Genomic DNA, 72,089 nt, shown 5'->3' with positions numbered 1-72,089 from the left:
CATCATAATTTGGCAAAGGTTATTTATCACTTCACCTACCAGCAAAATGTATTATCCTTTGATGTGCAATGACATAGCTGACTAAAAGGTCTCAGTAGAATATTCTGTGTCTTTTTCTACTAGGGGGATCAGCACTCTCTACTATCCAGTTATAGATTGTTCCAGACCTTCCAAAATCAGACATTAAACATCTTCAGAGAACAAATAATTTTATGTAGACGGGGTCAAGAAACACATGTGAAAGAAGCAAGAAACTACAGAAGCCACAAGAAACTACAGAAAGCACAAATTTTAAAAATAAAAAATAAAAAAATCTGGAATTAATACAGACTAACTACATTCATCCAGATGTCCTTTTCATGTTAGCAAAAGGACTTAGCTGTAGCTAAGTTACTTTTACATTCGAGGACCCTACAGTGCAATTATCACAGTAGTAATTTAACTGTTAAACCATCAACTAGGTTAAATTGCTAGCACATGGAAATATCTGCAGGTTTACAAAAGACATGGTAAGTCACATGCTTCTAGAAAGCACTTTAAAAAAAAAAAAAAAAAAAAAGCACTATACACACTATACATACAGATGGCACAGATAATTAATTAACTACACAAAGTACAGGAGTGCAGCAGATGACTTTCTTGAACCATCCTGATTTGCACTGGGTAAAACCCTAGCACTTCTTCAGTAATACGGCTAAGAAGCCATCCTGTTTCCTTAAAAGAATATTAAAGATCTAGGGAAAGAACTGTATGTAAAATTATTCCCAACACACCAAAAATCTTCTCTCTTTTTTTATAAGGACAGGTTATAACTCCTCGTGATAGTCAGGCACACTACAGCACCAATGTAGCCACAGAGCAGTTACTAGACTCGTTAAATGGTAGGTTCTTTTGCAGGTCTCTGGTCTAGTTTACAACTACCTTCAGTTATGTCCCGTGCCTAGATTTGGCGCAAAACTCCTGAAACATTTATTCTGTTCTTACGAAGAGAAAATAATAATAATAATGATAATAATGATAATAATGATAATAATAAAATTCACAATCCTTTGTGCTAATCTATATTTTCTGAAGGGCATAGTACATGGGACACAACACACGTGGCAAAATTTCATGACACATTTTTTCAGACTGCATTTTAAATGGTTCTAATATAAAAGCCTCTTAATGGTGTTGATGGACTGCACAACATTACAAAGTCACACAGACCTTCCTTTCACTCCGTCTTCAGTCTCTTCCTTTCCTTAATCTTCTGATTTGGAGTTGTACAGAGAAATTGCACAGATTATTTTATATATATTAATGTTTCTACGTTTCATTTCTACTATGTTTCATTTAGATACTGTAGTTACTGCATTTTTTTTTTTTCAGATTTGGAGAACTGTATGCTGTCTAGACCTGTTTAGCAATGCCAGACCATGGCTCCCTAGCAAGACAGTGGAGAGGTCACTAAAGCTTAATCAGTTCCATAATCACAGCGCAGTTTATTCTCTGAAAGAATTCTCCCCTCACCCTTTCAGCTCCAACAGCCACGTAAAACGAAGTTCAGAAGAACGACCTCTCTAGTTCATAGGTCTGATTCCGCTTTTGGGGCAGTATTCTAAAGCACCATTTGCATGTGAGACACTTATTGTCACTAAGATCCTGAAAAAACATGTATAGGGTGATCATGAATCATCATGGCAGAACTAAGTGAAAGACAAACAGTGTGAAGCAGGTGTGAGAAGAAAAGCGGGGGGGGCGGGGGGGGAGTTGGGGGGGGAGTTAGGGGGGGAAGGAGTACAAGCATACAGGTGAAAGGCATATTAATGCATTTGCTGTTCTCTCTCATTTTTCCTAAATGGTTTGTCTGACAGATGTTTTTTTTCTGCTACTTTGTGTCTCCCAAAACATTTTAATGCAAATTGTGACATTACAAAAATACAGAAAATCTGCAAAAGGACAACCTCTGACTCTTTTCAGAAGGGACCAAGAAATATTTTTTCCTTCAACCATCCAAGCAGGGAGTGAAGCAGAGAAGAAAAGAAATTTCTTGAATCTTCTTCAATCATTTTCCTAACATGCTGAAAATGTGCCTCCTGCTTTCATCTTCCCTGTCTCTACTCTTTCCCAATGTTTGCTTTGTTCTCATGAAAAAATGATGCATATCATTAACAGTCTTTAATGGACTCACTATTGTTTTGATTTTTTTTTTCCTTTAGCCCTGTAGTTTGTACCTGCAGCTGCTTACAAAGTATTTCAAACAACCCAAAACAAGTGGCCTGAATGATTCAAGATTATTGGTAAGGACACACAGAGCCTTTCAACTCCATAAGACAAATAAACATGCATCATAAGATGATAGTGATGAAAGACATAACCAATTATGTTCTAAAGTTTTATGTGAAACAAATGTGGTGCACTCAGTGATCTGTTCCACATCAAGAAACCCACTACGTGTGGCACTGGTTAATAGGAGCTGGCAGTCTCCAAAGAATGGCTGTAGAATCAATGCCTGATGAAATAAATTGTTCTTTCAGCCCTAGAAGAGGTGCTTTAGCTCAGAATTTACATACTGCGTACAGACATGTTAGGTACAGTAAGCTTTTATGTAGAGTAGAAGGGACACAGACCAATTCCATCATTGTTCAACTCTTTGGCATTTTAGAGATAAAGTTTAACAGCATTCATAATACCAGATGGCCTGGAATTTAGCTAGATGGAGAATGGAGTGGGAGAAAATTCACTGAAATTATCAAACTGTATAATATCAATAATATATATTATTCTTAATAATATAATGTACAGTTTAGAGTTATTTGGTTTTTTGTTTAATTGTACTTCCTTTTCTTTACAAAAGGCATTGTCAGAAGGCAGTCCGGGTAGTTGGCATCAGCAAAACAAAGATGCGAAGACACAGGGAGAAAGGGAACCTGGACAGAGCCAACAGATGGGAAGATACCAATACAACTTGTGCTCAACCCCTCCAGCCATGAGTCCCTAGCAATTATCCTTCCTGACATTGTCATGGAAGAGAATGCACAAAGATTATTTCATTCTCAGGCTGGTTATTGCTACCAACAGTCACATGACTATGAAAACCTTTACAGCTGATGTCCCCAGACCTAGCATATTGGCCTCCAAAGAACAGCATAAAAAAAAATGAATGCCATACATTTCACATATCCTGAAACAGGTTCTGGGCATGTATCTTGCTTCCATCAGAGACCTTTTAATTAGCTGAAAGACACAGAAAATAAAATACTGAACAGTGATCAGAATGCCTCACATTAACTGGTATTAAGACCCATAATGTCTGTTAATATTTTGAAAATATTCATTCTTAATTTCTTATTACATGTGTAATAAGAACCCCAAACTTAATTCAGCAGATAGAGGGCAACACCACATAACTTATACCTGTGCACCAGAGCAGGAATGAGGATCAAACACAACAGATCAGAATAACCACATCAAGACAAATCAAATTACTGGGTAATTTTAAAAATATAAAGTATTTTATGGTCCATAATCCCATGCATCACCTACTATTACATTTCCATTTTTTATTCTATTAAATGTACCCTGGTACACATGGTACAAATGCTGGTACACAACACCTACAGCCCAGAATGCAGGTAAAGTGAGTTCCTTATGGAAGCTTTATAGGTACGATCTGAACATTCAGTGGTTAGTCATATTTCATGAAAACAGCCTACAAAGTTCAGAGCACAAAAGGGAATAATACCTAAACTATCACAGTAAATTAAATCCTTCTTTACTTCCAGTACTCTTAAATAGTTTTAAACCTATTTTAGATTTGCAAGAATAAACAGAATGACAACTTGTTTTTCAGAGGATTTGAGTAAAGAAAATTATCATTTAAATCCAACCTGAGTACAGTCAGCTGTAGAGTCAGATGCTTAGAGAAATGCTCTGGAAACCTCTGAATGCTCCTTGAAATGTTAAACATAAGATTCCGCAGACAGGTTTCTCTCTGCTCTTGTGAAGCATGGAAGTAGCAAAAAATTTTCCACTTTTGCCATTCCTGTGCTTTGTGTACCCTCTAGTGGCAATGTTTTTAAACATTCAAATCCTTTCTCATCTCTACAGTAAATGCAGGGCCCACAATAAACAAAAGCTTTTATTAAATATATTATTATCTATTTTCTTAAGTATTTCAGCTCTGGTTTACTTCATATCATACAACAGCTGACCACATTTATAAGAGTTTTTAATTAAGGTATTAACACCTTACGTAGATAATTACAGTGCTGTTGCGCAGGCAGTGTGTGCTTCCATAATAACTCTGCAAAAATCAAGGTTACTCATGCCACATCTACATTAACATGATACTTACTTATCCATAATCAATAAAGTTCTTAATCACTTGAAATCTCAAAGCCCAATCCATTGGTGAGGACACACTGCAATATCCCTTACCTTAGCACACTTTTTTAACATATTTTGCACAATATGATGAATGAATATGAAATGAATATGATTTTCTCTGGATTTTCTGGTGTAACTAAAACACAAAGTAATGAAAAGCAGGATGTCCAAAAGTTAGCAAAAAAGAAGGAAAAAGGAATCTATACTCACCAGCCAATAAAAATCTAAACATACAGAGGGGAGGGGAAAAGATATAATAATAATAATAATTTTTTTTTAAAGTATGCCTTAAATACTAATTGTAATCAAATTCGAGATTCTAAATGAGAAAAGGACAACAAATTCAAATTACTGCTCCCAAGTACATGAAGGTGTTCAGAACAAATAGGTTGTTCTCACAAATGAGAGAACAAGGTGAAAGTCTTAAAGAGGATTAAAGCATGCCTACATATGCATGTAAAAGCTTTCAGCTGCTCTAGTCTCAGATAGACTCACATGGATGGTAGAATTCAAGTAAAACAGAGATAAGATTATATCTAATTAACTTTTACTAAAGATTTTAAGTAGTTGTGCTGTGCGTTATACTAACATGACATAAAGGTCTAGCTTTAGAGTAGGTGAATACTCAAAATCAAAAGCTGACAGACAAATGCATACTTGGCACGTCCTGAGTGAAAAAAGATTTTACTGACGGAGGGTGATTTTTTTTAATACTATTATCAGATTCTCAGGCAATCCAACCATGAATTACATGCAATTGTTTTTGTAAATTGTTTTCATTTAGTGACATGCTGCATTTGAACTGTTTCCAAAATAGAATTAATCCCATTCTCTGTTTTGAATAAATCTGTGTTCCCATAATAATTGATTGCAACATCATCTTTGTAATAGTTAAAATAGATTACCATTGAACCAATACATATCAACTCAAGCATTTATATAGAACTTACAGAAAGGGGCCTTATCCCAGGCTGCTGTCAGTAACATATTTTCCCAGAAGCCCATTTTAATTTATAAGTAGAATACACTACACTGAACAGTGTTAAACAAGAATGAAGCAAAACTTTAGTAATGAGGACAGGATTAATTGGATTTGCAGTATATGGATTTCAACATTCTAGCAAATACCATGTGTATTAATACTATTAAAGGTACTGTTCTGGCATTACAACATAATGACTTTATATATCTGAAAATTATGAGTCTTACCATATATTTAGGACCATATATTATGGTCCTAAAAAAGAGCTACAATCTCTCCTTTCTTATATGTGTCATATTTAAACACAATTGGATGGGGAGAAGAATTAGCATATATACTCTTATGCTAATGAGCAAAATTCTTATACTTCCAGAGTACAAGACTTTCTAGGATAAGCTTTCTTGTTCCAGTGCCTATAAAGTATTTGATTTTTTTCTTTTCTGTATAATAAACTTTTTTTTTTTTTAGTGAACATTCAGTAATTCTTGTTTATGCTATTTTTTTTAAACCAAACACTTATCCTCACTAAAAACATATCCTGAAGTCTCCTTGTAATAAATGCAAATACCTACATTAATTTTCTTCATGCTTTTTAAACATAATTAGATATTACCCAAATATTCTACTTAGGTACTACTAAATGGTACTTTAACTTGCTTTTATCCTTTTCCATTCTTGCAAATGGCTCCTCCATAGTAATGAGATTAAAGGCTTTCCCTGACAAGTACTGTTTTGTGTCAGTTTTCAGTTAAACAAACCATCTGAACTGCCATTTCAAAAACAAAACATTATTTAGCTTTTACAAAGATCAACTAATTCACACACAAGCTCAGGAACTGTACAGATTCTGTACACATTTAAGACTTTAAACTTTAAATTACAGATGAAAAATTCAGAACTAGTATGTGCACCTAAAGGAAACGCATATTGTATCTATGTGTATATGCATATACAGAAATGCACACTATTTTTATATTTTTGATTTGCTGTCTTTTAGCCTATTCTACTTGATTTATTGGAAGAAAAAAAATCAATTTCTCTATATGTGCATATACATGCATATATATGTACACATGCTCTTGGTTATCACTACCGTATACAAAATCAGGTAAATAATCTCTAGCTTTTGTATCTGAAACCATGTATTTTATTATAAAATTGAAACTGCACATATATGTTAGAAACTGAATTGTTTACATATCAAATCCTTTTATCAGAGTTTTTTGTTTTGTTTGCTTAAGATCCTCAGAAATTGGACTGATCCATTGGTTTTTATCATCTCTAGTCTCACGAGCACCCTCTATTGACTGAGGCTCTCAGGCTTTGATGCTAATTTGCCATATGTAACAATTCTTCATGTTTGTAATACCTCCCCTAACTTCCCCCCCCCCCTTCAAATCTGCATGCAGACAAAACTGCCCGATTAATTATTAATTTTTGCACTAATTTGTGTACACTGTTTGTTGCTGTGATTTCCTTGACATGAATAGGCACTAACATCCAAACCTTTCATGTTTCCCAAGCACCACACAATGCACCACGCATCGTTACACTACTACCTTCACATCAGCTAGTTCAGGTAGCAACAGTCTATCTGGAGCCATACTGATAACCAGCCAGTTTAACTTTGCTCTTAGGTAAGTTTTGCTGCTGCAGTTAAGAATTTTAAGGAAGTACAGAGATACTTTAACAGCTGAAGGCAGTCTAGGCACGCTCTTTGCCTGGTTGAAAACAGCACTAAAGAAATGGGTAAAAACCAAGAAGTGCTGACTGAAAGTAACTAAATATTTCTGTATAAACTTTGGCATTCATTAAATGCAACATTAATTTTTCCAGCTATTTAGTTAAAACAACTGAAATTGCTTTAATGAAAACAGCATAGCCTGCTTTCTCATTTGTTATATTTCATGAAAGAGTATCTCTGTATCCTAAAAAATAATTAAAAAAAAAAAGTAATACATTTGCATTTTTTTGTTTAGCTTACATTACTGCCTTTAAAACTCAGTTTCAACTCAGTGAAGAAGCCAACAAATATAGATTTAATTATACAGAAAAGATGCCTTAACTGCAGTGCAAATTCAATACCAAAAATCCAAAGAAAGCAGTCCTGCTTGAAATGTGGACAAATCAATTCATTATATTGATTTGAAAAGAGTTGTGCTTTAATTTAAAACATAGATTACCAAAGGCCAGAGTTGATAAAGCCCTATATTTCAAGGTACAGTGGCCAAGTTTTACTGAAAAATGGATCATTTGTAAGACACTGACTTACTTAACGGTTTTTCTTCTCTAAACGATGCAACAAGCCTCTTAAACTCTGCTCACTGCTAACTATTTTAATGTCATCTACTAAAAACTACTAAGACAATTTGAATTCAGGCAGAGTATTAAAGATCTGCCGACACTATATGAAAACCTTGAAATATTGCAACTTAGACACAATATTTTTCTATATTACATACATGTATTTTCCTCTTAGTTTCTCCTACCTTCTTTCTATACTAGAAAAGGCAGACTCTAGGGAGACTTTGTGGTCCATCATACACTTGACCACAACAGGAAGCATTACGATTACACAGATCAGAAATAAACTGTCCAACAAGACCTGATTCACTTCTTACCATGTAACTACACTAAAATAAAGACTTTGCACAGGAGGGCCCATAACTTCTGAATATAATGTTCTGAGCTCTGTTTGTCTTACCCCTAAGTTTTTACTAATGATGCACATTATTACTTTTCTGATTTAAGGAGCACACTTTGCCTATGTACAGCAGGCTTCTTATCAAAACCTCATAACAATGCTTGAGAATTGTGCCTGAGTCTTGTGGTTTAACCACAGCAGGCAGCTCAGCCTCACACAGCCACTCGCTCACTCTCCCCAGGTGGGATGGGGCAGAGAACAGGAAAGGGAAAAGAACAAGAGCTCATAGGTTGAGATAAAGGCAGTTCACTGGGTGAAGCAAAAGCCTCATGCACAAGCAAAGCCAAAGAAGGAATACATTTGCTGCTTTCCCATCAGCAGGCAGGTGTCAGCCACTCCCAGCAAAGCAGCACTTATTACATGGAGTGATTTCTTGGGTAGACAAATGCCACCACTCCAAACATCCAGCCCTTCATCGTTTACCCCAGCTTTTATTACTGACCATGACACCACATGGCATGAGACATCCCTCTGGTCAGTCTGGGCCAGCTGGTTCTGTCCCCTCCCAACTCCTTGTGCTCCCCCAGCCTCCTGGCTGGCAGGGCAGCACCAGAAGATAAAAAATCCTGGGCTCTGTGCAAGCACTGCTCTGCAACAACTAAAACATTGTTTTTTGATGAAAAACTATTTTCATCAAAAAATCCAAAACACAGCACCATACCAGGCACTATGAAGAAAATTAACTCTATCCCAGCTGAAACCAGAACGCTGGGAAGACAGTTATCAGCTGCAACCAGTCTTATGCCCTCTGCATGTAGGATACTGCCATTCTTTACTGCTGGAATGACTTTTAGGTGAACCAGCAGGAGAAACTTAAGCACACAGAACCTCAGCAGTATCATCTCAAGCTGTGGAGCTTGTTGTGAGATGCTAACTGTTGGTGGAAGTTAAAGCTGCCATAAATAGCTGTAAATTGCACCAAGGGCCAATTAAAGTCAAAAATGAATAAACAAGCTTAGCAATTTATCCTGTAATTAAATGTATAAATGTAATTTAGCACAACAAAATGAGGGAAAGCCAAAATATGTTTTTTAAGACAAACTGTTTTAGTAAATGCTCTTTAAAATGTCAACAGCTTCTTGAGCTTTGACAAAAAGCATTGCATTAGCAGGGATACGACAAATCTGTAATAATGGCATCAAAATTACCATGAACTGTTGTGTTTGCATCTCTGAAATTTTATAGCCATATTTATTGTATTTTTTTTCCTTTCACTATCTACTTGTATATAAATCACATATAATCATTCACTATTCTACCTCAAAGCAAGCACAAAATAAGCTCGCTATCTTAGGCAATAAAATACATTTTTTCCTTAGGAAAATAAGTTCATAAAATCTCACATTTTCAGTAGGAAAAAACACTTGAAACAATGCTGTGGTCAAATTCTCATTATTATTTTGAAAAGGAAAAAAAAACAAAAAGTCACAAGAATTTGCTTATTCTGTGGTATTTAACTTTCATTTTGCTGAATAGCAGACACTATATAAACCCTGGCTGATAACAAACATCAAAAATAGAGATCTTGCTAGCACTGCCACCTGCTGCTGATCCTCATTTTGTTTCCTGCTCAATAGTTTTAAAATACCAATTTTGTACAGCTAATTTCACCTAGTCTGTAAGAAAGACACATAATCAACATTGATTTTTTTAAAATGTTTTAAACACCACTCATTGTTACAGTTTCTGTTGGCAGCAGATGTATAATTATCTTCTCATGCTTTTATAAGCAGTCTGAATAATTGCAATGAAGATTCTGTCTACTTTGGAGGATTTCCTTAGAATCTTATATGTGTTTCCAAATAGATTTTAATGTAGTAAAATTAAAGAGTAAATTAAATAATTAAAAATGTATTAGAAATTTAAGTAACTATTTTTTAAACCTATAAACACCACAGACTCAGTGAGGTTGATGAAATAGGTGTTACTATTCTGTAGAAAATAGAACTGGTAAACGTGCTGTGGGATTTTATTATTTCTTAACTTAGGCCTTCATCCATTGAACCAAACTGTTACAAGTTTCACTTTCAACAGCCTTTGGAACTATCACAGTCTTCTGTATTGACAAAAATTCAAGCAAGTCAATGGATAATTTTATTTCTGCAATTCAAACTTGTTGCACATACTTTCTGTAGTTTAGTATACATATTTTCCATACCTCATAACTTGACATCACAGCTATAAGTTCTTCACAAAACAAAGCAAATGTTAAAGACAATTCTAGCATTTTCCCCTAAAATTCTAAAGAATGCATTAAGTGTTTAAGAATTTTAAGAAAAAATTTTAGTCTATGGCATATGTAAAAACAAACATGTAAGATGGTGCTAAAGTTATTACTAAATTTCAAGGGATAGTAGCTGAGCTATGCCATATATCACCACTTAGGATATAAGTTAGTTGAGAGGAGAAACCTTCATTTTCCAGTGCCTGTTTCTTAAGACTACATTCCAGGAATACATAGAATCACCAAATGGTTTGAACTGGAAGATCATCCAACCCCTTAAAGACCATCCAGTTCCAAGTCATTGCCATGTGCAAAGACATCTCCCACAAGACCAGGCTGTTAAAAGCCCCATACAGCCTGGTCTTGATCACTTCCAGGGATGGGAATCCATAATCTCATAAGTTTATGAAGATTGTGAAGTCAAACTCTAAGATTAAATAACGCCATTTTAAATAATTATATAAATGATAATAGGACTCCCACTACATGGTCATGGACCATTTTGTGGTAGTATCTTTGTTATGGGGCATGCATATTGTCTGTGTTCTGGGAATTAAACAAGTGGCTCTTTCAAAAAAGAAAAAAAAATATGTTTCCTGTCTCCTATGTTGTGGAAATAGCAGGTGTATATGATCAAGGCAGAAAATTAAAGCAGTAAAAGCAGTTTCATGAAGGCTGCATTAGGGAGCTCAGTATTTATCTTTGTATTGTCTCCACCAATTCCTGGAAAATGTATTTTTTTCAACCAGTTTTCTAGTTTCAAACTCCCCATTACCTTAAGGGCAGTCATCCTGTGAATTTGAAACAAGCTGCATGACAATAAATATAAAACAAGTAAATAAATAAAATAAAATCAGTTTTCAGGTATCACCTCATTCAGCTTAAATGAAGATGCTTTTATGCTAACCCTGTGCCTCAGCTACCAGTCTACAGAATGCGGAGAGTTCTTTCAGCTCAAAATCACTGCTATTGGGGAAGCATCTTTAAGCTAGACTCTTGCTAATTATTAAAGCCATACATTAAACAACCCTCATTAAAAATGAAAAGAAAAAAAAAAAAAGAAACACCGGCTTAGCCTCCACCCGAGGAACATCAGAAACTAAATTACCCTTTCCGGTGCTCAGGGAGCCCTACTTTCCCATTCATACACAAATAGTTAAATACCAATGTCTTATAAACAGAGCCAAATTAGAGTAGTGAGAAAATTGAAAACACGGGAATAATTTGGAAAAAAATAAATAATCTCCAGCCGCCAACCACAAAGTACACAATAATTTTACCCATACCGTACCCCCCTTTCCAGCCCTCAAGATATTACTTTTCCCTCTAGTCTTACCACAGTCTGTCGGGTTCTGAGTAGTCCAGCAGATTAATACACTGTAAATGTTCTTGTTGCCTCTTTGGGTTACATTTTGGGTTAAATTTGAATGGTTATGTTTTTATCACTATCAGCTTTCTCAAGTTAAGCAAGCAAAGGAAGGTAAAGGAGAGAAAAATGGGGCAGCTAGGACATTTCCAAATGGTAATCCACTCTCATAAGCCACTTTCTGGAAGGCTACCCCCTTCAAGTGACAGTCTTGATGATCCTTCTCCTGCCATTCAGTCCTCAACATCACACACACTGTCCCTGCAAATTTAACTTGCTCACTTCCAGTAAATTTCTGCACTCAACTCCCACCACATTGCATTAACTGTTTGGAGGAAAATTGCTTCACTAACCATTGTATCATGAACCATCCGCTTTTGAGGATCATGTTCTGAGCAGATAGGTACTGCTGTATGCCTTTTTACCTGTCAGGCACAGCATATAATTCAGTTACACCAGCACTACAAGAAAACTCCTGATAATACAGTTTAACAGACTGAAAGAATTTCATGCACTGTACAGAGCTTTGCTACAGGTTTTTCCTAGAAAAATGTGAAAACTACCACCAAACTGACTCCAACTCTCCAGTGCCAAGAGACTCATATCGGTACCAATGGACTCTGGAGCATGCCCTGCAGGTTGTGTCCCAGTGGTCCTCAGGCAGAACTGTTTGGAAACACATCAGGGAGACACTTGGAAGTGAACCCAGTGAGACTGAAAAAGCCATGCTTAGAAACACTGAACGGGACTGTTCTGTAATGTTATGGTGCCTGTTCATGAAACCTTGTCAGAAATACTGATTCCTGCTTGCCTCATAAAAGCCTTGAATCCCTCAGGTGTGCTATGAATGCATCAAAATTTTATTTGAAGCCAAAAAAGCACTAAAGGATTAATCTATTATAATACTTTGAACATAAATGGAAGTGTTTGGCAACACATTCTTCTCACACATCCAGTGTCTCGCTTTCACTGCCAATGAACAACTTAAAACCAGGACTGCCTTTTAGCCTTCACCTAGCACAGTAACCCTTGAGGGGGGAGGTGGAGGGAAAAAAGGGGGAAAAAAAAAAAAAAAAAAAAAAAAAAAAAAAAAAGCACAGCCCCGAAGGATGAATTCACAGACCTTCTACCTTCTATGGTATTTCTACTGTTGCTACTGTTCATGTATGTACTGTATGAGGACTCTGAAAAACATTAAAATGATTGTTTTCCTGTGCAACTTAGTCCGAGCTCTGAGCCTCTATGCTAAAATATGATGAATCCAGATTCTCTTTCTAAATAGTCTAGGTCATGAAAATGAACTGATTTTACTGTATTTTTGATGCTTCTATTAGCCTAAGTAACTAAGCTAGCCATTGCCCCAGCCCAGAAAGAACTGATAGCTACTGGATTATTTTACAGACTTCTCAGCCCAGTCTAGTAATTAAAATAGAAAGAATTAAAAGACAGTTCATACCAGAGCTAACAAGACAACATGGACTTGAAAAACAGATACCTCATTTCTACACCAATTTCTTTATTCTAAAGTCAGTTCAGGGATGGGAGTGGAGGGAGTAAGGGGGACAGAACTGTTTTTTCTCTCTAGATTATTGCTATTGGCTCATTTCTTTACAGATATTAGCTGCTGAGGCAGAGCTGGTATGTGAATAAAGGTTGCTACATGATTAGCCAGACCAAAACCCATGAGAATTAAAAAGGCAGATAAATCTATCAATGTTGCATCGTGCAAGTAAATATCAGTTCTCTTAATTCTTGTGTGATATTGGTTTCCACATAGACTGTAGCTTCTACAGATACCATATCTTCAGATGTTATCTGTTACAGGGAGGTAATAAGTCTGTCAGGTGTCCAAGATCTCACTAAACACACGGTGTTTAGGAACACATTCCCAGTCATCAGAATTGTCTCTCCTCTGATGCATAATCCTAAATACATGTTAGTGTTAGGCACCTAAATTCTCTGGGTTAGCATCCTGGCATCAAAACATCTGTATCTCATGGGAAGATCCAATTATCCTGACCCATTGCAGGTAAACACTTATTCCTTGTACTTGAGTTATGACAGTATTAATGAATCACAAGAAACCTATTCCAATTTTAGCAGTCCATATTGTCATTTATTTCTGCAGTCTTCTAGCTAATAATGTGGGGAAGACACACAGACTTTAAGAGTCTGAAACATTAACTTCCCAGAGGTATTGCTTCAAAGAATGTTCAGTTAGGGAGGGTTGCAAATCATATTCTCTCACTGACATTATTTTCCTTACATATCCCCCATCCACTTCAGGCAGAGGAATTTCAAAGTATTCTCTCTAAGCTTCTTCATTTTAAGATTTATTTTTATTTTTTTAACCTTCAGGAATGGGGAATCCCTGAACAGTTGCATGCTGTGGTAGAACCTAAACTTACAGTAGTTTCTGACAGTAGTTTCTGCATTTTTTCTGTAGTAACGTTAATAGCTTGTTTTCATAACAACCGTATACTGCTAAGCTTTTGCAGATAAGGTTATGAAACAACTGAGGATCAACACTTCTGTTCAGACTGCTTCTTTCCCATTTCCCATCATTTTGCCATTTTTTAGGCTAACAGGAGCAGTGTTGTCTCACTTCTTGCAGACACTTCAACTCTGTTTTGCCCACACATTGTAGTGCTCCCAGTGGCACTGTTACATTCTTTGCAGAGCATGCAATTTTTTTCTGGAGGCTGCAGCACAGAATGAATAGGACATCAGAGCATTTAGACATGACTCCCTATTTGTTGTCTGCAGTAATCAGCATACATTTTGAAGACACTATCATTAGTCACTATCACTACAGAGCCACTTGAGTCTCTTTCGGGATTGAAGTAAATTAGTGGTGCAGCACCCTTTTCCATTCTCACACTGACAACCTCACTCAAAGTCTAGAAGCGTTATAAATACACTTTATAACAATGTTCCCCACTACTAAAGAGCTAACATACTCAGTCAAGTCAAAGGCTATACTAGACTGTATTTATATTATATATGTATATGTTCACACACACACATATATACATTTTTCCAAAGTTCAAGGATTCAAGAATCACACCAAAGTCCAGCACTACTTTGACCCTCTTAATACTTAGATGCTAAAGACATCAAAGGTATCAAGTTTTTAAAGTGACAGTTAACATTGCATATTTTTTCAAAGTATCATTAAATTCCTCTTAGAAAATTCAGCTCAGTGATTAAATAAAGTTCCATATAACCACAAGAAATCATAACATTTTATCCAGCATTATAATTGAACTTGTTAGCAGAACTAAGCCTTTAAAAATTCATGCATTAATATGCATGTAACAATTTAAATTCCTATTCATGTTTTTTCTTATAATCTCTGATACCAAAAACAAAGGGGCATTACATTACTTTTATAATCGTACCTTTGAAGATGCCTCAAGTTCCACTTGAGGTACTTATGATCGTGCAAGCTGAGGACTACTAACATGATGTCAAACACACTGAGAACCAACAAGGAAAAAATATTTCCCACCAGCAAGGAAAAAGTATTTGTTTATTACCATACATTCCCGAGCTCCTGCAAATCCTCATGATTCAAAAACACCACCACCCTTGAGCTGCTATGTACAAGCAGCACTGGAACAAACAGCATAGCACAACCTCTTATAAAAGTATTTACAAAGTATATAAGTTTGGAAAAGACGCCTGGTGAAGGTTAGAGGGAGAAGGGAGACAGAATAAAAAAAAAAATGAAATCTGAACGACCAGGCCAAAAGTGTCCTGCAGGTTCTACACTTTTGAAGGGTCTCCAGTTAGAAGCTGGCCATATAGAACATGTTTACTGCTGCTTTGGGGAGGAGCCGCACTGTGGATGTTGAGGTGAGTAAAGTACATGGAAATTACAACCAAATCAAATTTAAAAGGACTGTGTAATGTGTATTTTACAATGAAATACTATTTGCTAGGAAATGCAGTAACATAGTAAGAAGAATCAGTAGGCAGAGAGCTGGGTAGGGCACAGTTTGGCTCAGAAGTTATTTCACACTAGGATTTATAGCTTAAGGGCATCAAAGTCTCAAACCATTTCCGTTTAATTTCAGTCATGCATTCAGAAAAGAGGACCTTTCTACCTACAGCTCTAACAAGGATTAAAAGCAATACGTGTTTCCTCCTAAAGTTCTGTTTGCAAAACAAAAACCTGATGAATGGGCACATTAAGCCCTCTGTCTGAGATCCATGTTTTAAAAATGAACTAATGAGTAATCATTTTATTTAGTATTTGAAAACACAGTGAACAATTCAAATAAAACAGTGAAACACAGATCTTTATGAGCTCATTATTTCTGTTTAATACATGAGTTGAGGAATCTACAAATGTAATACACATGGAAAAGCTGGATTTAATTTAATCTATGTGTGTCAATTGGAGTAACTGCAGCCAGTTTTGCAAGGTTTTACTGCAGCAGTATCAGTGTTGTATTTGACACCTCAACTATTTTGTTGTTGTTGTTGTTTTATACAAACATGAAGAAGGAGAAAGAAAGCTATGCAATTTTCAGTATAAAAAATCACTCTGAATTCATTACATAAATGTTTTCTAAAGAATATGAACTTTGTGCTATTTTAAATTTTCTCTTTCAAAATGGCATACTGAAGAAGCTTATAAATAAATGAATAAATAAAATACACATTGTTGATCATGCACTACACTTCTGGAACAGGAATAAGATTCTGGGAAAAATAGAAAAAAGTACTCATGTCCAATAGTTTTTAGTCTTAAATTTTTAATACGAACATGCTTCCCATTTTACAAATTGAGAAATCTTTCAGTGATGTTAAAATGGATATAAGCCCTTTATGTCTGTGAAACAAAGAGGGAAGAAACTTTGAAGGAAGTTCCCAGAACAGTTCCTTCAAAGTGATTTTTCCTTTAGGGAGGCAGAGCTAGTTTTGTAGGATCTAACATGTACATGAGTGTTATGGTCAAAACTTCTTGAAGGAAAAATAGAGAAGGAAGAATTGGGGGCAGAAGCAATCTGATAGCACTAACATCCTAACAGCACTAAAAAAAATATATAAAAAAAAATGCCATACAGATACAGCACAAAGTCTGCATATATTTTGTTCAGGATTTAGAGGAAATAGTCATTCACACATCTAGCTATTACTGAAGTTAATTTCATGCTTAGAAAGATAACTTGACACCCATGACACACTTACAAAATCTAAGGCAGAAAAATAGAAGTTTTGGCAACGCAGTACCACTGTTTTGTAACCTTCAGAATGTATAAACATATTACAAGTAAAAAATCCCAATAAAATAATTGAATACTTATTGAGTCTAGTTAGATGCTCATCTGTATCTCACGCTTCATATTGTACATGAAATGGGTATTGCCAGAAGCACCACTAAAGATAATGGAAGCCTCCTCAAACACTATCTGATCCTTTTGCCTATGTCATGTTTCACCAAGTAGCAGGACACAGTAACTTGATCACTGCTACTGTAAGATTTGTGTGTGTGCATGTCTATAGATTATATATAACCAGCTTAGATGTATCTCATTATCTTGAATATAAATGTTAAGGAGACTGGCTATACTTTGTCTCATAGAAGCTTCAAGTGATATGCTTCCTTCTGAATTCCCAAATATCCATCTCTCAGCTTATTCTCCCTCCTCGTCTTCTGTCTGTGCATTAGGATGCTTTCTTGTTCTTGACTTTTTTCCTTGTACAAACAAGGAAAGCAAGTTTCAAAGTTTTTACCAGGGTAACATGAGTTATTCCAGTACACAAAGTTCTGTAGTATGCTACCAGACAAGATCCAGTTGCCTGAACACAAAGAATGCTTCAGCCCACCTATGAGATCAGTGACTTTGTTACACAGATCAGGATGTAAGGCTGCATGGTGATAATTTCATATATGGCAGATTTAAGACACTACTAAGAAGATAAGAAGTAATTTGTGCCTTTGAATGCCTATTACAATGAGAAAGCTATTTCCTACTTCAGTCATTAATCATCAGAGAAAGGACGAATGCCACTGGGAATCACCTACTGAAGGGCTGGTGGCAGCTCTTCACCAGGTGGAAACAATTATTTATGGATAGATGACCCTCATTGTATCAGGTATGGCTAGACAGCTTCCAGATGATTAAATAAAATTAAAATCACATCCCTTAACTTTTTATTTATTCCTATCTGGAAGAATACTCCTATCAGTTCCTCATGCACACGCTCACTGCTTCGTGTCTACGGGGGGCAGAGAGGGCATGCATCTCACAGGGCTAGTCCTCTGCTGCGGACAGCTAACCATAGGCCGTGCTCTTGGTGCTTACTCAGTGTGTTTGATGCCACTCGTGGTAGCTCCTAGGAGGTGACGATAGCTTAACTACACGCATTTCTCTGGGACTGGAGCAGCCACACTTCCCCAAGCTTTCCACAGCGTCAATGGAAGTGTGCACGTTAGCCTGCCTTCTGCTGTTTTTTTGGCTTTTTAACTACCGCCCCCAGCTGCGTATCATTTGCTCCACTTGTCTTGCACGAACACTCGCGTGTTCCGTTGACAACCTGGTTTCGCTTTCTGTTAGCATGGTGGGAAATAAATAAATAAATAAATAAGCGAATAAATACATAAAGCCTGGCTGGCCTCCCTAACTAAAACCAGGCATCGCCCGCGAGCCGAGCCGAGCCGTTCCTCACGCTGCCGCCAGCGTTCGCCCTGCCCCGAAGCCTCCCCCGCTCTCCCACAGCTGCCCTGAGGGCTGAAGCCCCAGCCCCAGCCGCAGCCTCGCCTGCTCCGGGTAGGCTCCGGGTAGGCTCCGGGTAGGCTCCGGGTAGGCTCCGGGTAGGCTCCGGGTAGGCTCCGGGTAGGCTCCGGGTAGGCTCCGGGTAGGCGGGGCGGCGGCGGCGGGACGCGCCCCCACGGCGGCGGAAGGGCGGCCGGAGCCCGGCTCCCCGCGTTGGCCGGGCCGCTCACGGTAACGCGGCACCCCCGAGCACCTCCCCGTCCCCCGCCGCCTCCCTCTCCCGGTCAGCGCAGCCCCGCGGTGCCCCCCTCCGAGGGCTGCCCGGGCTGGGAGCCGGCGGGTCCCGGCCAGCGCCAGGCACCGCCGGCGGCTCGGGGCGCGGAGTGGGTTTGTTAAGGCGCAGGACATCGGCGTTGTTCGTGCCGAAAACCCGCGTTTGGCCCTTTTGGGTAGGCGGTGGTGCGGGGGCTGTGAAATGTCGGGCCTGTGGAGGAGGGTGGATAACGGAGCTTGGTGGCGCTGAACGCCCCTGAAAGGCCAGAGGTGCTTGTTTGCGGCAGAGACTGCCCTCTGAAGGGATCGAAACCTCAGGGGTCACGGCACAAGTTACTAAATTAATTTGTCACTGCTCCCGAGCAGAGATATACTCAGCAAAAAAAAAAATAAAAAACGCCTGGGAGTGAGGTGAACAGGCCTTTTCCCTGGAAGGGGACAGCTGTCTCACATTTATTTTTCATTCTTTCTAGAATATCCAACCGAGATTCATTTCTTGGGGTGGAATTTTGTACCGTTCAAAGGTCTTATTTTGTGTCCTTGTTTGATCAGAAGCCAGAACATGTTTTCCATATTTGAATAGGTTTCAGTTTCATAGCACAATGTTCCTCTCCTTAAGCCTTTTTCAAACGAGTCTTGATTTTTAGGGTAAAAATTTGCCATGTCTGGTGATGTGTGGGGCTAAGATTTGTTCAGGATTAACAATTTCATGCTAATTTTAAGAATTTTACTGTTAGATCACCAATTTGGTGACAGTGTTGGGTTACCTATGTAGCATTAAGCTTATGTCATTTACTTGAATTGTGTTACTAACAGCTGATATTTTTTCATGTATTTTTGTTTTCTAACTTAGCTGAGACAATGACAGCCTTTGAAAAGAACCTCCATCAGGAAATGATTTCTCAGCTGCATAATTTTGCTGCTGTTGGAGATGTTGCCAAACTGAAAGCATTGCTCAGCCATTCTCCATCACTTATCAATGCAGCTGCAGATAACGGCTGGACAGCCTTGATGTATGGCGCAAGAAATGGACACTTTGATGTTGTACGGATTCTTCTGGAAGAAGGGTAAGCTGTTTAGTAGATCCCATTGAAGAGTTCTGACCTAAATTCCTCTCTGTCCAGTTAAATATGACATCAGACAAGTAGACTTACTCAACAGATAGTGGAAGAATATTCAGGCTTAAAATTCAGAATTATATACTTTGTGTCATTTTATAACTGGATTGTGCTATTTGCTAAAAATTGTTGAAAAGATACAAGGATCCCTAAAATTATTGATCTTCAAAAATACATTGTCACTCCTCACAGAAACGTGCAGAACAGAACAAAATTTGTACCCCATTCCAAACACTGTTCTGAATATAAATTTGATGTATTTGATTGTTCTGCTTAGGCTTTTTCTGTAAGGTTTAATTGTAATCCATTTGCATCTGTGTTACAGTGCAGAACATTTGCAGGCATATTGACCATTATGTAGGATATGACAGACATACCTACACCAAAGTTAGTGATTGCTGAATTTCATGCTGCTTTTCTTTTACATGAGTCTTCCTTCGTCTTTCAGCTGTCATATTTTTTTATTCAGTCACTATGACACCATGCATGTTCTTTGCTTGTCAAAGGCTTGTTTTCATACATTTGTTGTCCGTCTTCAACTCCTGTAGTTCTAGTCTAGCAAGACACTGAGAAAAGCACAGAATGCTGCAAAGTTTTTGAAACCTCAAAGAAGATTTTTCCAAAGCCTGAATAAAGTTAGGATTGACATGTTTCAAATGGAAAACATTTCATAATAAGAGTGAGAGTTCAGCTGAGCTCTGTCTTAATCAAGGCTGATCTGTTCCTCTGCAACCCTAATTACGGAGCCATGCAAGACTAGTTCATTCTGTGGTTATGAGTAATCTCAAGGTTGTCATTCCACAGCCTCCAGGATATACTTTTATTTAAGCCCTACGCAGATGCTGTACTTTCTGCTGGAGCTCAGCATGGAGTGTCAGACGAACTGCTGTTTTGCACCGTAATTAGTGTATCCTAGCAAGCCATAGAGCTTCACTGTGCCAGATCTTCTGGGTTGAAATCGTCGTGCATTGAGTAATACTTTGAGATTTTGGAGAATTTACCAGTTTGGTAAACAGGTTAACAAGATCTGAAGTTGTGCTTACTATAAGGAAGAGTGAATTTCTGCTTGTAAATGCCTTTTTCATGGCCATTTTCTTAGACAATATAGTTACTGATATGTTACCTCAACCTCTTGATTTCATTTTAGTCAGGTTTAGTCATAATAATCATTTAGATGAATACAGCTGCTGGATGCATAAACATGAACATCAAATACAACTATGAAGGTAATATAATATAACATTCCAGAGACTGAGCCTGGATAACTAGTCATTTTTTTATTCATCCATGCTTGAGAAAAGCTACAGGAAATGTTTATGGACTGAAAGAAAGATCTTAGTGATCTGAAGAGTTTGTGCCACTGCAGAGCACGTGAAATAGAAGCTTCATCATAGTCTGCATGTAGCTGAGCAGACAGTAAGTAGAAGACAAGATCAGAACAAGACTGTGTCTGAGCAATAGGTAATTAAGTAGGAAATAAGGTAAGATTTTAAACTAAAGATAATTAATTTGTGAAGATAAGTGGGCAACTTTAGTTCCCTTAGCACCAAAAGCTTTTAAGCTAAGCTCTGAATGCATTTCTAAAATGTACTCAAACTCTCTCAGAAACCATTCAGTTAAATATAAAACCGTAAGTAAAAACAGTCTTGCTAGTGATACAGTTAGTTACCTGTGTATTAGCACTAGTAATATTTTGGCATCCTATCGTTTTAAAAACTGATTAGTATGACCTAGCATCTACTGTGTACTTTATAGTTTACAGTGCTATTTTCGTTTTACTTAGCCACTTGAGTTAAAATTGACAAACAAAAAAATAGTGTGCTCATTTTGACTTCCCTATCCACCCTTACCTATCTGAGATTTTTTTCAATATAGTTGAATATTTGCCACAAGTGACTGTTTTCCTACCTCTACCATTTTGCTTTGTTACAAGAACAAAGAGATGCTTATAGACCAGCTCATTCCCCACAGTTCAGAGTGCTTCTTCTACCGCTAAACACAAGCCATATTCTTGGTTCTTATTCAATGGTAAATCTAGTCTTATAACTGCTTTGATAGCTTGGTAGCTGCTAGAAAGTAATGCTAATTAAGCTACTGAATTTTGTCTTACTGGTTAGTCAGAAGAAAGCTGTGTCTTGGTCTACAAAGTTTCACATGTCTTGAAGGTTTTTTGTGGTATACAAAACATTGGTATACCAGTTTGTTTTTGACATGTTGCAGTATTTGGGATTTAAATTAATTGGTCACTGTTGTAGTAAGGCATGAACCTTGTTAAGTAATACCAGGAGTGCAACATAGATGTGGGATTTAACCTTAGCAAAATAAAATGAAGTAAGATCATTTTTCAATACCACAAGTATTTAGCCTAAAGAATGACTTAGTTGCTGAGTTTTGGAAAGTTCCTGCACCTATATATTATTAGATGTATATGCTGTGAATAATAATACAGTATTTACACTCTTCTTGCATAGCCTTATGCTGATAGCCACTGTTCTTTTCTGTTTCTGTAGGTGTGACAGGTCCATCGTTAATATGTCAAGGCAGACAGCTCTGGACATTGCTAAATTTTGGGGGTACAAGCACATTGCTAATTTGTTGGCTAATGTGAAGGGCGGGCAGAAGCCTAATTTTCTGTCAACTGAAGTGAAAGAGTGTGAAAATTATTTTAGCATGACACTTCTGGACAGAAGAAGCGATAAAAGAACAGATTCCAACTGGCTAAGCAAAAAACAAAGCCATCCAGCTACAGTATACATACTCTTCTCAAACCTAAGTCCTTTGGTTACTTTAGGTATGGGAACAGAGAGGTCCCAGCCACCAGAAGTCAAGCTTTGTAGGCTGTATCACAAGGATGTGGAACAGTATATGAGTCAAACAGAAGAAGTCACCTTGATTTTTCTTGGAGTTGAACTTCAGTTCAACAAGAATTTTATGGCTGCTGGCAATGAAAAGGTTCTGGAAGAAGAAGAAGATGATGGGTTAGTTGCTTGGTTTGCTCTTAGCATAGATCCCACTTCTGCTGAGAAATTCAAAGAGAAGCATGAGGACTGTTACTTCCTTCACCCACCAATGCCAGCACTACTGCAGCTAACTGAAAAGGAAGCAGGTAAGATGCATAAAATGCAACACTAATCAAATGTGTGATCAGAAGAATATGCTTTAGGATACACTGAGGTATGCTGCAAAGACTAACCACAGCAAAGGTATTCAGGTATTCACTGAAAGTCAGGTATTTTCATTGGCTTTAGGAAAAAAAAAAATAACAGTCTGGCAGTGGCTTTGTGAATAATTCTATATGTAAAAATGTGCAGTTGCAAAGTGCTAACATCTTCAACTGTGAATTGTAAACTGTAAAATTTATTATCATGGTTTTACAAATAATAGATAGTATTTTAATATTGATGCATGTGCATTATTTTAAAATGAAAAAAAAAATCTGTCATTAATGACTTTTCATTACAAAAATTTAAGCTATCTCCTTAGTAGAAGCTTGTGGGATACTTTTCCTGAGAAGAAAAAGTTAGAGCAAGTGTTGCAAAGTCAGGATCCCAGTGTCCAATGTAATGGACATGTTACAACAACTGCAGTTGTAATATTTTTGTAAAATTTATCCTTTACAGAAGGATAAAGGACAAGCTCCACTTGTACCTCAAGTTTATCTGGGACAATGCATTATTATGTCAAGATACCTGTAGGAAGTACCTTTTCCATCTGGAAAAAAAAATGTGTGATACAAAATTCTGGCACTTCACACAGGAAAAATAATTTTAGTAAGAAAGAGGTTGTATTGGTCTGGATTAATATTCCAAGCAAATAAATTGGTTTGTATCTACATAATACTGCATTGTATTACATATGTTGTGCTGCAAAGAAAGATTTAAATGACTTGCATCATTCGACTTATGTTGTTAAGCCATAGTCTACTTTGATTTTTACATTGAACTTTAATACTTGCTTTTTTGTGTAATGTTAAAGGCTTAAATGAATTAGTGTGGAGTATTAATTATTTTCAATGTATTCTTTAAAAGGTGTAGTAGCCCAGGCTAGATCAGTTCTAGCATGGCACAGCCGCTACCGATTCTGCCCAACATGTGGGAGTGCAACCAAGATTGAAGAAGGGGGTTACAAGAAAACTTGTCTAAAAGAAGGTTGTCCCAGTCTCCAAGGTGTTCACAACACATCATACCCAAGAGTAGGTGAGGATATTGTAAGATAAACTTGGTCAAAAGGGATTATATGCACGTTTCTTTTAAATTATTTATTTAATTATTCATTATTTAATTATTTATTTAACTCTGTTTCTTTTTAATTATTTCAGCTTCTGTCCCAGTACTTACATGTTTACCCCTGTCAAGATTATGTGTGTCTCAGCTATATTTAGGATTAAGAAATTCAGGTTTCTCTTTCTTGTACTATACTCTGTGGCAGAAATTGCAGTGACAATATCAATCTTTATCACAATGCAGCTATATCAGATGTTCCAACAATATAAACAGTCCAGAGGGTCACATTTTACTCTTTCTATTTTTTCTGCATGTTTTCTCACCTACCAAAAGTCCTATTAGCTTGAAATAATCTGGCTCTGTAACAAATTTTTGGTATGGTGGTCGTTTTTCTGTAGTGCCTCTTCAGCTGCATTAGCCGTCTTCGCTGGCTTTGACTCTTCATTGTCAACTGCAAACTGCCAGGCCCATTTCTACCCAAAATACAAACTTTGATATATTTTATAACCCCTGTTAATTATGTGTTGCAAAGGAGGTTGTTAAAATTGCCGTGGTAGCGATGGAAAGACAACATGGAAAGAAAAATTACCTTTTTTTTTTTTTCTTGGATTGTTTAGTGACCACGTTTGGTAATCACCTTTCCTTCCCCTACTTTGTCTTCTCTTTTGCAGTTGTAGTTCTTTCCAGAACTTCCATTGCATGTGTATTGTATTTCTGAATTAGTTTCTCTTACATGCTCTAGACATACCTTTGTAATAATCAAAAAATTGTGCCATGTCCTTCTCTCTCATGGGCTGCTATGAAGCTTGCTAAAATACTAGTGGCCATTCCTTTGCAGTTTCTCACACAACAAGTTTAGAGACATAAAGGGATTATATAGGAAGGACAGCTGAACCAGCATTTTCTACTTATGCCTTTCTTGCATATTTTGCATTGTGCCAAGTGGCAAATACCTTCACACAGGACAACAGTCTTTGAAATCACTGCTTATAGCAATTGCTGAAGTAAGTCTTTTAATATTAAAAAGAGAAAAATATATAAAGGCAGAGGTAACAAAAAATAAAAACAAAACATTGGTATACGTAATAAAGTAGAGAATTAAAAGGGAAGAAGAGGGTAGGTGAACTGTATACAGAAAGTCATGACAAAATGAATGATACCAATAGGAGAAAATATTTAGCAAGAAACAGTAAGTTACATAAAACAACCAAGACTGAAAAGTAGATAAAAATGCTCCACCAGATAAGGGGTTGAAAGCAAACAGAAGAAAAAGTGTAAAGGTTAGCCAGTATTTGCTAGAATACCTAGCTCTTCAATGTGTAGTGAAAAGTACAACCTAGGAACCTGTGTATGTAGATGAGGTGATAGCAACAATTTCAGCAAGAAACACAATTTTCTATCTGCTGGATGTATTGTTTATACTCTTAACAGATTATATGTTTGGGTTGCAGGTAATTTATGCCCTAACCTTGGCTACACTCACAAAGCATGTTGCAAAACAAAATAAATAGTATCTTATGGGGAGGAAAAAAAAAAAAAAAAGGTGAAATAACAACTTGCTCTGGGCATCTAGCCTATTTTGATTTCATGCACTTAAAGTTATCTTATTTGTATATGCATTGGTGTTGAATAGGCTGAATTTTATTGCTGCTTTTAGGTCCCCCAAAAGTTGTAATATATTCCTTTCATGTCCATTACAGATCCTGTTGTGATAATGCAAGTCATCCATCCAGATGGGAACCACTGCCTCTTAGGTAGACAAAAGAGGTTTCCTCCAGGAATGTTTACTTGTCTTGCTGGATTTGTAGAACCTGGTAAGTAATTTCATTTTCCCTTATCCGATGGGTTTTCTCACATATTGTGCACTGAAAATAATATAGAGATTTCTTCTGTTTTATGTCAAATAAAATATTAGTTCTTCATATTAGATGTTGTTATAATAAACATGCTAGCTACCATACTCTGCAGAGGTTGATTTTTTTTTTTTTAATAGCAAAAAGCAATGAGCAAATACAATTTTAAAATAGCTTTCTCATCAATTCTCATCACAGCATTCTCATAAATCATATACTTAAGTGAAAAAAAATATATAAAGGAACTTTCTGTGGTGATATGAATTCAGTATAGGAAATCTGGGAAATAGGATTTCAGTATAGGAAAAATAAGAGTTAAAGCATAAATTAAAGTTAAGTGCGTGCTTATTTGATTGATTCTATGGAAGATAAGTAGAAATTTTGTAATATGAGAAAGAAAAGTAAAGAGATTTTGCTAACTGTATTTAGCAATAATATTTGAAATTAGCTAAAACTGTTGGTAGCTACAAAAAGTTGTAAAGCATTCTTACATTGTGAATACATCTTGATCACCAGCAATAGTGTAATTTATAACTATATTGTATTGTACAACTGAACTGTATCCAGTAACGGTATGCAAATTAAATGTGGTTACAGCATGAATGAACTGATTGAAGAGTCATTTAAAAGAAGTCAGGAGGTTTATTTTTTCACTGCTTTCTTTCTTATCATCCACTTTCTGATACTGATTTCAAGCATATGTACTAAAATTTAAGAGTAGCTGATCTTACCAGTTCTGTTCAGTTGAACTTAATTGCACTAGAACTTCTATCTCTTAGGAGTTCACTTGCGAATTAAAATAATATTTGGGCTATCATTTAGTAAAGAAGGCAAAGGAAACATCCGCGAGTTTTGAAATTTATTCAGAAGTTAATTCCATAATTGGATGAAAAGACAAAAGACTGAAAAGATTGTTATATTAGTGATTAGTTTTCTTATGGGACAAGGTGAGATGTATAGAAACATCATTGTATATTGAGATGTCTATAAAAAATTTGGTTCAAACTACTTGAACGGATCTTTCAATTGTCTTCAAATAAACACATACTGATGCATGGACTATCTAATGAATTTGTAATTAGTGGGACATGTGTACATATATAGGCCTATGACCATCAATAGTCCACATGTACACTCAGAAATTATAGAATCATGGAATCATAGAGTATCCCAAGTTGGAAGAGACTCACAAAGATCATTGAGCCCAGCTCCTGGCTCCACACAGGACCACCCAAAAATCAGACCATGTCTGAAAGCACTGTCCAAACCCTTCTTGAACTCCCTTGGGGAGCCTGCTCTACTGCCTGACCACCCTCTCTAGCAAAGAACCTTTTCCTAATAAAGTCTTACATGAATGTAGAAATAAGCTTTTCCACTGCAAGTTAAGTTTGGAGAAGTATTTAGATTAAGACAATGAATGAATCTGGTGAAGTAAATAATACAGCACAGAAATCTGCAAGTCTACTTAAGTCTCTATTTTCTTATTATTGCCATTTTAAATGTAGATTTTCTACATTTTTAGTTTAGATTTTTAGTTAGCTGCTTACTGTTACAATCATACAGAAAACCTAAAAATTAACACAATGCTATTTTTAAATGAACAAATCTGTATTTCATATTCATTTAAGGAACAATGTATTTCCTACTCAATGTTTAAAGTGTTAAGCAGCGTGATGATAGGTTGTATATACATACTTATATATACCATACATGCTATAATTGATAAATTATCAATTCGGGAAATAAACAGTATGATGGAGAAATTATGACACTTTATTTACAAAGTTAAATTTTGCTTTGGTGGCTATTTTTACCTTGTTAGACTTCACCATCCCATGCTTAAGGTGTGTGCCCTGATCTGTGAACTGGATGTCTATAGGTAATTGTCTGGTGCAGTTTCAAATCTTTTGAGTCGGTTCAAAGCACAAGATGTAATCCTTGGTTGGAGTATTTTCATCAGCTGTTGGTTCTTTGCCCTTTTTGATTAGGCGAAACAATAGAAGATGCTGTTCGAAGAGAAGTAGAAGAGGAGGCTGGAGTCAAAGTTGGCCATGTTCAGTATGTCTCTTGTCAGCCATGGCCAATGCCCTCCTCCCTAATGATTGGCTGCTTAGCTGTTGCAGTGTCTACAGAAATTAGAGTTGACAAGAATGAAATAGAGGATGCCCGCTGGTTCACTAGAGAACAGGTAAAGTTCAATTTAATTTCCTTCTGGTATTGATTAGTCTGTGACTGTATCACTTCTGGCATAGAATAGATACTTTTTTTTTTTTTCAGCAAGTTGAATAAACAAGTATACTCTCCATTTTATCATACTACAGTTGCATTATATTGTATTTATAGATTACACATAAACAGTGGAAGGCAGATACTGATAAGGAGCACAGTAATTACTGGGTCACTTGCAAGTCCATTTTATGACATATTTACCAGTTAGCTGTTCACCTTTTCCTTTTGGGAGATATCCAAGTTATAGTTATGTTAGACCATTTTTTTTACAAGCCTGTGCTCTGCATTTTGGCAGAAATAGTGTTCATCACCTGACTTTCTCCAAACAAGCATGCTACCAGATTTGTTAGGGGTGGAGGTGAGGTTTAGGTACAAATTCTGGGAATTCTAATTTGAATATTTTTCCGTGAACTAGTTTTTTAATACTCTGGTATTGAATGCAAGTTACTATGCATTAATAGGAAATTCAAATGAAAAAGAGAAAAAAATAAATTTTCACAGAAAGAGCTCATGAGTAGAAAATAAAACGATTGTTTATACAATACAGTCTTCACAGGTTTTGTCACAGGCTACTTACAAGTTAAATTTCCTGTAACACTATACAAATGCCTAGCAGTTACAAGTGTTGTGACTCTGTAAGTCAACTTGAAGGAAAAATTAGTCACCTACAATCTCAGTGTATTTCTGACAGCAATCAGAATGTTATTTTAAATGAGTATTAGTTCTGCATACAGCTAGACATATGCAGATTGGTCTAGAACTGGGAATAAATGTACTACAAAAGTGTGCTAAACTGAAAGTATACACGCATGTTGCTTGCTACTGCCTCAGAAAATGAACAAAACATTTTCTCCAACGCTACATGATAAAAGAAAACAAAAAGAATTTATGGAATGGTGTAGAGCACCATCTGGTGGTTCTTCCTTGCAGAGACTTAACAAAAAAACTTGAATATCACTTTTTTTTACTATCTCCACGGTTGTATGAAAGTATCCTTTGGGGCACGTTTTAAGCTTAAAAATGCAACAACTCAACTCTTCCAAATATTTTTCTTGTATTTCTCTGGTAGTAATTTATTAATGGGGACAGTAACATTAGACTGATCATCGTTGTTAATTCCTGTGTTAGATTCCATATGGCTTATAATTCTATTTTCTAACAGAAATAATTTCTTTTTATTGCAGGTCGTGGAAGTTCTCATTAAAGGAAATCAGCGTTCATTCTTTGTACCACCAAGTCAAGCTATTGCACACCAGCTGATAAAACATTGGATTGGAATGAATGCTAATCTTTAATTCATATAATTTAATTCAAATTCTTTAAGTTGAATTATTTCTTTTAGTGGATGCTAAAATTAGGAATAAACTAGAAAGAACTGTTTATCTAATGTTTGTGCAACCATGTAAGTTTTTGAGTCTTTGCTTTGGTTCCTGAAGTGAATATGCAAACCTTTACAATTTCTTTCAGACCTGAGTGAGAACTGAGTAATAGCACAGTGATCATCCCAAGGAATCAAGAAACAACTAGGAAAAATTAATACTTTATTTTGCAGAGGCTGCTTTGTTTTTGTTTGATCAAATTATTATGCCTGCCATTATCACATTCTTAATGTTTGATTTGGATTTTCCTGTCCACCACTAGAAGGAGTCACATTACAAAAAGGCCTAACCTTGCCTGTTGCCTACACTCTATATTTACATCCTCCTGTTCTGTCATACTAGTTTCCTTCTCATTCTTCCCTGTCTCCATTTTAAAAAATTCTATGCAGCACAAAAAACACCAGTCACTGTTCATTGCTGAGAGTCCTATCAGCAACAGCTAGTTTTAAGCTAATAGTAAATATGGTAAATATGTAGTACTTTTTTATCTACATGAGCAACGCTGTAAACAGAGTATTTACTCTTCCAGTTTGATTTCACCCAGTTACACAGTTATGTCATCCTGAATTTAAAGGTATAACACAGTATTTATGAATAATGTATTGGAAAACCAAAACAAGATAATAATACATTTATTGACCCTAGCCAATGAGTTATTTCATTCTCTGATAATTTGTAATGGAGGAGAAAAGATTATTTAAAAGGCATAATATCTGAAAATATACACAAAATTGTTTTATACGAATTGAGACTTTTAGATTTTTACTGCTATTAAGAATTTACAGTTCTAAGAAATATATCAACCCCAGCTGTAAGACTGAGAAGGCAATATGTTAATTAAAATAATTACTTATGGATATTTAATGCTATAATTCAGATTTGTGCCTTAATTTATTGTGTTATTTAAAGAATATATCTTTTTAAAATGGAAGTTTATAAAAGTATACTGTTGTTATTAATTTAATTATGTTACGATTCGGTAGTCTGTGATTATGCAGACACTGCAGTGTTATAAAAAATGCAAATGAACAGGAGGAAATACAATGATAGTCATAAAAATTAACTTATTATGAAATGGTAATTTGTTTATTCAGAACAACTTGAATTTTTTTTAATCAATAAACTATGCAAGATTTGTTTCAAAATTCTGTGCAGACTCTGCACTCAGTAAAAGTGTTATGTCTTTCTATTCAGTGTTCATACTATGGCAGCATTTTTTGTTTGTTTTTATGGCATCAAGGTTAAAGCAAGAAGCTCTTCTGACAGTCTTGGAACAGCTAACAAATCATTATATTGCTTTACTCTCTCCCTTGTTTCACCCACAACTGCAAATTAAGAAAATAACTTTTATCAGTTGAGCTACCTGGAAATGAGAAGGAAGCAATACGCTGTTTTATTTAATATTTTCTTTTACAGAGAAGTACAATAAGCTCTCATGGACTACCACTATTGTCAATATGTGGTCCTGGTAGAAATAATTTTATTAAAAAAATAAAATAAAACATCGGACAGAAAGAAGGCTAGTTGCAGCTACTTCATACAAGTAGAAGAGAACAATGGAAAGCATGCGTAGTGGAAGAAACGTTTGCCTAGGACTGCAATGATTGCATGGTAAGAAAGATGAACAAGGAAGGAATGAGGAGCAGACAGAAGAGGAAGGATCACGCAATATATAGATTTTAGGAAGGTAAATCATTTATCACATTAAGGTAACTAAAAATGCATATAAAAGTTACATTCTGGTATTTTTTTTTCATGTAGGGAATTTATATAGGTGGATTATATATATAGGTGGATTGTAGGTTTGTAATTGTGAAACTCAGAAGAAGTTTCTGAGCATAACCATAACCAGAAGAAGTTTCTGACCATAACCAATATTTATATTGATTCAGATTTTTTAATTGAGAATTTGTATAAGAAATATGTATCTGTAGTTACAATACTAATAAGTAGAAGAACTGTAACTTTACAGCATGAAAATGGCAGAAAAAGCACAGGTTGTAAAAAACAACAGTGTTTTAGTAATCTGAGTTTGTGAATAATATTTTAATGATCTTTTAATGATCATTTCTAGTAACTTTTGGTGATAATTATTTTTTTAATGCATATACATTTTTGAAAGCTAACTAGCAGTCCTTCTTTCTTCAGCAGATGAACCACTCACAGTAAAGGGGACAAACATCATTTCTTTAAGAAAATTAATTTAATCATTTTGATCTCCTATTTAAAATGATAGGTTTCCTGGGTATTTATTGCCTTAATTTGACTTGTTTGCAAGTTTGAGTTTTAGTTTGCAAATACCTATCCCTAGAAATTTTCTGAAGGATGTTTATTTTCAGATTATGTATGAAATACCTAATTGAAGAACCAAATGCTGTAGTTATTTAGCAACCAGAGCAATTTAGGAAAGGGCCAAATTAAATTTAGCATGGAAATTAAATAGAAAGTGTAGTGATTCTCACTGGAATATGATCAGCATAACAGCTCCCTAACATTAGAGTTGTAGGCTTTATCCAAAAGACTGCAGCTGTGCAAGGAGGTTATTTCTTACCACTAAGTTAATACAGTATGTTAAGAAAATGCCATCCTGGAAACCACTAAAAATGGAGGGACTTTGTTCATGTTGTGTGGTAATGATCTTTCACTCTCTTCTGTCTTGCTTCTGCTGTGGTACCAAAGCAAAAAGTGTAAGTAGTAACTAGAGAAAATTCTCAAAACATTTTCTCTTCCAGTTTGCCAGTCAACTAATGAGAATTAATTTCTATTCAGTATATATCTTTAGATATGTATTTTGTCCATTGTGTTTTTTATTATAAGAAATAGAAATAATAATATAGTGGACAAAAAAATAAATGTTGTTTAAACACAAAATCCATACTACTAACAAAGCTGTAAGCCCATGTTATGAATACCTTTGTGAGATTTTTACTAAATCTGCATCAGTTCCCATAAGCATACTTCTTTTATCTCATTTTTAGTATTAGACATGGATAAGCATACGAAAAATAAAATCTTTCCAGTATCAGTAATATAGTACGAACAGTATGTGTCGTATTTTGTGTATACTGGTAAATAATGATCTTGAATTCTACACCATGTGAAGGAAAAAAGGCTGGATATCAGTAGGCTGATTAAAGGTAGACCAGTCATGATGCTTCATGGAATTAAATATACTAATCAGATTCTGAGCTTAAGGGACAGAAATAGAAAAAGAAGTGGAGCAAGACTGTGAACAACATTGCTCTCTCTCTTATCTTTAATTTTAGTATAGGTAATTTTATTGGCTAAGACTTTTCAGACATAATTGACAAGTGTAAAGCCTGAGTGAGTTGAGTTACCATTTTTCATATTTGCTTCAGCTGTTAAGAGTTAAATAAGCAGTAGTCCTTTTTTGCTTCAGTGATTGGAAGGGTAGATGTATGCTGCATATCATTGCCAACTGGGGTTGACAGTACAGAAGTGGATAAGTCCGAAGGAAAAAAAAGAATTGAACTTGTTATCCTATTAAGCCTTAGCAAGACGGCTAGCACATCCTTCATGAGCTTAGAAAAGCAAACTATTCACAGAGTCTATAATAGCAAGCAAGCATCTGAGGAAAAGGAATCTTGGCTCATAGTAACAGTAAGTATAAACATGTTTTTTATTTTAAGTAACAACCCTGTCAGTATATATTTTGTATAAACTTACTGTAACTCATCATAGTTTTTGTAAAATGGGGGATTTCTGAAGTTGTTTTTTCACAGTGGATATAGTTTAAAGAATTTCAATTATATTTAAGTATAATTGAAATTAAATTGAGTATATAGTTTTTGTGAATACATAAGAATGATGGTTTCCTAAATAAAAGGGATTTTTTAAGGTGGATTTTATTATTATTAATAATAAATAAGAATGCTTTCCTAAACAGTAGATATGTAGAATCCATCTTCTAAGATGGATTTTTGATTCCTAAGACTGTTATCTGTAATTTTAACATACAGGAACTAAAGTTTAGTACTGTGTAATTTCAAAACTGAAAGCCTATCTGAATGAAATGGTTTGATTTAGTTTGCTTGTTTGTTTCTTTTGAACTATCTTCCTGCAAATAACATTTTAGATCTGAAAGGTGAGGAAAGATAATGATAAGACTACAGGGATATTAATCAAGAAGAAATGTTATATACCACTGAGTAGAAAAGCTTACAAATTCAGTTTGCAGCACTTAAATAAGCCTTGATTGCAGGTTGTTCTCCTACCATTTCCTTATCCTGCTTACTAAACTGTTTTTGTTAAAGTACTTTCTTATTCCTTTCTAAGGAGAGAACCATTCTGGCACTGAAGCTGTCCTTCCCAGTTCACTGAAGGAATGCAAACCTTTTCTCAACACGCTTACTAAAAAATGAGCCTATGAAGTATTAAATTTGTTTTTCACTCCAAACCCAAATTGCTCCTAATCTATGCAATTGAAATTCCTGTTCTGCAGAAACTGACCATGGAAACTGCATAGTCAGGAAATACAGTTTCTAAATTTTTCCATTTTAGACAGTGGAAATTGAATCCTAGAAGCTAGGATATATTTTTGAACTTAATTTATTCTATAAGAAAGGACAGATTTTTCTCAAATAAACGTAATTTATATTTTCTAGTTGCAGACTATCTCAAAACAAGCTAATATATTTTCAAAGGGTTAACTGTGGTAGCGTACTACTTGATTGACAGGCTTCACTTGGTGAGCTGAGTTTCAAGCAGAATTCAAGATTCTGGATTTACATCATTTCTGTTATGATGGATGAACTGTTCACAAGTTCAGAGAACTTCAATAATTTGACTTGACAAAGGATTGTAGTATTCTATTGGTAGCACCATTTTACTACAGAAATTTTATTTCCTGTGAGTGGAAGCAGTAGTGAGATTTCTGCTCATTTCATGGCCATTTGCCACATTGCACATGGGAGGTATTTCATTTAGTTGCTCCCATGACTGATGCTGAGAAAGCATGAATTATATGCCAAAACAAAAAAAAGCCAGTTAAATGTAACTAAATGTAAAATACCAAACATCAGTATAATAAACTCACAAGAAAAGGGCTAATCCAGCTGGTGTTCAAATTGGCATTTTTTCCTTTGGTCTTAGAACAGGAATGGTAGAGACACAACAGAGAAAACAAATGGAAATTCACGGTAAATATTTTAATATATTTTCTGAACTTTTGCTGAAGACAAAATACTTTCATCCACTGTAACAGAAAAAATGCATAATAAAACATGTTCTTTATGACAGTTGTGAGAAAGTGTTTTTACACATATAATAAATACATGAGCGTCCATGGTATTGTACTGATATTCACCACTGGAAAAATGTGGTCAGTAAGGAGAAGTGTTTATTACATGGTACTTAAAGTCAACAGGTGATCTCTATATGGACCATCGACAGCATAGCCACATACTGGTTCACCATTTTGGTGCAGTGGAAAACTAAATGACAGTAGGAGCAAACAATTTGATTCAGAAATGAAATAACTTCAAAAACATTAAATAAATGCCTATCCTTAGTAATTCATTACTCATGTTACAGCAGAGACTCAAAATAATTAAACAAATAGCAAGATTAGCTTAGCAGAGAGGCAGAATCTTTCATTTAGCTTTATATTTAAAAAAAAAAAAAAATGCATATGGCTTTGCTGAATTTAAGAACTGAAAACTGGACCTATGCCTTGTCTTCTGCCTAAGAAGGCACAGGTGCTTGCACACACACAAGCTTATGATGGCTGAACTGTAATTTTTCAATATGAATTCCCTGTCACTTGTGTTCTCAATTGTAAGCTAAAATAGTCTTGAAGATATTTGACTGACTGCTATTTTATTAGCCTTTTTTAAAACTAATGCAAAGGGCAAAAGGGCTCCCTGAAGGTAGCTGTTCCTAACACAGGAGCCAGAATAGTATTCCTGCTAAGTGTTTAAGAGGGAAAAAAAAAAAAAAAAAAAAAAAGTGATCAAAACTTATTTAACACTGTGGTGTCACTTGTTTATGTGTGTACAGCATAATGCAAAATTTCATTACATAAGGTAAGGATTTCCTGATTATGCTCCTTTGTGTCTTGTTGCTTAGACAGTAACTTTCCTTGAGAACCAGATCTGCAGAAATATTGCTGGCTGGTATTTGCTATCTTTTGATCATCTGAAAATAAAAGATCATGACTAGGTGTGCTTTATTAAAAGTCCCACAGAACATTTCATGAAATAAAATGATTAATCACTGGGTCCTAGCACAATATCAGTTGCAGAGCAATTTTGCTTACCCATGCTTTTCTAAGCGTTTCATTTGGATGTACTATTCTTATAGCTAATTGGATACTGTCAGATAACTATTGAGTTCCATTTGAATGGAAACTGATTCTTTGCAGCAATGTAATTTATGTTTTAATTAAATTTGTGAAGTGCTTTAGGGTCCTGTTACAGACCCATATTAATAAATAGCTATTCTAGACATTTTGCAAAGACATTCTTAAAGACCAGTCTGTTTTCTGGAAAACACATAGAACAAATGATAAGTAAATGAAACTAAGATGCATACCACCTGAGTAAGAAACACTACCATGGTATTTCTGATAACATTTCTCTTTTCTTGCCTATGTCTCATATAAAATAGGGTATTTGGCAAAAGTACCGCAGAACTGGGTGTTGAGAAATTATTCAGATAAGGTAACTTGATAAGGAGATTTGGAGCATTTTTGCAAATTTAAGAAATTTGGGGGGGGGGGGGGGGCAAAAAAAAAAAAGAAAGTATTCAAATAAGAAGCACTTGAATTAGGTAAATAAGAGATAAATAAATAAGCTTTTTTTGACTACTCTCTGACTATGGAATGATTAGGCTGTCATACTCAAAATGGCATTGTCTGTTAGAATAAATTTTCTGTGGGAAATCTGCATAAAAGCTAATAAGGGTAATATGCCACAAAATACAATCTCTAAGGAAAGTGAAAGGAAGAAATCATAAGGAAGAGCCTAGCTTTAACAACAATTTTATCAGAAGAAAGAAGGGGAGGAATTAAGCAGTGAAACGGCCAAATACGATAGAGGTAATATGATAGAGGAGCAAAATCAATGAAAGAAAATATTAGCATGGAGCAAAAGAATACTGAGAAATAGAAGAAAAATGAGACAGAATGGAAGTGAATGAACACAAAATTCCATGTTAAGTAAGGATATCTGGGGTAACAAAAAAAAAAAAAAAAGAGAGGAGGGAGAGGGGATTCTGTATCCAAAGGGAAGAGAGAAATCAGATGTTTTTGATGTGGTTGAAATTCATAAGGAAAAAGCATTGAAAGGACTTTTCCAGGTGTTTCAACCTTCAGGAATTTCATCAAGCACTTTTAATAGTGCTTGAGTATTCTGTGACATTGTTCTTGTACAGTCTGTAAAAGGTGAAATAATTTAAGTATAGGATTTAATGTGGAGTTATCCAGTGAACTGCCACTAAATATATTTATAGCCATGCCTTCTAGAACAAGAGACATTTTCCACCCCAAAAGGGCAATTAATACTATCCTGAAGGAACATAAAGCATTTTGCAAATGTATTGTCACCACACCATTCTGATTCAATATGCTTAAATATTTCCTATATATTTTCCTTCTCCTTTTTAGTCTGTCTTTTCTGCCAGTGCTTTGTAACTTAGTTTCACTGAACACTCTTCTCTAGAAAACTTAAGAAAGCAAGTGGTTTCACATAAAAACTCCAATATATAAAAATGAAATAAAATAATCCCTACATTTTCCACTTTACTTCTAAGAAACATTATGAAGGCAGCTTTTTCTGCCTAAAAACATGATCTCTGAGTCACATGTTAGAAAAAGAAAAACATTTTCTTGCCTCTATTATCATAGAGCTTGTCATCACTTGCACTATCTTGAAAGAAATTCTATCAGGAATACTGTTCACAGTGAAATTGAACACATTCTAGACCAAGCTTTAACTGTTGTGATGGTAAGGAGTCATCTTTCTCTCTGAGTTCACAGGTTATACATTCTGAGCCAACCCAAACGCTGTGTATGTAGTAAGAATAACCTGTCACGTAGAGCACTTTGTCAGTGGACATTGGCTTCCATTTAATGAACTGCTGAACACCTCTGCTGTCATTGAAGCTAATTGGACTAGCATTCACCTAGTGTCCAGCAGTGGACAGAACAGTCCCTAATGCAGGGTCTGATGCATTCAACTAATCCTTCTTCAAGTCAACAGGACTATTTGTGTGACTAGGACTGAAGACAAATTCTTAATTCTGTTTGCATATCTCAGCTGTAGGACTAAAAAACAAGAATAGACAACAACAATATAAGGAAAACGTACATTGAAAACATGAGTGGAAAGAAAAGGGCTGTTGTCCCACCCTCTTCCGAAGTAGTAAATCTTGGAGGAGTGGGCATAAAGTAATATTTGGATAGGTGTTAGGGCCAACAAATCATTTCCCACAATCCTGACACAAAGAGAACCGACACTATCTACCTTCAGATTGTTCCATACCAATAAATGCTATTTGAAAAGTAGTAGAACTATCGACCATCTCAGAACGGAATTTATTTTGAAAATCTGTATATTTTGTCAGGACATCTCACAAAACATACGTTGCAACTATGATGAGAAAGTTAAATGAATATGCCTTTCATTTGAATTGATCCACAGTACTGTCTACCTCCTTAAAATTCCAGCATCTTTCCTGTTTTTGTTTGTTTGTTTTTTCCTCCTTTCATTTTGGTATTATCCTGTGTTCACTTCAGTTCTTTTTACTCCTCCATGTATCGAGTGTTTGGGGATTCTTCATGTAACTCAAATTATTAAAGCACACAAATCTTAATCACCATAATGTTTTCCTTGTACTAACCTTTCTTTAATATTGTGTTTCCTAAAGTTTGTTAAATTCAGACAGTGAAATTTCCCACCTGTCTCTAAGAGGAAAACAGACACTAGCTCAGGAGCTGGCAGGTCCCACTGAGAGGGCTTTAAACTAGGTAGGAAGGGGAACGGGGAGGGAATAAGTCTCATTAGAGGTGTGCCAGGAAGAACAATGTCAGGGCCAGGGGAGCAGGCAATGGCCCAGCTGAAGTGGCGTCCCCAGGGCTCGGTGCTGGGGCCGGTCCTCTTTAATATCTTCATCGATGATCTGGACGAGGGCATTGAGTGCACCCTCAGTAAGTTTGCAGATGACACCAAGCTATGCGCGTGTGTCGATCTGCTCGAGGGTAGGAAAGCTCTGCAGGAGGATCTGGATAGGCTGGACCGATGGGCTGAGGTCAACTGCATGAAGTTCAACAAGGCCAAGTGCCGGGTCCTGCACCTGGGGTGCAATAACCCCAAGCAGAGCTACAGGCTGGGAGAGGAGTGGATGGAGAGCTGCCAGGCAGAGAAGGACCTGGGAGTGATGGTGGATAGTCGACTGAATATGTGCCAGCAGTGTGCTCAGGTGGCCAAGAAGGCCAACAGCATCCTGGTTTGCATAAGAAACAGTGTGGCCAGCAGGGCTAGGGAGGTGATCGTCCCCCTGTACTCGACTCTGGTGAGGCCGCACCTCGAGTACTGTGTTCAGTTTTGCAGTCCTCACTACAAGAAGGACATCGAGGTGCTTGAGCGGGTGCAGAGAAGGGTGACGAAGCTGATGAGGGGCCTGGAGAACAAGTCCTAGGAGGAGCAGCTGAGGGAGCTGGGCTTGTTCAGCCTGGAGAAGAGGAGGCTCAGGGGCGACCTTATTGCTCTCTACAGATACCTTAAAGGAGGCTGTAGTGAGGTGGGGGTTGGTCTATTCTCCCACATGCCTGGTGACAGGACAAGGGGGAATGGGCTTAAGTTGCACCAGGGGAGTTTTAGGTTAGATGTTAGGAAGAACTTTATTACCGAAAGGGTTGTTAGGCATTGGAACAGGCTGCCCAGGGAAGTGGTGGAGTCACCATCCCTGGAAGTCTTTAAAAGACGTTTAGATGTAGAGCTTAGGGATATGGTTTAGTGGGGATTGTTAGCGTTAGGTAGAGGTTGGACTCAATGATCTTGAGGTCTCTTCCAACCTAGAAATTCTGTGATTCTGTGAAGTGCATCTACACTAATGCATACAGCATGGGCAACAAACAGGAGGAGCTGGAAGCCATTGTGCGGCAGGCAGGCTACGACTTGGTTGCCATCACGGAAACGTGGTGGGACCACTCTCATGACTGGAGTGCTGCAATGTCTGGCTATAGGCTCTTCAGAAGGGACAGGCAGCATGGAAGGGGTGGTGGTGTGGCTGTCTGTATTAGAGAGTGTTTTGATGTTGTGGAACTCAAGACTGAGACTGGGAATTATAAGGTTGAATCCCTATGGGTTAAGATCAGCAGGAAGGCCAACAAGGCAAGCATGTTGGTGGGGGTCTGTTACAGATCGCCAAACCAGGATGAGGAGACAGATGAGGAATTCTACAGGCAGCTGGCAGAAGTTGTGAAATCATCAGCGCTTGTCCTCATGGGGAACTTCAGCTTCCCAGACATAACCTGGAAATGCAATTAACCTCAGAGGAAACAGTATAGGAGGTTTCTGGCGAGCATGGACGATAGTTTCCTGATGCAACTGGTTAGTGAGCCTACCAGGGGAGGTGCCCCGCTGGACCTTCTGTTCACAAACAGAGAAGGACTGGTGGGAGATGTGGTGGTCAGGAGCTGTCTTGGGCAGAGTAACCACAAAATGGTGGAGTTCTCCATTCTTGGCGAAGTCAGGAAGGGGACCAGTAAAACCGCTGTGTTGGACTTTCGGAGGGCTGACTTTGAGCTGTTCAGGACACTGGTTGGTAGAGTCCCTTGGGAGGTGGTTCTGAACGGCAGAGGGGTCCAGGAAGGCTGGGCACACTTCAAGAAGGAAATCTTAAAGGCTCAGGATCAGTGTGTCCCCACGTGCCCAAAGATGAGCCGGCGTGGAAGAAGACTGGCCTGGCTGAAAAGAGAGTTGTGGCTAGAGCTTAGGAAAAAAAAAGAGGGTTTACGATCTTTGGAAAAGAGGGCAGGCCACTCAGAAGGATTGTAAGGATGTTTTAAGGATGTGTAGGGACAAAATTAGAAAGGCCAAAGCCTGTCTGGAGCTCAATCTGGCTACTGCTGTTAAAGACAACAAAAAATGTTTTTACAAATACATTAACACTAAAAGGAGAACTAAGGAGAATCTCCATCCTTTACTGGATGCAGGGGAAACTTAGTTGCAAGAGATGAGGAAAAGGCGGAGGTGCTTAATACCTTCTTTGCCTTAGTCTTTAGCAGCAAACCCAGTTGTTCTCTAAATAGCCAGTACCTTGAGCTGGTGGAAGGGGATGGGGAGCAGGATGTAGGCCTGTTAGTTTGACCTCTGTGCCAGGGAAGCTCATGGAGTAGATTATCTTGAAAGTCATCACACAGCACTTCCAGGGCAACAAGGCGATCAGGCCCAGTCAGCATGGGTTTATGAAAGGCAGGTCCTGTTTGACGGACCTGATCTCCTTCTATGACAAAGTGACGTGCTTGGGAGGGAAAGGCTGTGGATGTGGACCATCTTAACTTCAGTAAGGCTTTTGACACTGTTTCCCACAGCATTCTCCTCAAGAAACTGGCTGCTCATGGCTTGGACAGGTGTATGCTTCATTGGGTTAGGAACTGGCTGGATAGCCAGGCCCAAGGAGTTGTGGTGAATGGAGCCAAATCCAGCTGGAGGCCAGTCAGTAGTGGTGTCCCCCAGGGATCCGTACTAGGGCCAGTTCTCTTTAATATCTTTATCGATTATCTGGATGAGGAGATCGAGTGCACCCTCAGTAAGTTTGCAGATGACACCAAGCTAGGTGCGTGTGTCAATCTGCTTGAGTGTAGGAAGGCTCTGCAGGAGGATCTGGACAGGCTGGACTTACGGGCAGAGGCCAACTGTATGATGTTCAACAAGGCCAATTGCCGGGTCCTGCACCTGGGGCGCAATAACCCCAAGCAGAGCTACAGGCTGGGAAATGAGTGGTTGGAAAGCTGCTTGGTGGAGAGGGACCTGGGAGTATTGGTTGACAGTCAGCTGAATATGTGCCAGCAGTGTGCTCAGGTGGCCAAGAAGGCCAACAGCATCCTGGCTTGCATAAGAAGCAGTGTGGCCAGCAGGGCTAGGGAAGTGATTGTCCCCCTGTACTCAGCTCTGGTGAGGCCACACCTCAAGTACTATGTTCAGTTTTGCGGTCCTCGCTACAAGAAGGACATCGAGGTGCTTGAACGAGTCCAGAGAAGGGCATTGAAGCTGGTGAGGGGTCTGCAGAACAAGTCTTTTAAGGAGTGGCTGAGGGAGCTGGGATTGTTCAGCCTGGAAAAGAGGAGGCTCAGGGGCAACCTTACTGCTCTCAACAGGTACCTCAAAGGAGGCTGTAGCAAGGTGGGGGAGGGTTGGTCTATTCTCCCACATGCCTGGTGACAGGACAAGGGGAAATGGCTAAAGTTGTGCCAGGGGAGGTTTAGGTTGGGTATTAGGAAGAACTTCTTTACTGAAAGGGTTGTTAGGCATTGGAATGGGCTGCCCAGGGAAGTGGGTGAGTCACCATCCCTGGAAGTCTTTAAAAGACGTTTAGATGTAGAGCTTAGTGATATTGTTTAGTGGAGGACTTGCTAGCGTTAGGTCAGAGGTTGGACTGGATCTTGGAAGTCTATTCCAACCTAGATGATTCTGTGATTCTGTAAACATGAAATATTCGAAGTTGTCATCTTCAAAGAATTTTTACTAGAGTAGGACTTCAATACCAAGTTAGCATTAACAGCTAATCTTATATTTATCACGTTCCTCTATACATTGAAAAAAATTACTCTCAGACAATTATTTTCTCCCGCAACCAAATTAAAGGAATAACCCAAACTCTGATTTATGGATTGGTCTCAGTTTGCTCTGCACATGGCTCAGTTAGTCACCGCTGTTTTCTGACATTGTCTGTTGTTTTCTTTTTTAAAGAAGAAAAAAAAATATAGAGAGAATATTAAGTATTTAATTATATATAGAAACAGGAATGAATTAAAAAGCATAATATTAATGTATTAATGTGTTAATGTCCAAAAATCAGAATCATATAATATCATGAGCTGAAAAACACCAGTCATGACTCTAAAGTTCCACAAAATTCAAAGGGTATTCATTTAGACCCCATAGCTGAAGACAATGGTATATTAGGTATATTTTAAACAAATACAGCTAACTGATATTTTAAGTTACTACTTAGAAACAACTTTGAAAATTTGGTCCTAAGTAACCAAGACTAGAAAGTACCTGCATTAGTACCAGCTCAAGCACTTGTGTATTTTTCATTATAGCTAGTCAGTGGCTACACAGGAGAAATGTCAGCTTAGACAGCCTGAGAGAATTAGACAGCAAAATTATTCTGGAGTAACTTTCTTACAATAGAAAGTTACTAATACAAATACAAATTACTAATACAAATTACAAATACTAATACAAATGTTACTAATACTAATACAAATGTTTTCCCTCCCACACAGAAGACTGAAGCCCAGATGCCCTCAGGTCTTAGAAATGAGTAGAAAAAGAAGAAAAAGCTACAAGGGCAGAAAAAACTCTGATTCCAGAGAATGTAAGTTTACATAAGAATTTGATTTGAAGTAAAAGCACCAGAATCATAGGTGGTTGATCCAATCACTCATCAAGACAGAAATCCTTGTTTAAGCCCAAAGCTGTTTTTCAAATTGGAAATATTTACACTCAAGTGTAGTAAATATAGCCAATGTCTTGATGAGACTACATGTCTTATTCTAGTAGAGCTACTATCCTACTTATTTGTGGCAGTCTTTCAAAATATACTCATGTTTAATTGCCTCAAATTGTCAAAATTCTCATCATTTTACTGCAAGTTTCTTAATGAATGTTGTCTAAGTAAAATAAACTGTAAACTATTATCCTCTAATAATGCATATGAATGATTCTAAAAATAAAAAAATATATATATTAAAAAAAAAAAAAAGTTCAAGCAAGGCAGAATTTCACAGAAATGTATAAACACTATGAAATCTTGCCTAGTACCTCCTGCCAGGAAACAGTATTTTCTTCTTCAAACAGGGCTCATACCTCCTGGGAAATGTGCCACCGATGTGCTATGTGATTGTGACAATATTCATTAATCCCTTTGTTTGCTCATCTGTAAAAGGATTATAAAAGTCAAGTTCCATGTAATTTACCTGGAACTGCAAGTATGCAATGGGATATTGATTGTCCCAGCGTGTCCACAGGAATGAAGTAAATACTCAAAGGAATAATAGAAGTAAAAAGGGTACATTTTTCTAAATGCAAAAAGAATACCCTATCACCTAAAAACTGTGAACCTTTCTAAGAAAAGAAAAACCATTAATATATTAATTTATTCCAATTAGAGTGAGTTAACATGATATACCCTTCATACTACTTATCAGATAACTAAGACAAAAGAAGCAAATGCTGGATCGAAAAAAAAAAAGAAAAAAAAATGCTGTTGTAGAAAATATATTACATTTTAAAGACAAAACAGTCATTTTCAAGTAAAAGTGTCTCAAAGCTAATTATACATTTGTGATACTGTTTACCAAATCATGGGAAAATGTTTTTCTTTTTTTTTTTCATCTTAAATTAGATGAACAATTGTCACTCACTTGTAAATGCCAGCAAAATGTAGAAAACCTGGAAAATAAAGCAGATGAATCTCTGGGTTACTTCACTGAGCCACTGGATGTGAGGGATTCTGAAGAAAATGGAAAAGATCATGAAATCAAGGATCAGAGTAGTTCAGATGTGTCTGAAGATAGAGACAATGTGTCAGAAAATGAAAAAGAAAGAAAGAAGGAAAAGAACTGCACTCCTCCAATGTTCTCTTCTCTGCAAAATGAAATCCTTGCTACAGTAACTTTCAGTGAATCAGGAGGTTCATCAACAGGAAAAATTACAGTGTGGGGCAAACCAGACTCTGCAAAATCTGTTAGCTTGGCTACTGGAATAATTACTGCAGAGGTAAAACATAGGTCTTTTAATGTGAAAGTAGAAATTAAGAATGTTTCTTTGTTTGATTCTGGAACAAACCTTGTGGCTGAGAAAAGGAAAAGTTCAAAGAACAATAAACACTGCCATGAAAGACACTGCCAGAAAAGCCAGTGTTCAAGATGTCCAAAATACCAACGTCCTCCAAATGACCATTCAGAAGTAGACATTCAGAGGTGTAAGGGAATTTCTACACACAAAATACAAACTGCTCTCAACAAGAATGCCTCCCTGAAAATGAACATTGAAGGAAAGGAAATTAAGGTAGAATATATTAACAAAAAGAAAAACCTAAAAGTTAACATCAAACCTGGTACACAGAGGAAAACCTGCAACAAGGAATGTGAAGATACATATTGGAATGAAATAGATTATTATGTAACAAAGGCACCTTGCAATACAGATTGTGAGTCACATTTTCACTTTCATGAAAAAGAAGAATTTATATTCCCAGATGGGTCTATACTTCTCCCTCCACCTAAAGAATTTGCTGACTGTGACAAAATGCATTTAGATACTATTGCAGAGGGGGTCTCTTCATATGCTGATAAGGATGGAGAGGAACCTGACAGCCTCTCTACAGCCTTGAGAATTTGGGAGGGGGAAAATTACTTCTGTAAACATAACAAAAATGAGTATGAAGACCACAACAATGAAAAGGAAGATTTCTCAAAAGACAAGATACTTTTCTCAAAAATGAATAATACAAACTGTCTTCTAACCAGTAATACCTTGAATAATTCAAACATTGGGAAGGAGCACATCAATAAGAACAGTGCAGCAGCTCAAGAAAGAAATAACATTTATAAGTGCAATGACACAGGGCAAAAACCAGCAAGAAGAAAGTCCTTCCCTGATACTACCCTTGATGTACCATCACCAGTTCACCCTAGAAGGGATTCTGGCTTCTATTCATTACCATCCTTGTCCTTAAAAGTACCACCTAAGGAGACCAAAGCAGACATCTGTGGCAAGAACTCACACATTCACAACCACTGTACAAACCTTTGTATGTGTCCTGACTTGACCTCCTCACTGAGAAATTTGAAAGGTCTTAAGTCTACATATCAGTATGCTTTCACTTCATTTGATCATAATATTGCCATTTATCCACCTGAGCCTGAAGAAAGTCTAGATGACACTTGCTTACTGAATGACTATGCAGACTATGTTGGGCAAGGTGAGGAAACAGAAGAAATACTAATGGAGAGTCTTCATTCCACTGATACTATAAATGAGAAAAAAGAAAATGGGCATGCAGAGCCTTTGAGAAACCTAGCCATATGGGAGGAAGACAGTGAGTCTACTGAAGATGTTTTAGATGGAGAAACACCAGAGTACAACCATCTAGAGAAGCATGTAGATTTACAGAACAAAGCTCAGCTGGTACAGGCCTCAGCTGGTACACCTTCTAGGACCCCTGCAGGTGAACCTTTTAGTGACAAGGAAAGTACTAATTATGCTTCTATAGAATGCATTCCAAACCAGCTTTCAGCCATACAGAAAAATGTTCACCCACCCTCCACAGAGCCTGATGTAACAAAGAAAAGGAGAGGATCAGTAATGACTGTAATAACTGGAGAACTAGAACGAAGACTCATTGTCCAAGGTGATACTAAATTGGTACCTGATCCCTTTGGCTCTGCAGTAAGAAAAGAGCCTAAACTTTTCTGTAGTATACAAGAAAAATCTTTGCTATCCCCTGTGATATTGGATCTTGAGGATCATGACATAGATAATGAATTAGAAAGCTTTTCTGAAATACAAGGTATGCCTGGGAATACCCTTCCTGAAATCAATTGCCATAATGATTCTGTACAGACTGCCATATTATCTCTCTCTTCAGCTTATACTGAAAAGAAAGAAATTTTCACAGAACATTCACATAACAAGGAAAGACCAGAGAACCTTTGCAGTAAACAATCACCTGATGATAGCATAAGAACAGAGGCTGGAGCAAATCAACTACCTCAGTTAGTCAAATCCACCTCCGATGAAGTTGAGAAAAAGGTTGAAATAAAAGAAGATTTTCAACAGAATATAGATTTCCCCCTATCATCAGTAAAGCAGATTAGTCAGAAAGGTAGGTATTCTGAGATTTTTATAGTTAATGTCCCTTACACACCTCTGCATAGTTGTCTTAGTGCTCTAGTGACATCTTTGGGAAAAGGAAAGTATGTTCTGTCCTCACAAAAAGATGATATTGGTATACTTTAGCCATTTGGTTATACTATGCAGTTATCGTATTGAGGATGCTAGGAGTGATCCTGTAAGCCAAGTAAATTAAATTTTAAAAAATAAAGAAATATTTAAAGCAGCTTTGCTCAAGAAGTAGTTTTTCTATGCTAAACAGTCAACCCATCTGATGCTTCTGGTGATAGAAGCAAACAAAAAAACAGTATGGGAGTTTTGAGGTTGACACGTGGCATATACCCAGAGCTCTGGTCACAATTTCAAAATCACATAAATCTATTTTTGGAATCAATGGTTTCTAAGCAAATATTGAATTCTAAGTATATGTAGGTCCTAATTATGGCTGAGCCTTTACATGACATAGAATGACCACAGCAGATCATTTAACCTTCTTTTCTCCTCTATTTATATAGCTAAGAAAACTGCATATTAAAAAAGATTTTTTTTTTCACGAATTTCTTATCATCCCTTCTGTAATCCATTCATCTATATCTATAATTGGTCATTTAAAAGGAGAGTTCTGAATCATAAAAATGGAAAAATGGACAGGGACACTGCACACTGCAGTGTAAGCTTTTTATATTACGTCTATACATATGAATATGTATAAACACATTTTTGTGTGTACATTTGAAATATCACTCCAAAGCCCTCAATCTTTCTTTTTTCTTTTTAATTTTAATCATTATATGCAAATATAATTCAGATAATCCTCTGTAGAAGAGATTGTTTCCAGCAGGTTCGGAGGTTAGGGCTTTTTTACTGTTGAAAAATATGTACATTCTTATCATGGTTAAAACTATTCAAGAATCTTAGTATAAAGTGTCAGTGAGTTTTTAATACTTTTTCAAGTTCACAATATCTACAGAAAATACCATGTCCTCCAAGACTGTTTTTTATGGTTTTTGTATGTTTGTTTCTTGATTTTGGCACTGGTAACAGAAATTTCAAATAAACCTGAACTTTGCTATTGATTAGATAGACAGATATACTGATAGATGTGGTTATGTTGGTTAATATCTAAAATAATACAGTAAGCAGAGAATTAATTAAATGTTCCTTAAAGCAAGCTTTAGAAAGAAGATACTGAAGGAAGCCTGCATGCTCAAAAACATCAGACCTCAATGATTTAACACACAGCATAAAAATGCCTTTGTCTCACAACAACAAGGTGTGGTTATTTGATGTATTATTTTTAATCCTCCTCTCTTTTCTTTTGCCCCTTACTAAGAATTATATAACTGTGTGCTCTCTCTTAGCCATCACCTCATCTGGTTTGTCCCACCCAAAACCTGTAACTTTGTCCCTCTTTTGGTTTATGGTCAAATTTTGATTTTCCATCTGTGAAATTCTTAGTGATGCTGTGGAGGTCCTTAAATGAGTAAATTTGTACATTCAGAAAGAAGTATAAGCATGCAAAATTTTAATATTGGTTAATGTGAATCAAAGTCCACTTGTAATCTAGGAATACAAACATACTCAGCCAAGACACTGGGCACACGAGGCAATGTAAGACTTACTGTGCTCAATAATTCAGTGATACTGGAAAGAAAATGTGGCAGTTTTCAACAATGGGTGACAGCATTTAGAACACAGAGGAAAAACAGATGAAAACGTTGTTAACAAGTTTGGAGAGTCTGAGCAACCTTGAAGCCTGATGATGTGGGAACTTAGTTCAGAGGGACAAGGACTCATGCAAAGGGCATTAAAAGAAATTTTGCACTTTTTCCAGTGCAACCCTATCTGCCTTTGTTGGTGGACACAGGTGCATTTTAAGAAGGGAATCCAACACAGTCTTACAATTTTTGTTTTCTTTGAAACGGTAATAGAATAAAATAAATTCCTATTGTTGTATTTAGAAGGAAGCATAAAATAAAAATACAGATCCTCCTTTTATCTGCATTCATCTTGCTAGACTTTAATGTTTAAAAATACCTTATATATCTACATACTGATCACTTCAAAAATGTACAAGCACTTTTAAATAAAATCCATGAAAAATTAACTTACTTCTGTATAAAAATGCCATACAAATGGTTGTATCGGTATTTAAGTACAGGTGCACCTATCACACTATAGTCACATGCACTTTTCTCTGCATGAATACATCAGCAAGTCTAAAAAATATAGTTTACAGGTATTTTGAGTGTTATTTGATATTTTCATTTCTGTGTTAGCAAAGTAGATATTCTTGTATTTATAATGTGAAAATGTAAAACTGTGTAATTTCTCACGTTCCTTACAATCAATGTCTGGTTATAATTTAGACTTGAAATCAGAAATGAATAAAAACAGAAAGACACCATTAATGAAAGATGCCAGAGCCAGCGACAGCTCCCAGGAAGAAGCAATAGACCAATGGGCCAGGAGACGGAAACAGTTCAGAGACAGCAAAAAATGCAGTTCAACTGGTGGAAGTTCCATAACCAGCACAATCACTGAAGGATCAAGTGAGTATATAAATCAATCTTATAGTTTTATTATTTTTTCTTTATGCAGTTGACACTCTGTCAGGACTTTCAGCCAAGGAAACTGATCTTCCATTCATAACCTGTCTCTATCTTTGTTATCATAAGCAAGAATAGTTTATCTGACTGAACTCTAATCATGGGAGTCAGTAGTGGAAAATCTGGCTGAAAAAAAAAAAAAAAAAAAAAAAGATTGTACCATCCTTGTCCACATGCAATAAACCCTAAGACAATCACTAGACTTAGACAAGTAATCATTTATGGCAGCAGTTTTGAGGGTGCAACAAAAGTCACAGTTCTGTTGTCTGTTTTGCCTATATTAAAGACATGGTGAGCTGGGAGTCCTTCTCTCATCATTAAGACACCCACCCACTCCAGCTTTTATCTTCAGATCTACTGCCGCGATTGTCCTTCCTTGTCCCTATAGTTATTGGAACAGTTAGTCCTGCAACTGTTTCATTACGCAATCTGTCACCTCACCATATGCTTGAGTTTATACCAAATTCAGCAGCTTAAATGACATGGTAAAGAATTATGCAGATAAACTGTTTAATGCTTTCACTTTTCCTGCAGATGAAGTCCCCAGGCAAGTGTTGCACATTCTAAGATAAAGCGTATGTGCTACTTCTTAACACCACCTTTGTCTCCTTTTTGCTATTTTAACTAGTGTAAAAGGTACTTTTTAACAGATGAAGAAATGCACACTTTCCAGTGGAAGTATTTTGTGCTAGAATGTTTACTTTCAGTGAGGGAATCATGGAAGGGTTAAGGTTGGCAGGGACCTCTGGAGATCATCTGATCCAGCCCCTCTACTCCAGCAGGCTCACCTGTGGCAGGTTGTCCAAGACCACGTCCAGATAGCTGTTGAAGATCAGCAAGGAGGGAGACTCCACCACCTCTCTGGGCAACCTGTGTCAGTGCTCTGTTACCCACCCACATTAAAATGTTTCCTGGTGTTCAGAAGGAACCTGTGTTCCAGTTTGTGACCATTGCTTCTTGTCCTGTTACTGAGCACCGCTGAAGAGAGCCTGGCTCCATCCTCTTTGCACTCTCTCAAGATATTATAGACATTGATGAGATTGCCCCTGAGCCATCATCCAAATCATAAATAAAAACGTTAAGCTACTTATTGGCCTCCAATTAGACTCTGCACCACTGATCACCACCCAGTGGGTTCAGCCATTCAGTCAGTTTTCAGTCTACTTCACTGTCTGCCCATCCAGCCCATGCATCCACAACTTATCTGTGGAGATTGTATGGGAGACTGTGTGAAAGGCCTTACTGAAGTCTCAGAAGAAAACATCCACTGCTCTCCCCTCATCCATGAGGCTGGTTATTTCATTGAAAAAGCTTATCAAATTGGCCAAGCATAGCTTCCCCTGGGTGAATCCATGATGATTACTCTTGATGATTTTCTTGCTTTTCATGTGCCTACAAATGGTGTCCAGGGTTAGCTTCTCCATCACCTTTCCAGGAACAGAGGTGAGGCTGACCAGTCTCTAATTCCCTGGGTCCTCCTTCATACCCTTCTTGAAAATAGAATTGACATCTTCTTTCCTCCGGTCTTCAGGCACTTCTCCCAGTCACAATTGTTCTTCAACAATTACTGAGAGTGCTTCACAATGGCATCTGCCAGCTCCCTCAGTATTCATGGCTGTATCCTATCAGGTCCCAAGGAGTAAACATATGTCCCGTTTGTCCAAGTATTCCCTTGACTGATCTTCTTCCACCAAGGGTACATCTTTTCTGTTCTAGCTTTTTCCCTTGGTTTCTGGGACCTGCCATTCCTGAGGGCCAGTCTTGCTACCAAAGAACTCACTACCTCAGCTTTTTCATGTCCTGTGTAACCAAGTCACCTGTCTCATTCAGCAGTGGACCCACATATTCATTAGTCTTCTGTCACCACTGTACATAAAGAAGTTCTTCTCGTCTTTGATATACCTGGCCAGCTTCAATTCTATTTGTGCTTTGGTTTTACTAACTTCATCCCTAAATTCTCAGATAATGTCCCTGTATTCCTCACAGATCACCCATCATTAGTTCCACCCTCTGCATGTTTTTGCATTTGAATCTGGCCCAGAAGCTCCTTGTTCATCCACACAGGCCTCCTGGCATTTTTGCCTGACTTTCTATTTGTTGGGATGGATGTCTCTTGAGCATGGAGTAGGTGATTCTTGAATATATAAAAAAAATTGTTTCTTGGGCCCCTTTTTCCTGCAGGAATTTATCTCACAGGACTCTTCCAACCAGGTCTCTGAAAGAGGCCAGTGTGCCCTCCTGAAGTCCAGGGTCGTGATCTCACATTTCACCCTAACTCCTTCCCTCAGGATTCTGAAGTTCATCAGCTGCAGCAAAAGCTGCCTTTAACCTTAACTTTCCCAACAAGTCCTTTGTTGTGGATGAGTATGAGGTCCAGCAGAGCACCTCTCCTCATTAGCTTCTCTATCACTTGGAGAGCAAGATATCATCAATGCTATCACTGCTATCACAGAAATGTGGTGGGACAAATCCCACAGTTGGAACACTGGGCTACAAGTTTTTTTACAATAGATAGGCAGGGAAGAAGGGGAAGGGATGTTGCTGTATATGTTAGGTAATGGATTGATTGCAAAGACCTGACTCTGAGAAACAGCCACGGACAGGTTGAGAGCTTGTGGGTAAAAGTTAAGGACCAGACCAATAAAAGACACCTTGGATTTGGGATCTACTACAGGCCACTTGATCAAGGGGAGCCTGTTGATGAGGCCTTCTTGCTTCAACTACAAGAAGTGTCATGCTCTCATCACGTTGGAGGACTTCCTGGTCCAGTTATTAGACAAACCAACCAAAGGAGAAGCATTACTGGACCTGGTGCTCACTAATGCAGGTGAACTCATTAAAGATATGAGGCAACCTGGGCTGCAGTGACTATGCTATGTCTGAGTTTGTGATCTCAAGGAATGTGGGCCTGGCAAAGAGTAAAGTCAGGATGCTGAATATCCAAAGAACAAAAATCCAGATATTTAAAGACCTAGTGGATGAGATACCCTGGCACACTGTCCTTAGAGACAAAGGAGCTGAACAGAGCTAACAACTCTTTGAGGATGTTTTTCTTAAAGCACAAGAGCTCTCCCTCCCATGTATAAGAAAGCAATTTGGGAGGGCAGAAAACTGGGATGGCTGAGCAAGGACCTGTTGGTCAAACTGAAGTGCAAGAATGAAATGCATAGTCAGTAGAAACAGGGACACATGGCCTGGGAAGAATACACAGATGGTGTCTGGATGTGTAAGGATGGGATCAAGAAAGCCAAGGCACAGATGAAACTGAGCTTGGAAAGGGATGTAAAGAATAACAAGGGATTCTGTAGGTACATTGCTCAGAAGAGAAAGGCCAAAGACTGCGTATCCCCTGTGATGGATGAGAAGGGAAAACTCATGTCAACAGACACATCGAAGGCACAGGCACTCAACAACTTATTGTTTCTGTGGGCAGGCTTCCCATGTCTCTTGAGTCCCTGAATTGCTAGGTGAGGATTGGGGAAGCAAAGTCCCTTGCACTGTAAGCAAAGAGCAAGTTTGAGACCACCTAATGAAACTGAACATGTATAACTCTCTGGAGCCCAATGCTATGCATCACAGGGTCCTGACGGAACTGGCTGATGAAGCTGCCAAGCCATTGTCCATCTTATTTGAAAAGTCATGGCAGCCAGGCCAAGTCCATGGTGACTGGAAAAAGGGTAACATCACTCCCATTTTCAAAAAGGGTTGAAAGAGGGACCCGAGGAACCACAGACCTCACCTTCTTGCCTGGAAAGATCGTGGAAAAGATCCTCCTGGAAGCAATATCAAAGCACATGCAAGAGAAACAGGTGATCTGAGGCAGCCAACATGGCTTCAGTAAGGGCAAATTGTACCTGACCAATCTGGTGTCTTCTATAGTCAAGTGACACCATCAGCAACCAATGACATCCACCTGGACTTCTGTAAGGCCTTTGACACAGTTCCACGTGACATCCTAATCTCCAAATTGGAGAGAGAGAGATTTGTTGGGTGGGCCATGCAGTGGATAAGGAGTTGGCTGGAAGGTTGCATGCAGAGAGTGATGGTCAATGGCTCTATGTCCAGGTAGACACCGGTGACAAGTGGTGTCTTAAAGCATCTAATATGGCATAAGCTACCTATGTTCAGATAACCGAATCATGCTCTGTCAGGGATTTTTTTTTTTAATCCACCAGAGCCACAAAACACCAGAGCTCAGAAAACATATCAGGAGATGCATACAGCAAGATAAACAGTTTGTTGATTTCAAGAGTGATTGCTTTGGAGTATAAAGTGAACCATAAAATGTATCAGATCAGGCACACACTGGTTTTATAGAGAGAATATAAATATAAATATAAATATAAATATAAATATAAATATAAATATAAATATAAATATAAATATAAATATAAATATATATATAAAGACCAAGTTGCAAGATTGAGACTTGCTTTCCATGAGGAAAAGGAAAGTGGTCAGACAATCATGTCACAATTCCTAGTCTCTAATCATTTTGTGCTACATGCCTAAGATTTCTGTCCTTTTCTCTTGGGTAGCTGGTCTGTTCCCTGGTGTTTACAGACTTGAGACAACTGTAATCAATATTTGGCACAAGCAGCTCCTTAGATGCTTGATTCTAGCAGCCAGAAGTGCAGCTAGAAGCTACCAATGTTAGAGCAGCTTGTTCCTAACACTCATAAGCTGCTAGGTTTGACATCTGTGCCAAAATATCAAGGAGAAGAGAAGTGAAAGGACATTTGAGAAATGTCTTTACATAACTCCATAATGCCAATGCGGCAGCATTCACTTCTGTGGTTTTGCCCACTAAGTAAATTTTAAGCCCTACTACAGTTATAACAATTCAGTGTTAAATTGCCAAAATACTGTTGTATTGAATTGCTTGGGATTAGTCTAGGTTATATTCATTTATAAATGCATGATAGAAAGCTAAGATGTTTTTTAAACGTATCTGCTCAGTAGTATTTATTTATTTATTTGTATATATTTTTTTATTAGCTTGATAGACAGCTAATCATGCAATTTTTTATACAATTAATCATGCAATCTCATACTTCCTGCATAATATGGAAGAGGTCAGTAGCTGTGGCATATTTGTCTGTATAGATACAGTTAGGCAAACTGTTAAAGTTAAAATACACTCATTTAGATATATTCAGAATATAACTTGCTGAACAAAACTACAGAAGGGTCAGTTTTTCAAAACCCTTTTTACAGAAGGATTTTCTTTCTGAAAAGATTTTACAGAATCTTTCCTCTTTTGAAACTGGAAATCATTCTACTTAACCGTCACATCGAATACAGGACAAATAAAACAGATACATTCTCCAGCTGCATATAAATCCAGCTGCATTATAGTAGGCATTCTGTACTGAAAGGGCTAGGATACATTTTCCTCTTAGACAAATTATGCTAAAGCATTTTTTCAGTTTATCCATTAATCCAATCTCTGATGTTATATACATTTCTATGCCTTTCACTACCTGGTTTTAGCCTTCCAGTTCCAGCTCCCAGGCTGCTTCGGAAGTTGTCACATCACTGCACAGCCTCTTTTTTCTCCAGTCAGACTGTTGTGTAGAGACAACCTCACCCACAGCCAGCTGTCTCCTGTTCCTTGTGAGCCTGAAAATTATTGCTTTTTCCTGTAGCAGAGGAATTAGTCCATCTCCACGCTAACCCGGGTGCCATGGCCTGGCCCAGCAGACTCACTGAAAGACATTCTGAATGCAAAGTGTTATCAAATACAAATCTGAAAATCCTTATAGTAACACAGGTAACATCAGACAAATATTCAGATTATGATAAACCAGGAGATCTATGTCAAAATAAACAAATAAATAAATCTTTTCTCGCCTCCTTTTCAATAAAACTAAATACAGACATATGGAAGAGTTAAGGTTAAGAAAACAACAAATCTAGTAATCATTACCTGAGTTGTCAGTCAGTTTTTAGCTTCTTGTTTTCCCATGTGTGCTTAACTCATATTAAAGTCTTCAAAAACTTGTTTAGTTTCCTGATCAAGTGGTGTGCATAAGAAAGCTCAACAATTGGCTAAAGCCAGACTTCTCTTACACAGTTGCAGCTCCTCTTTAGACATTTTGCATTTAGTATTCAAGTTCAGTATGTAATATTATCCAATTTGTGGTTTTATTATTCTGACATCTTTGCATACTGCTCCTTTAACAGCAGCAGATAAGCAGAGACACTACAAACACATCACTTAGGGCACTTCTTCCTTACTTGCTGACTGGAGTCTTTAATTCTTCATGTATTTTGCCTACTAACATTACTTTTATTTGTTTTATCTTCATGACAGTGAATTCTGAGGATGCTCGGTCTGTAGATCTAGGACTACATTCTGAAAATGAGGACAGAGGTTTCTATACAGAAAATTTTCATTCTGCTTCCTGGGTTTTCAGAGGAGATGATGTCTCTCCTGATAATAGTCCTAGATGTCTCAGCAAAAGACCTAGACCAGTGGCAAGTAAGTTGTTTAAAGCAACAAGTAATAAATGTCTTAAAAATACAAGTAGCTTTCACACTCTGAGGATAACATGAAATCAACATTTTGGAGAAGATGCCAGTTGCTTATGATGCAGACAGGAGCAAGAATCTAAATCCAAGAAACTAAAAGGGGAATAAATAAATAAATAAATAATAATAAGTAAGTAGTTCTTATTTAACTACTATCTTGAAAAATATCGTAATTAATTGACAAAATTGATACTGGTAAAAAGTTGAAAATAAACATAATCTCTTGTTGCAAGATACATGTAAATGTAGATGTAATATAATTTCATCACTTCTTCAAACATCACATTGTAGAGAGCTGTTTCTGGACATAAAGCCTAGTAGTAGTCATAAAATCCACTCTACATCAAACTTTCAAACATAGTTGGTCAAGAAAGAAAAGCATCAAGTTTTCAATGGATATGAAGGAATTGTCTTGTTCTATTTGCAATTTAAACCCACTCATGTAAACAGATAAAGTGAATAATTTTGTGGGGGTTGTGCCATTTTCCTTCATTTTTCTTATGGTAAATTACTTAAAGGTAATACAGTTCAAAGAACAAAGTGGAACACCTATCTTTTAAGGAGATAGTTCTTTGTTGGAACTCATAAATTATTCACATGAGAGAAAAAAAATATCTTCTATACATCTCCAGATACGAAAAATCTCCCTTAAACTGTATGAGAATATTCTGGAGAGAATTGTGATTGCCTTTCTTCCCAAAGGAGAGCTCAAAAGTTCAGCAAGATATATAAAGTACATATTGAAATATTTATGCTCTTTTAAGTAAACAATATCAACTGGCCTGCTAGTAAAGTAACCTCTAAAGCAACTTCAACTTTTCAAATATTACACAATTTGAAGACAAAACAGCTGTCATAAATTATTATTAAATCAGCCTCCATTAAACAAACCCAGTAAAACAGTTCAATGATCAAAAGCAGACACAAAAGAAAATTCAAATTTACACAGAACTCTTTCATGACTATGAAAGAAGCAAGACAATTTGAGAAATGGTACTGATACCGAACCCCCCCATAAAGTTGAAACATGCAATGGAAAATTAAAGCCCAGTTTTACTTTTTACTGAGGATGATTCTGTTATGTCTTAAATTCTACTAACATGACATTTCACATGGGTAAAACCACTGATGGTAGGAGATGCCAGTGTGGTGGGGTTAGAATTAGAGGCTGTGGGAGTGGAGCATGAACAGGGAAACGTGGGAGAAAAAGAAATAAAGGATACAATTGATATCCAAGAGAGACCTAAAATGGAAAAAGAGTGATAGTACAATAAGTAGATTTGAAAATTTAGAGTGTGCTTTGTGTTTGCAGCTTAGAGGTCTGACATGCATTCATTTAACAAAGAGCAGAAGTATTTTTCTCTCCAAGAATGTAGTCAGTGGAGTGGAACATCTAAGCGCTTCTCTGCCACCTCATTACAAAGTCCAGCCACTTAACTGCTGATGAAAGTACATTTCATTTACACTGTTAGTCTTTGTGATGTTCTGTCAGTCACCGTGTGAGGGTGGTATGCTGTGGAAGAGGAGCAATACCAAACAGCTAGGAGTGATGCTAAACCATCCTAGCCATCTGCGCAATCAGTAACTGTCAGTGCCTGTAAATAAAAAGGTTTAAAAATACACTGCTGCTAGTTAAATTGAATTTGATTTGCAGAGAAAAAGGGATCTCTTTTTCCATTTTCTGCAGTTCGTGAAAGAACAGTGAAGATTGCTAAAGGAACTGGCAACTACCCTTGGGGTTTCCGGATCCAGTTCTCAAAGCCCATTCTTGTGACTGAAGTTGACACAAGTAAGTTGTGTTTGCACCAGTTAAATTCTGCTAGGAAAACATATATAGTAAATATATAATATTAAATGATATAATAGTATTATAATATACATAAATGAAAGCACCTATATATTTTGTAATATATAATATTCATATATGTAAATATTTTTCGTAAGTAGTTGATTTAAAATGTTTAAAGAAACATACCTGAATAGCTGAAAACAAGCTATCTTAGAGCCTCACATGTCTGTAGGCAAACAGAACTACACTGTTCTGTGACTTCCCATGCCAGTTCATACCTCATACAAGTGTCTTCATCTAGGCTTTCTCCAGAACTAGTCTAGAGCTTTTTGGGGACTAACATCCATTAATGACAACAGACCCTTCAGGATGAAATGGAAGATGCCGTGATCCTCCTAACTACACTCCCAAAAGCTCAATCAGCTGGAGACAATTCTACTTGGATGGGTTTCTAGTGAGCCATCTACAAACCTTAACAAGTGGAATGTTAAGTTCTGTAGGGTAGACTGATGATTGCGAGGAACTCCTCATGAAAATGGGGGAGAGGGGAGGAGGGGAGAGAAGTACGTATAGATCTTTAACAGGTTAAACTGTAACAAGGATAAAAGATAATGCCCCTAGAGGAGAATGATGCAGAACATGATATTGGCAACTACATGCAAGAACGAAATCTTGGGAGTCACCACCCTAAAATCTTCAGCTGCATGTAATGGCAGCTTGGAAAGCCAGCTAAAGTTGGCCCCGTCAGTAACAGCAGTGACAATGAGACACTGGGACTCATTTGGCTAAAACCTTGGTTTCACCCTAGAGTATTGTTTACTGTACCACTCTCTGCATCTCAGGATGGACAAAACAGAGTTTAAGAAGGAGCAGAAGGTATGGGGAACTCAAAGATTTCTACTGCCAAAGGCAGATATAATTAAAAATGTCTCTCCAGACCAACAATGCTAATGAGTGCCCTTAGCAAGGCACCTAAGAATAGCTCTTTTAATTTCCCAGCTTCATGTATCATACTGATCAGCTTCCCAAGAACACTGAGCTATTGTCAGAGGCCTATGACCCCATTAGCTGAACCCATGATTTTAAAAACTGGATGCTTAGCTAAATAAAATCATCATTAAACTTCAGAAGAGAAAATGAGAAAAGTCAGAAAGCTGAGCAAAGGAGCAACATGCAGAGGAGAAAAAAAAAAAAAAAATCCACAGAGGTCAACATGTTATTAAATGTTATTAACAAACATTTTACAATCCTCCATATTTATATTAGAATCATGTTTATTCCCTTAAGACCTCAACATTGTTGAATTTATACCTTAGCTGTGTTTTGTGCATGAAGTCCCTGTTCAGTCCTAAAAGGCATTCTGACTTGCCTCAGAGCAAACATGAAAACACTCTGCTTAATAAATACTAAAAATAAAGCCTTCAGTTCAGAAGAGCAACTCATGCAAAGGACAGACCTATTCAAAAAAAAAAAAAAAAAAAAAAAAAGGTAGGAAGTAGTTCTCTTAATGTGTCTACATCTATTTTTTATACAAGGACCTTTTAAACTTTTACTGTTACCTATATGAAAATAAAAAAGATAAACATGATTTTGTCAAAAGATCCTAGAAATCATTCACTATTTACACATCTGAATGTAATCAGTAATTTCCATTATTGACTGAAGTCTTGACAATAATGTAAATTTAAAAATTAAAAAAAAAAATAAAACAACAAAACTTTGCCTACAGAATACTGTAGAAAGGACCTACTAAGATTAAATATTGGCTATGTAATCCTCTTCATCCTGAAACAAATACATACTTTAACTCCAGAATACATTTTTAATTTATAGCCCTTGAAACCAGTTAATCTTCACAGTATAATTCAGTTGAAAAATGATTTACCGTGAATCTGAGAAAGTAATTTTGAAGGAAAAAAGTCATTCTGCTCATCTTATTAGAACATTACTTTTGACTAAAAAGTTAAAGATGAATATCAGTTGTTGCTGATTATTTTAAGGAAATAGAATTACTGGATTCAACCAGCATTCATCTAAATAGCACGGCTGTGACAATGTGTACTTGGATAACAACCAGTTATATCAGATTGTTTGGAATTTAAGTCCCCATTCATACAAAGTAATCTGTCTTGCACAGAAATGTTTCTTCTCTCTAACATTAAAAGTTTTAGCTGACTTCCCCATTGTAAACATACAGATTGCCTTAGTGCTCTTGAAAAGATAATATAATAGCCTGGAGAAGAGGAGGCTCAGGGGTGACCTTATCGCTCTCTACAAGTACCTTAAAGGAGGCTGTAGTGAGGTAGGGGTTAGCCTGTTCTCCCACGTGCCTGGTGACAGGACGAGGGGGAATGGGCTAAAGTTGCACCACGGGAGTTTTAGGTTAGATGTTAGGAAGAACTTTATTACCAGAAGGGTTGTTAGGCATTGGAACAGGCTGCCCAGGGAAGTGGTGGAGTCACCATCCCTGGAAGTCTTTAAAAGATGTTTAGATGTAGAGCTTAGGGATATGGTTTAGTGGGGACTGTTAGTGTTAGGTCAGAGGTTGGACTCGATGATCTGGAGGTCTCTTCCAACCTAGAAAATCTGTGAAATTCTGTAACCTAAGAAGAGGCCTTTCATATTAGAATGGGAGGAAGTTTTGTACCTAAATATAAATAGGTAATAGGTCATGAGTGAAGCATTAGCCTTAATACCTAACAATTTATTCCTATAAACTACTAATTAAAATGAAACATAGCAAAACAACTAATAGCATAGTATATCACTGTTATTAAAATTATCTTTATGTTTTGTCTTCAAATGCAGTTGCTTTAAAAAGGTAGAGGATTCTTTTTACAGACAAACATTCAGTGAAGTTTTATTTTCTCAAAATATGACTCATTTCATTAAAACAAACATAAAACTTGCATCTGTATTCTTTTTTGTTTGCACAGTGAAATAAAGACATTTTAATAAAGTTTTGAAGATTGTTTATGACCATAAAATTTTGTATGAAATCTACAAGACCAACAGAAACCAAAGAGTCTGATTTGCAAATGATTTGTAATATATATGACTGTTAACCACAGCTTTTTTGTGCCAACTATTCATTATTAAGCTTTTATTAACCTTTTCCATACAATTTCTAAGCATTCTCAGGAACACTCTGAACAAACACATTTTGACATGACAGAAAAGTACATAGAAATTACTTTAAGGGATATAAATGTGGAACATTAGTTTCAAAAAAATAAAAACACTTCTTTTTCACAGTACGTTAGGAATGCTTCATTATAGGTTAGAAGAAAAAAAAAAGTCTGAGGAATATGTAGATGGAATCTAGATAACTATGTACTAGTTCTTGTAAATGGACCGTTTTAGCCAATACACAAAAGGATGATGTATTAACAAATCTGTTTCAGTCCCTCCTTCACTGGCCCTTATCTGACTTTCTATCTTATTTCTCATTAAAGATAAAACCAACAAAATATTATGGCCAAATTGTTAAACATCAAAAGAAACATCAGCACAGAAAAAAGTTTAGGTCATCTTTTGGTCTTAAATCCAAAGCTCACCAGAATAAGGGATGCTTTTTCTACTGATTTTACAGAACATTGCACAAGATCTCTTTGTTTCTTGTATAGAATAATACCATGATATTGAAATGCCAGTTTGCTTCTTAGAGCATTTAAGTCCAAATGTCATTTTTAAAGGACGCTTCTTCACTGCTAGTGATTCTATGTTTCTGAATGAGCAACAAAATCTTGAAGTTTCATTTACAGACCACTAACGGGTTGCTCAGGAAAACACTCTCCATCTCCAAGCTGAAGTCACAAAAGCCCCCAAAATCTGGATTTGGCTGTTCTGACAGATACCTCTTTTGCTACAAGAAGAGAAAACTGATCATATTTTGTACATTAAGTCTAAGTAAAATTCCTTTTTGACTCCAGATAGTGCAGCTGAAGAAGCAGGTCTTCAGGTTGGGGATATTCTGATAGCAGTCAATGGAACTGATGTCACCAGCATGCCACATTCAGAAGCTGCTAATCTGGCAAGGAAAGGTAAGTTTGAGATCACAGTAAATTACACAGATGGGTCGTAATTGCTGTACAATGCTTAGAAGATCCAGACAAAATGATTTCCCCAGACAAAACAGTTTCATACATTGGTATTTAAATACACTAGCATTGCCTACATCTCTTATTTATCTAGACCATGCTAGAAACACAGAATAAAAGGGGCATATCTACAAAATATTCCCCAAACAGTACATTTATCAGTAATGCTTTTGGCTCTCCTGCCTTAAAGAAGTGGCTGAGAAAGTCCTGAAAGTGACTGTAGAGATCCTAATACCCTATTTATACCTTGTGCTTCCTGATGGAGAGAATTCACAGCTTGGTTCAGTGCATTGAGTAGTTATTTCTGTCACTGAGACCAGTCAGGAGTGCAGAGAGGTTATTTCATTGAGGTATCCTTTTGCAGCATCAAAGAAACAAAGATTCAGTGATATTGATCATTTCATATTCTTCCTCAAATTCTGATGACAAAACCCAAAGTTACCCGTGTTCACACACTGAAAGTCAGTTTACTGCAGTTCTTTTATTTATCCCAAATACAGTTTTGACAAGTGCTCAGGGGAAATTCAATCAATTAAAATGCTTTTACAAGACAGTGACAAATTTGTCTTGACACATACCAAGTTCTTTAATTCTAGAAGTGCCATTCACACTGATAAGTTTAAGAGCCTGTCAAGTCTCTCAATAGATAAATCTCTAATTACAGGGTATTTTTAACTCCTCTAGGAGAACACCCCCTGGCCTGAATCTTGGCATGCAAGTAGTATTTCCAAAGTCAAATGTCCTCAAAAGAGAGATCCAGCAATGTTTTACAAATGAAATTGTGTCATAGTCACATCATACAACCTAACATGAGTCTTGAGTACTTACCTTGCAATTGATAAGAGGGCAGCTTAGCACAGGTTAACCTCCAACAGCAAGCCTCCTCAGAGAGGGGCACAGATAGCCGAAAAGAACTCCAGGACATGTAAAAGCAAGAATCTTCAAGAACATACTTAAGAAAACAGAGAGTGAAAGTGACATTCTGGGCATCCTCAGTATTTTTTTTTTATAAACCCCAAATTATGCATACACATTTGGGCAAGGAAATAAAGCCAGTTCTCTAACCTAATAAAATATGGAAGTGCCTAAGCTGCTACTTGGAAAGAAGGATCACAAAAACTGTTTTAGGAGGTGTCTTCAGATAGCTGTCTCCATTATAACTGCTCCAGACAAAATGAATTTAGTTCCTGGATTCCTTACTGAGAGGAGAAGGACAAGGGTTAGAATACTGCCTTCCTGCTCCATATCCCATAGGGGTATTCAAAATTATTGATACACTGGATTATAGTTTTCACTTATATTTTCACATTCTTTATGTAATACTTTAGGTCCTGATATCTTGACCATGGTGGTGGGATCAGATATCAGCCGTTACCCTAATACCCCCAGGCCTACCTGCCGAGGATATTTGCACAAACGAACACAATCAGCAATATTAAAGGGATGGAGGAAGAGGTGGTTTGTGCTGAAACATAATGGCTACCTCCACTATTACAAACACAAGAAGGTAAGGAGACAGGCTGGTGAGGAAGGAAGCTGTGTCCTGAACTATGAGGTGAAGTAATATTGTAGTCAGATTTATAAGCTGATTATCTTGACTTGTAATGTTTACAAAATAACACCAGTACTAAAGAAGGTTTTTATATGTGGTATGCTGAGCATACTTGTTGAGCAATTCCATCTTCCTTTACAGTAGTCGCTGACATACATGTAGACTCAAACTCAAGGGCTTTTGTGGATTCACATTTAATCTTAAAGTTCTAATCCTCAGAAGTCTGTGAATTGAATTATGGCATAATTTAAAAACCCCTGGATGTATAGCGAGTGTTAATGCTGTAAATCACTGTCTCTCCTGTCACCTACAAACATATGAGTATTCTACAAATTTTTTCGCTGCTGGGGAAAAAAAAAAAAAAAAAAAAAAAAAAAAAAAAAAAAAAAAAGTAAAACATAAAAACATAAAGGGGAAAAAAATCACATCAAAAACAAGTAGAGGGAGAGAGAGAAAATGCAGTTTTCCTTAGAAGCTCCATGGGTCTTTGGCAGGCTCACCAGCAGCCTCTGGACAGTTACCGGAGGCTTCAGTGCTCGCCTTGCAGCCGGCATCCAGCAGGTGGGGAACTTGGTTCACAGGTGCTTCTCGTAGCCCTAGCCACTAACAGAGGAACATGGCATTTTACCGTAGTTTGTGGGGCGGCTTAGCAGGTGCTACATGTAATTACAAGTTACTAATCCCTTCCCTTGTGTTGCTTTGTGATGAAGTTATTCACTGAGAAAATTACGTCTATAAAATTAAAATGGATTCATTTCAAAGTTTGTGGTCTGTTCAGGACTTTTTGTGGTAAAGCACTTTGCAGCTTGTAAAAAAGTTTCAAGATTATCCATTAAGAATTAACTCTAACCTTATTTCAAGAATACTTGGTGAAGCTGAGACGATTTGCCCTAGTAATTGGTTTAGTACCAGATGAAGCCCAAGTAACACCTAGCTATATGTAAAAACATCAGTGGGTATATCAGCTGGTTAGAAACAAGCAGAAACACATTCGTCTGTAACATGATTTGACCACATCATTGAAATTAACCCATATGAAGTCCTAATCAAAAATGATTTTAAAAGCTTAGCATTGCACCAAGTCCATGATCTGAAAATAGTTTTGAGCTCTGCTACCCTGGTCAACTTTTGGTCAACTTTGCATATGAAGGATGCAGACATACATGTACAGATGCACATATGTAGACATACCAGCACAGATTTACAATAAACATGAGTATAATCTAGACAGAAAGACAGTGTTAGAGTACTTCAACCAACAGAGGACAATAGGGAAGTTAATACAACAGTTTTCACTCCTGATCATAAATCTACCTTTATATTGTTTTTTCAACTACATCATTTCTCTCTATCCCATGTGTCAATCTTCCATCTATTTATTTCATTTGTCTGCTTATATATAAATATAACTTGTATATAAACTAGCCTGTTTATTCATTTTCACATTCATAGTAGAGCCAATCCAGTAAAATCCTCACTGTAATATTTCTCCTTTTTAGTAAAAAGCTAGAAAACAAATTATTATTTACCCTGCTCTCTCCTCCTGATGATCCTAAGAATAAATTTTTATAGACAGTAATGTTAAGATGAAGAAAAGATTTCACATGATGCAGTACAGTTTCATATCCAAAGTGAAATTATTCAAGTTTTCAGGCATTTAAGCTTCTTGATCAAAATCAAACACCTTTGTGGAAAAAAAAATATTGTGAAAAGCAACTAAAAATTATAGAAAGAACTTGCTCTTCTGCAATTCTCTACCCACCTGATATTTTCAGTACAAAATGTGGTAGGCTTATTTCACTGCATATGCTGTGATATTAACAGTAGCCATCTAACAAAGGGGTTATGCTGCAGAACCACTGATACATACCACAAAGTGGCCTGGTTTTCTGTCATCCTTATTTCAACACTAATTATTGTGGTCTCAAACCAAACTAAATAAATAAATATCATAGAAACATTTAGAAACATTGAAGAAAAGTGTTTATTTTATTCTAATTGTGTCCTTCATGAGACTCCTGAAATGTAAAAATTAAAATAAATCTAATTATGCCTTTTAAACACCCTCCACTTCCCAATCAATTAAGTACCTTTTTAAGACACAGACTGTTATATAAATTGGATTAAGTATTAGAAAGTGCCTCATAGTCTTTCATTTATATTTAATTCCATTTTCTTTTTATTTCTTTAAATTGGCAGGTTTCTTTTTAAGCCTATCTTTTTATTTTATTTTTTTAAACATCTAGCCTTGTCTTATTTAATGCATTGAAAAAGTATTTCAGTCATCCCACAGTTATGTTTTGATAGTGGGCTTTTTAGCATTGAAAGCATGCCTTTGCTTTTTAGCTTCAAAACAGTAAATAAATTTAAAGCACCGCATAAATATGTTATAATAATGATTACTGTTTTTCTTTCATTATCAAAGACAAGTGTCATTCAACCACTTTTTGAATCATTTCATGTAATTGTTTAAACAGGCTGTTCTCTCTCTCTCTCTCTCCATACTCCAGAGAATATGCACTAATATATTGCAGTACTATTTAAGCACCTGAAAGCATGAGGACCATCTTCAGTGCTTCATGTGCTCAAAATAGTACTCTGAAGAGGCCTTTTGTAAGGTAGAAAGATGCTTATGCATAAATGCACTTCTTCACCACTGAGTGATCTAATATCCAAAGTAAGTAAGTGGAAGCTCAGATGGATTCCTTTTCACTATTCCTCTTTTTTTTTTTTTTTTTTTTTTTTTTTTTTTTTTTTTTGTGTGTGTGTTTTCTATCTGGGCATAAGTACAACAACACATACAGATGCTGCTCATCCCACTGATGAGCATCCCACTCATCCTACTGTCCCACATCCCACTCATACCACTGTCTTTTCTAAGAAAATTACAAATAGTGTTCTTAGCATACCACAACACTTACATAACAAGCCAGGTACACAACTACATTGGAAACATTTTGTTCCATGCTTTACCTCCCTTAAGAGGATAAATGTTTCCACTTAGTGAATATAAAATATTCTTTAAAATAGTGCATTAAGGGCAAGAATAATTCATAGAGACAAAAGTAGTTCAGGATAATCTGTATTTCAGTTACAAGCAAACTAACCAGATTGGTCAGTTTTGAGGTATACCTAGGGCTTGATGCTGATAGTAAGAACAACCACCTACAGTGGTGTAATTCTAGTGACTCCAAGAATATCATGCCCGATTTACATTTGTGTAAGACAACCAGACTTTTTATTTATGCTTGAAGGGATGTATATAATGCCATATCACTGGGAAGGGACAGGCTGTTTCATCTTCTGTTTTAGTTCACACCAGCAAACACAGCTACATTTCCTCATCATTGCTATTTACAGGTAGAAATTATCCAGCCTGAACTTTCTTTCTCCCACCTACATTAAAAAAGAGATTGATGTTTCTAGAGCACTTTACATATTGATTCGTCCATGTAATTGCTGCTGTTTCAGACTCATCTCTATCCAATCACAAACTGATAAAGTGATAGCTATTGCAACAGATTCGGTCACTTTACCTACAAGGTCATCTTGTTTTCTCTAACGTAGATGCTGTCACTGACCTTTATTCATCAAGTACTTACTCATATAAGTAACTAAAACACATTTTTCATCTCAGTAGACATAGCTATGTTTGCCACCTCGTAGCAGGAACGTGAACACACTAGGATTAGACCCTTGTTTTGAGAAAGTTATGGTGATTAGTTAAGCTTTATAGCAGTTTTACCTACACTTAGAGACAGTGAAGTCCCCCTATATACTCCACATTCCTGATCCCTCATTGTTCAGACCACTGTATCTTCTCAAGCATGGTATTTCCTTCTTTGAATATGTATCCAAATTACCACCTAAAGAAAAGCTATCTGAGCACGCTCAGAGAGAGACAGTGTCGTATACTTAGGTCGTACTATGAGACAAATATAAGCAATCACATTTCTTCTGCATGAGCTTACACTTTTCTTCAGGGACTGAAAGTACATCATCATAGTCAAGTGTTGAGTCTTTCTTTATAGTTAGCGGTGTCTGCTCCTCTCACCCTAGCATTTGATGTTAATTACAGTGACTACAAAGTTACCACAAAATAACTGTGGTGAATCTTGCACTGTAGTACAGAGAAACCATAATCAAATTTACATGACATCAGGAAGATAATAAAAGCAATCTAGCCATGGTAGTAGAACACCAGCTCTACAGCTTAAATAAGTTTCACTCGGAACTTTGAGCTGACATCACCAAATATCTTTTAGAACTTGACAGCTAACTTGGAAAATTAACAACACACTACAGCCTTCAGGACAAAAAAGTACTTTAAGTACGTTAAACTCATAAAAAGAAGGAAAAGAATTCCTGGGACCTGGGGGCAAGTGGGCCAATAAAGAGTTTAAAGGTTGTGAAACATGCATTCATCTATCAGGAGGCCATACATACTAAAGAACTAACAGTGTTCTAGGTTTAATAGGAAAGCGCAATGATAAAGAAAACATCATAGCCCCCTCCCCCCCCCAAAAAAAAAAAGTTTCCCAGATTTCCTCATTACAAGTATCCCTCATAGAAGAAGTTCAGCTAATTAAGTGCTGGGATTTACAAAACCACTAGAAATGTGAGCCAAAGCTAGATTTTCCTAGTTTCAACTCACAGTTGGCCTTGTTTTTTGCTATAGAAGATTAGTTTATATATTTATATATATATATGACATTATGGGTTAAAAAAAAAAAAAAAAAAAAAAAAAGAAGAAAAAGAAAAGAGTTGAAAAAATTAAAAGTAATAACAAAACATCATGTTTTTAACAGTGTCCTACGACCTTTCTGTTTTGTGTCTTATGATGTTTCCAGGAACTATTTTCTGTCCCTTTGCCATCAAAAACTCTGGGAAAGAGGAGAGTGAAATGGGACCAATCTAGTACCTGCAAGGGAAAATATGAAACAAATGTCACTGAGGTTATGGTCTAGGAGAAACTGGTTCCAAACAGGAAACTATGATTTTGATGTGTTTCCCTTGCAGACATAATATTTTCCAGAAATCCAAGACTAGTGTATTCTAGTAAAATCAGCTGTCTGTCAGGTGCTTATGTTACATTATTTCAGTTATTCCATTTCCTTCCTCAATTCCCTCAGCTAGAAATGACGTGGAACAAGCTTAATTAAAAACAAATCCAATGATTTTGCTACCAGAATTTGGATGGACTAAAAGTAGGAAAGTAAAAAGAAGAAATGTGATAGGAAAAAGTAGGAGCAATTAAGTTGAAATTAGTTAAGATGGAAATCACTATCATGAGAGTAAGAAAGTGCCTGTTTTAGAGATTGAGATGTAACAACAAACTGATTTGCAAGTGAAGAGCAATTTCACCTTTAAGTGTATCACCCATAGAGATATGTCCTTCAAGACAGTTTTTCATGGTTCCTATGTTCTGGAACATGCTGCAAGAAAAATGCAACATATAACTATCGTGAGAACACATACTCAGTGAGAAGTACTCCACTGACCACAATGGAAGTGGAGGAATGTACTTTTTGTCAGCATTCATAATGATAATATATAATGTCAGTTTAAAAATGAATTTTGATTTGCATTTCTTAGTCTCACAAGTTTAATGACTCTAGGAAGCTGTCAGTCATAGCGTGAGTGGATATATAAAAGCTGAGGAAAGGGCAGAGGGAATAAAGATACTTTAATAATTATTAGTATGTAAAATTAGACCCCAACTTAATACTGGCTACTGCCGTAAAAGACAACAAAAAATGTTTTTACAAATACATTAATGCAAAACAGAGGACTAAGGAGAATCTCCATCCTTTACTGGATGCGGGCGGAAACTTAGTTACAAAAGATTATGAAAAGGCGGAGGTGCTTAATGCCTTCTTTGCCTCAGTCTTTTGCAGCAAAACCAGTTGTTCCCTGAATACCCAGTACCCTGAGCTGGTGGAAGGGGATGGGGAGCAGAATGTGGCCCTCACTATCCATGAGGAAATGGTTGGCGACCTGCTATGGCACTTGGATTTACACAAGTCAATGGGACCAGATGGGATCTACCCGAGAGTACTGAGAGAACTGGCAGAGGAGCTGGCCAAGCCACTATCCATCATTTATCAACAGTCCTGGTTATCGGGGGAGGTCCCAGTCGACTGGTGGCTAGCAACCATGACGCCCATCTACAAGAAGGCCTGGAGGGCAGACCCAGGGAACTATAGGACTGTTAGTTTGACCTCAGTGCCAGGTAAACTCATGGAACAGATTGTCTTGAGTGTCATCAAACAGCACTTGCAGGGCGAGCAGGTGATCAGACCCAGTCAGCAAGGGTTTTTGAAAGGCAGGTCATGTTTGACGAACCTGATCTGCTTCTATGATAAAGTGATGTGCTTGGTGGATGAGGCTGTGGATGTGGTCTACCTTGACTTCAGCAAGGCTTTTGACATCATTTCCCACAGAATTCTCCTCAAGAAACTGGCTGCTCGTGGCTTGGACTGGTGTACACTTCGTTGGGTTGAGAACTGGCTGGATGGCCAGGCCCAAAGTGTTGTGGTGAATGGAGTCAAATCCAGTTGGAGGCCGGTCACTAATGGTGTTCCCTAGGGCTCAGTACTGGGGCCAGTCCTCTTTAAAATCTTTATCGATAATCTGGATGAGGGGATCGAGTGCACCCTCAGTAAATTTGCAGATTACACCAAGTTAGGTGTGTGTGTCGATCTGCTCAAGGGTAGGAAGGCTCTGCAGGAGGATCTGGATAGGCTGCACCGATGGGCTGAGGTCAACTGCATGAAGTTCAACAAGGCCAAGTGCCGGGTCCTGCACCTGGGGCGCAACAACCCCAAGCAGAGCTACAGGCTGGGAAATGAGTGGTTGGAAAGCTGCCAGGAGGAGAAGGACCTGGGAGTATTGGTTGATAGTCAGCTGAATATGAGCCAGCAGTGTGCTCAGGTAGACAAGAAGGCCAACAGCATCCTGGCTTGCATGAAGCAGTGTGGCCAGCAGGTCTAGGGAGTGATTGTCCCTCTGTACTCGGTTCTGGTGAGGCCACACCTCAAGTACTATGTTCATTTTTGGGCCCCTCACTACAAGACGGACATTGAGGTGCTCGAGCGAGTCCAGAGAAGGGCGACGAAGCTGGTGAGGGGTCTGGAGAACAAGTCCTATGAGGAGCAGCTGAGGGAGCTGGGCTTGTTCAGCCTGGAGAAAAGGAGGCTCAGGGGTGACCTTATCACTCTCTACAGGTACCTTAAAGGAGGCTGTAGTGAGGTGGGGGTTGGTCTATTCTCCCATGTGCCTGATGACAGGACGAGGGGGAATGGGCTAAAGTTGTGCCAGGGGTTTTTTAGGTTGGATGTTAGGAAGAACTTCTTTACTGAGAGGGTTGTGAGGCATTGGAATGGGCTGCTCAGGGAAGTGGGTGGGTCACCATCCCTGGCGGTCTTTAAAAGAGGTTTAGATGTTGAACTTAGCAATATGGTTTAGTGGCGGACTTGTTAGTGTTAGGTCAGAAGTTGGACTTGATGATCTTGAGGTCTCTTCCAACCTAGACAATTCTGTGATTCTGTGATAATAAACAACAATTAAAACAACAAAATGTTCTGTTATAAGGCTGTTTTCTTGTTTCCATTATGAAACCAATCCATTTCAATAGGTCAACAGAATCTAGTCTTCTCTGTTTATTACAGCTTAACACAGACAGCACACTGGCAATTAAATATTGCTCAGATAATTATACAGTGCAGTTCACATTCAAAGGGTTCCTAACCTTCACTTTTTATCATATGCTATCAATGCTTTCCTTATTGAGTATTCTTTAATTAGTGGGTCCTCTGTAAAGAAAATTGCTGCTACTTAGCTGTCTCTGTTTAGATATGTTTGTGTTTGTAAATTGTTCCCTTCTGACCCTCTTTCTTATTCAGAACACCTGGAAACTGTATTACAGTTTGCTATTTCTTCTTCTTCCAAATAACAACATTCAACACCAATATTTACCCAAAGCGTTTAACCAGCTGGATTCCAGACTTCTATTTACCCTTTATTCATATTGAGACTCATCTCTTTGCACCCAAGCCTCATAGAAGTGAAAACCCTCACTAGGCACAGAACCAAAATTTAAATGCAGACTTAAACGTTCTCCTTTCTTTCTAGAATTATGTCTCTATACATGGGAACAGGGGCATTTTAAGGAAAGTGTACTTACAAAACAACTGAAACTCAGACACTACAGTACATGCTTCTGGTTGCTTGTGTGCACTCTATTCTATTGCTCCCAGTAGAATAGAATAAAGAGAAGAAAAGATGCTTTTAAAGTATCTTGATTCCTGCGGTATGTACAGGGTCCAATTATTATAGCAAGAAAGAAATCCCCTGCCTGCCATGTGTGGACCCTTCACAGCATTTCAGTCTAAGACAAACATTCAGTCCTTTGTTCTGCTGTACAGGCCTGTGTATTCATCACTAATCCTAAGCACTTTATATAAAAGGCTTAGCTATAAATAGATTTAGGCTTGAGCCATTGCTCATAAAGATATCACTTCTATGTGTTCTTCATTCTTGCTTGGAGCTTTATCATCACAGTCTGGGAGCTGCCACATTATTTAGAGCTGGTATACAATCTGATTTCTTCTCTATGTTTTCCATGACTCCCGTGGCTCCAGGATACATTTTTTGATTTACATTTAAGGAGCTGCTGACTCCAAAGTTTCCAATATTTCTGCAGTATTCTTTCTGTTAATAAATGTTAAATACTCCTGGCTGAAATGATGCATGAGTTAATTTTGGCCTACCAACAGATTGCATACTCTGACCCAGAGAAAGAGTCATAATCAGATATATTTGACTTGATTCAAGTTGTTCAAAATTGTAACCCATAGTTCTGCCTATGACACTTGGTCCTGGAAATTCTTAATTACCTATTGTGCAATGAGGTGCAGCAAAAGACTCGAACTCAGCAAAAGAATCAACCGGAATCTGAAGATTAATC

At 37.2% G+C, this 72,089-nt stretch overlaps 1 protein-coding gene across 3 annotated transcripts; it reads left to right on the top strand.

Moving 5' to 3' along the window:
* The first annotated feature begins 18,499 nt into the window (after positions 1–18,499).
* NUDT12 (nudix hydrolase 12) lies at positions 18,500–31,238 on the top strand. Of its 3 annotated transcripts, none has more exons than XM_032206672.1 (7): positions 18,500–18,517; positions 19,502–19,715; positions 22,277–22,872; positions 23,795–23,962; positions 25,690–25,803; positions 27,831–28,030; positions 29,256–31,238. In XM_032206672.1, exons 2-7 carry the CDS (start codon positions 19,510–19,512, stop codon positions 29,364–29,366), a joined length of 1,395 nt encoding a protein of 464 aa, XP_032062563.1. In that variant the 5' UTR covers positions 18,500–18,517; positions 19,502–19,509; the 3' UTR covers positions 29,367–31,238. The 3 variants fall into 3 exon arrangements, with proteins under 3 accessions (XP_032062563.1, XP_032062562.1, XP_032062561.1); XM_032206671.1 differs by lacking the exon at positions 18,500–18,517 and adding an exon at positions 18,570–18,606; XM_032206670.1 differs by lacking the exon at positions 18,500–18,517 and adding an exon at positions 18,669–18,824.
* The last annotated feature ends 40,851 nt before the right edge of the window (positions 31,239–72,089 follow it).

This window comes from Aythya fuligula, chromosome Z (genome assembly GCF_009819795.1).
Source record: "Aythya fuligula isolate bAytFul2 chromosome Z, bAytFul2.pri, whole genome shotgun sequence".
NCBI classification, from domain to species: Eukaryota; Metazoa; Chordata; class Aves; order Anseriformes; family Anatidae; genus Aythya; species Aythya fuligula.
This window is presented reverse-complemented; position numbering and strand designations above follow the sequence as displayed.

Bases quoted from the DNA above. Each gene is read 5' to 3' on its own strand.
- NUDT12 (XM_032206672.1), top strand. From the start codon at position 19,510: ATGACAGCCTTTGAAAAGAACCTCCATCAGGAAATGATTTCTCAGCTG. The intron at 19,716-22,276 runs GTAAGCTGTTTA...CTGTTTCTGTAG, and splicing joins CGGATTCTTCTGGAAGAAGG to GTGTGACAGGTCCATCGTTA. The intron at 23,963-25,689 runs GTGAGGATATTG...TGTCCATTACAG, and splicing joins CACATCATACCCAAGAGTAG to ATCCTGTTGTGATAATGCAA.